Source organism: Arachis stenosperma, chromosome 3 (assembly GCF_014773155.1).
Source record: "Arachis stenosperma cultivar V10309 chromosome 3, arast.V10309.gnm1.PFL2, whole genome shotgun sequence".
Taxonomy (NCBI): domain Eukaryota; kingdom Viridiplantae; phylum Streptophyta; class Magnoliopsida; order Fabales; family Fabaceae; genus Arachis; species Arachis stenosperma.
The window spans coordinates 28,236,494-28,308,582 of NC_080379.1; the positions used below are offsets into that span (position 1 = coordinate 28,236,494).

Here is a 72,089-nt window from a genome sequence, read left to right on the forward strand (position 1 = left end):
GACTTGTGGGAGTTCCTCGGTCCAAGCTCCTTTTGCTTCTTGTAGCCTCCGCTTTAGTCTGGCCAATATGACTTTGTTGGCCGCTTCGGCTTGTCCATTGGCTTGGGGATGTTTGACGGAGGTGAACTGGTGTTTTATGTTCAAGTCGGCCACCAATTTTCTGAAGCCTACCTCTGTAAATTGGGTACCGTTGTCCGTGGTGATGGAGTATGGTACCCCGAACCTTGTAATAATGTTCCTATATAGGAATTTTTGACTTCTTTGAGCGGTGGCGTTGGCCAGGGGTTCTGCCTCGATCCATTTTATGAAATAGTCTACTCATACTATGAGGAATTTTACTTGTCTCGATTCCTGTGGGAAGGGTCCGAGAAGGTCGAGTCCCCATTTCGCAAATGGCTAGGGTGAGGTCACGCTGATGAGCTTTTCTGGTGGGGCAATGTGAAAGTTGGCATGCTTCTGGCATGGTGGACATGTCCTTACAAATTCTGTAGCCTCCTTTTGTAGAGTTGGCCAATAGAATCCCGCCCGGAGTATTTTTTTGGTGAGAGCTTGCGCTCCGAGATGATTACCACAAATGCCGCTGTGTACTTCCTCCAATACTTCCTTTGTGTTGGAAGTTGGTACGCATTTTAGTAAAGGTGTTGATATCCCTCTTTTGTACAGCGTGTTGTTTATGATAGTGTAGTACTGTGCCTCCCTTTTCAGCCTCTTTGCATCCTTTTCATCTGTAGGGAGTTCTTCTGTTTTGAGGTAGTTTATTATGGGGGTCATCCATCCTTGATCCCGACCTATTATGGCTAGGATTCTTTCTTCTTCCGCTATTGACGGGTTTTGTAATACCTCCTGGATGAGGCTTCTGTTGTTGCCCCCTGGTTTGGTGCTGGCTAATTTTGAAAGGGCGTCAGCTCGAGCATTTTGCTCACGAGGTATGTGGTGGATCCTATATTCCCCGAGTTGTCCGAGCTGTTCTTTGGTTTTATCCAAATATTTTTTCATGGTAGGATCTTTGGCTTGGTAGCTTCCTGTTATTTGTGAGGTGATGACTTGTGAGTCACTGTAGATGTTGAGTTTCCGAGCTCCAACCTCCCTAGCCAGCTTCAGACCAGCTAATAGTGCTTCGTATTCTGCCTGGTTGTTTGAGGCCGGGAATCCGAATTTAAGGGAGAGCTCAAGTTGAGTTCCTTGGTTGCTTTCAATTATCACACCCGCACCACTTCCTGTTTTATTCGAGGATCCGTCTACGTATATGTTCCATTCTATGGGGATTTCTGGAATGTCTGTAAATTCTGCGATGAAGTCGGCCAGGTGTCGCGATTTGATTGCTGTACGCGCCTCGTATTGGAGGTCGAATTCGGACAACTCGATTGCCTATTGTAGGATTCTTCCTGCTAGATCTATTTTCTGCAATATCCCTTTTATGGGTTGGTTGGTTCGAACTTTAATGGTATGCGCTTGGAAATATGGGCGAAGCCGCCGGGATGTGAGGATCAGAGCGTAGGCAAACTTTTCTATTTTCTGGTAGTTCAGCTCGGATCCCTGTAGTGCTTTGCTAATGAAGTAGACGGGTTTTTGCCCATGTTCGTCTTCTCTGACTAGTGCTGAGGCTATTGCCCGGCTCCCTACTACGAGATATAATATGAGCGGTTCTCCTTCTCGTGGCCGAGATAGGATAAGTGGCCGTCCTAAGAACTCCTTGAAGTTTAGGAAGGCTTGCTCACATTCTGTCGTCCATTCGAACTGTTTTCCCTTTCTTAAAGTAGCATAGAAGGGAAGAAATCTTATCGCAGCTCCTGCTAAGAATCGGGATAGAGCGGCCAACCTCCCGTTGAGTTGTTGTACTTCTTTGATACAGGTTGGGCTCTTCATGTTGAGTATGGCTCGACACTTGTCTGGATTTGCTTCAATCCCCCTTTGTGTGAGCATGAAGCCCAAGAATTTGCCGACTTCTACTGCGAAGGTGCATTTTGCGGGATTGAGCCGCATGTTGTGTTTCCTGATAGTGTAAAACACTTGAGTCAGGTCGGATAACAATGTATCTTTGCTTTGTGTCTTTATTAACATATCGTCTACATAAACTTCCATGATTTTTCCGATGTGATCTGAGAAAACTTTATTCATTAGCCTTTGATAAGTAGCTCCTGCGTTCTTGAGACCAAAAGGCATCACGATGTAACAGTAGTTTGCTTTCGGTGTTAGGAACGAGGTTTTTTCTTGATCTGGTGGATACATGGGGAATTGGTTGTACCTTGAATATGCGTCCATGAATGAGAGATACTTATATCCTGATGAAGCATCCACTAGAGCGTCGATGCTTGGGAGTGGGTAGGGGTCTTTTGGGCAGGCTTTGTTGAGGTCGGTGTAGTCGGTGCACATTCGCCACTTCCCATTTGACTTTTTCACCAAGACGACGTTTGCTAGCCATAGTGGATATTTGACTTCCCTTATGAACCCGGCCTCAAGTAGCGCTTGTACTTGTTCTTCTATAGCCTGAGCTCGTTCTGGTCCAAGTTTTCTTCGTCTTTGTTGTACCGGCCGGGATCCCGAATAGACTGCCAATTTGTGGCTCATTAGTTCGGGATCAATACCTGGCATGTCGGCAGCTTTCCATGCGAAGAGATCAACATTATCTCGTAGGAACCGTATTAGTGATTCCTTTATGTCTCCTTTCAGGATCATGCCAATATTAGTTGTTTTATCCGAGGTGTCTCCGATCTGGATTCTTTCTACTTCTCCTTCGGGTTGTGGTCGGAATTCTTCTCGCCTCTGAACTCCACCGAGCTCGATTGTATGGAACTCTCCTCCTTCACCTCGGAGGTTTAGGCTTTCGTTATAACAGCGACATGCCATCTTTTGATCTGCCTTTATCGTAGCTATCCCTTCCGCAGTTGGGAATTTTATACATAGATGTGGGGTTAAAACTATTGCGCCGAGTTGATTTAACGTTGTCCGACCTATTAAGGCATTGTAGGCTGAGCTTACGTCGACCACGATGTAGTCTATCTTGAGTGTTCTGGATTGGTTCCCCTTTCTAAAGGTTGTATGCAGCGATACGTATCCCAGCGGTTGAACTGGGGCATCTCCTAGTCCGAACAGGCTGTTCGGGTATGCTCTTAACTCTTTTACGTCTAGACCGAGTTTGTCGAAGGCAGTTTTGAATAAGATGTCGGCAGAACTTCCCTGGTCAATTAATGTACGGTGAAGGTTGGCGTTTGCCAGTATGATCGTAATGACCATGGGGTCGTCGTGTCCCGAGATGATTCCGGATGCGTCTTCCTTGGTAAACGTGATTGCTGGGATGTCTGGGGCTTCCTTTTTTCCTTCGACGTGGTATACTTCTTTGAGGTGTCACTTTCGGGATGATTTGGAGATTCCTCCTCCGGCAAATCCGCCGTGTATTACGTGAACGTGTCTTTCCAGAGTGCGAGGTGATCGTTCAGATCGTCCAACATCCTCATCCCTTCTTCTTTTTCTTGGTTCGTCATCCTGATTGGCCAAAAATCGATCTAGCTTTCCTTCTCTTACTAGTTTTTCTATGACGTTTTTTAAGTCGAAACATTCGTTGGTGGAATGCCCTCGAAGTCGGTGATACTCACAGTATTCATTCCGATTTCCTCCTCCTCTTTTGCCTTTAAGTGGCCGACCTGGAGGGATTTTCTCTGTATGGCAGACTTCTTTGTAAACATCTACCAAGGATACCCTAAGAGGAGTATAGTTATGATATTTTTTGATTTTCTCTCAGGAGCGATCTTCCTTTTTCTTGGATTCTTTATCTCGGTAGGCAAAACCGTTCGCCAAGTTGAGAGTTTTCCTCCATGTTGATATATTTTTGTGCCCGTTCTTGTACTTCGTCTAAGGATGTAGCGTATCTCTTTGATATAGATTGGCTAAATGGTCCTTCTCGTAGGCCATTTATAAGGCCCATAATGGCAGCCTCTGTTGGTAGACTTTGTATGTCCATGCATGTTTTGTTGAATCTTTCCATGTAGTTGCGAAGGCTCTCCCAATCTCCTTGTTTGATCCCTAGTAGGCTAGGTGCGTGTTTGGCTTTGTCCTTTTGTATGGAGAATCGGGCCAGGAACTTCTTGTCCAGATCGTCGAAACTCGAGATGGATTTTGGAGGTAGGTTGTCAAACCATTTAATGGCTGTCTTGGTGAGAGTTGTTGGAAAGGCTTTGTAGCGAACTGCATCTGAGGCATCTGTGAGGTACATTCTACTTCTGAAGTTGCTGAGATGATGGTTGGGGTCCGAGGTGCCGTCATATAGAGTCATATCCGGAAGCTTGAAATCTTTTGGAATTTTGGTCTTCATAATTTCTCTGGTGAATGGATCTTGATCTTTCTGAGAGCTATCTTCTGCGGATGATCGAGTAGCTTTAGTTTTAAGATCGGCTTCGAGTTTTACAAGCTTACCTTCTAGTTCTCTGCGCCGCCTTATCTCCCGGCGTAGATCTTCTTCCTTTTCACGTCGATGTTGGGCTTCTTTCTCGAGTTGCTCCAATCGATTTTGAAGTGCTTCTATTACTCCTGGATTTAATGAATTTTTGTCTCCATTGGTTTCTGGAGTATCTTTGAGTATTGTGTCCGCATTTTTATGCGGCGTTCTGTCTTCCAAACCTGAATCGTGGTCGTTGTCATGGTCATCTGCCATGTCAATGGGATGACTTCCAGGTTCCCCGGCAACGACGCCAATGTTCCGAGGGTTACCTGAAACTGTAGGTCGATCCTGGATGAGATCGTCTGTGTTGGTCGGAACTGACGTGTCCGGCAGGTGGGTATCGGCCGGAGCTGGTGTGTCCGACTTGTTGGACTTAGTGGTGGTGCTGATCCTTCATCCCCGGAGGGTGGGGGGCACCTGCAAGGGACTCCGATGCTTAAGTTAGCAAGGGTATTAAGCAGGTATTGAGTAGAATCAGAGTATGAGTTATACCTGGGTGCTCCAGTGTATTTATAATGGTGAGATGTGGCCTCCTGTGGATAAGATAAGTTAGTTTATCTTATCTTATCTTTTATCTTATCTTTAAGTGAGGTCATCTTTTAAGGGAACTGCCTTTATCTCTATAGGCTTGGGCTGCCCTTGGATTTGGGACGCATTCCTCTATTTGGGCCCTTTGTTTGGGCTTTTCCTGTCGCTTCGACCGACTTCTTCGTGAAGAAGTTGGTCTGCTTTGACCTAAAGAGGTCGGTCGCTTTGTCTGTAGAACATCCCGGGTCGGACAGCTCGACCCAGGGTATGAACAGTTGGTGAGTCAACTTTACATTGAAACCTACCCTATTTAGCATATACTCGACAGCTTGTGAAATGTTCTGCTCATTAGCTTGTGCAATGTCACATTGGACAAACTGATTTTGTCGAGTGGTGCACGAAATTGCAATCACACTTTTGCAATTCCGCACAACTAACCAGCAAGTGCACTGGGTCGTCCAAGTAATACCTTACGTGAGTAAGGGTCGATCCCACGGAGATTGTCGGCTTGAAGCAAGCTATGGTTATCTTGTAAATCTTAGTCAGGATATCAGAAATTATCAGGATTAATTGTGAAAAGTAAAAGAACATGAAATAAGTACTTGTTTTGCAGTGATAGAGAATAGGTTGAGGTTTTGGAGATGCTCCATCTTCTGAATCTCTGCTTTCCTACTGTCTTCTTCTTCAAGCATGCAAGGCTCCTTCCATGGCAAGCTGTATGCAAGGGTTTCACCGTTGTCAGTGGCTACCTCCCATCCTCTCAGTGGAAATGTTCAACGCACCCTGTCACGGCACGACTATCCATCTGTCGGTTCTCAATCAGGCCGGAATAGAATCCAGTGATTCTTTTGCGTCTGTCACTAACGCCCCGCCTTTAGGAGTTTGAAGCTCGTCACAGTCATTCAATCATTGAATCCTACTCAGAATACCACAGACAAGGTTTAGACCTTCCAGATTCTCTTGAATGCCGCCATCAGTTCTAGCTTATACCACGAAGATTCTGATTAAAGAATCCAAGAGATATCTACTTAATCTAAGGTAGAACGGAGGTGGTTGTCAGGCACACGTTCATAGTTGAGAATGATGATGAGTGTCACGGATCATCACATTCATCCGGTTTAAGAACAAGTAATATCTTAGAATGGAAGCAAGCATAATTGAATGAAAAACAGTAGTAATTGCATTAATCCATCAAGACACAGCAGAGCTCCTCACCCCCAACCATGGGGTTTAGAGACTCATGCCGTGGAAGGTACACAAAGAAACGTGTAAAGTGTCATGAGGTACAGATACAACGTCAAAAGATCCTATTAATAGTGAACTAGTAACCTAGGGTATACAGAAATGAGTAAATGACGTAAAAATCCACTTCTGGGTCCACTTAGTGTGTGCTTGGGCTGAGCATTGAAGTTTTTATGTGTAGAGACATTTTCTGGAGTTAAACGCCAGCTTTCATGCCAGTTTGGGCGTTTAACTCCAATTTTTATGCCAGTTCCAGCGTTAAACGCTGGAAATTCTGAGGCTGATTTGCAACGCCGGTTTGGGCCATCAAATCTCGGGCAAAGTATGGACTATTATACATTGCTGGAAAGCCCAGGATGTCTACTTTCCAATGCCGTTGAGAGCGCGCCAATTGGGCTTCTGTAGCTCCAGAAAATCCACTTCGAGTGCAGGGAGGTCAGAATCCAACAGCATCTGCAGTCCTTTTCAGTCTCTGAATCAGATTTTTGCTCAGGACCCTTAATTTCAGCCAGAAAATACCTGAAATCACAAAAAAACACACAAACTCATAGTAAAGTCCAGAAAAGTGAATTTTAATTAAAAACTAATAAAAATATACTAAAAACTAACTAAATCATACTAAAAACATACTAAAAACAATGTCAAAAAGCGTATAAATTATCCGCTCATCACAACACCAAACTTAAATTGTTGCTTGTCCTCAAGCAACTGAAAATCAAAATAGAATAAAAAGAAGAGAATATACTATAGACTCCAAAATATCAAAGAAACATAGTTCCAATTAGATGAGCGGGGCCAGTAGCTTTTTGCTTCCGAACAGTTTTGGCATCTCACTTTATCCTTTGCAGTTCAGAATGATTGGCATCTTTAGGAACTCAGAACTCAGATAGTGTTATTGATTCTCCTAGTTAAGTATAATGATTCTTGAACATAGCTAGTGTATGAGTCTTGGCTGTGGCCCAAAGCACTCTGTCTTCCAGTATTACCACCGGATACATACATGCCACAGACACATAATTGGGTGAACCTTTTCAGATTGTGACCCAGCTTTGCTAGAGTCCCCAATTAGAGGTGTCCAGGGTTCTTAAGCACACTCTTTTTGCCTTGGATCACAACTTTATTTCTTTCTTTTTCTTTCTTTTTCTCTTTTTTTTTCGAAATTTTTTTTTGTATCCACTGCTTTTTCTTGCTTCAAGAATCAATGTGATGATTTTTTAGATCCTCAATAACAGATCTCTTTTTCCTTCATTCTTTCAAGAGCCAACAATTTTAACATTCTCAAAACAACAAATTCAAAAGACATATGCACTGTTCAAGCATTCATTCAGAAAACAAAAAGTATTGTCACCACATCAAACTAATTCAACTAGTTTCAAGGATAAATTTGAAATCCTGTACTTCTTGTTCTTTTGTGATTAAAGCATTTTTCATTTAAGAGAGGTGATGGATTCATAGGACATTCATATCTTTAAGGCATAAACTTTAAATTTTATTAATTATGAATTAAGAAAAAGACTCAAAAAATAGAAAACAAACAAAAATTTAAATAGGCTCCTAATGATAGAGGTTTTCACAGAGTTAGGACTCAACAACCTTGATTTTGAGAAGTGGATGTTCCCTCAAATTGAGGGGAGAACTTTTGGCGTTTCAGTTCTTGAAGTTCACGCCCCTGCTTCTCTTGTTCCTTCAGCAATTTGCAGAGCATGCAGTTCTGATTCTGCTGTTCTTCCTTAAGTTGCTCCATAGTCTCTTGCAACTTGGTGATAGATGCTTCCAAGCTGGCCCAGTAGCCAATTTCAGAAAATTTAGGGAGGAACTCCTGCGCCCTCCTTTTGATAGAGTTGTCTTGTGTTTGTCCTTCCATTGACTTCTTGGTGATTGGATGTTCAATGGGTATGAATTCATCTACTCCCATCTTTACCCCAGCCTCTTTACAGAGCAAGGAGATCAAGCTTGGGTAGGCCAGTTTGGCTTCAGTGGAATTCTTATTTGCAATTGTGTAGATCTCACAAGCAATCACATGATGAACCTCCACTTCTTTTCCAAGCATAATGCAATGAATCATCACTGCTCTCTTGATAGTGACCTCAGAACGGTTGCTAGTGGGCAATATGGAACGCCCAATAAAGTCTAGCCAACCTCTTGCAATTGGTTTGAGGTCTCCCCTCTTGAGTTGGTTTGGGACACCCTTTGAATTGGTTATCCACTTAGCTCCAGGGAGGCATATGTCCTCTAGAACTTGATCCAACCCTTTGTCTGCTCTCACCATTCTCCTATTAAAGGATTCAGGATCATCTTGCAGTTGAAGCAACTTGAAGATTTCTCTTATTTTGTCCAGATGGAAGTACATAACTTTCCCTCTGACCATGGTTCTGTAAGTATGGTAAGCGGTTCCAGTCATTCTCTGCTTATCTGTTAGCCACAGATTTGAGTAGAATTCCTGAACCATATTCCTTCCAACCTTTATCTCAGGATTGGTTAGAACTTCCCATCCTCTGTTTCGGATTTGCTCTTGGATCCCCAGATATTCATCTTCTTTCAGATCAAATTTTACTTCCGGGATCACTGACCTCAGACCCATTATTTTGTGATAATGGTCTTCATGTTCTTTGGTTAAGAACTTCTCTTGATTCCAAAGATTCTTTGGATTATTCTCTTTCTTTCCTCTTAAATTGGTTTGTTTTCCCTTAGGAGCCATGATCTTGATGAATCTTGGCTTTAGTGATCACGGAAAGGCACACCAAACTTAGAGGTTTGCTTGTCCTCAAGCAAAAGAAAGGAAGGAGGAGAGAGAGGAGAAGAGCAAATTCGAATGGTGTGGGGGAATGGTGAGGCCGAACGTGTTTTTATAAGGGGGGGGGGAAGGAGATTTCGAAAAAATTGAAAAGAGATTTGAGAAGATATGGGGAGAATTTGAGAAAAGGGTGAGTTTTTGAATAAGATTTGGGATTGATTTGAGAGGGATTTGAAGAATGATTTTGATTTTTGAAGATTTGAAAGTGAATGATGAGAGGTTGAAGTGTGTTTATGTAGAAAAGTATGGGTAAGAAAAGGAAAGTTTGAAAAAATTTGATTGAAAAACAAAATCTTGGTCCCCTCACCTTTCTGGCGTTAAACGCCCAGAATGGCATCCATTCTGGCGTTTAATGCCCATTTGTTGCCCATTGTGGGCGTTTAACGCCCAGCCAGGTGCCTTGGCTGGCGTTAAACGCCAGAATCCCCTTTGTCACTGGGCGTTTTGCTAAACGCCCAGGATGCTGCACACCTGGCATTAAACGCCCAGAATGGTGCCCATTCTGGTGTTTAACGCCCAAAATGGTACCCTTACTGGCGTTAAACGCCCAGAATGGTGCCCATTCTGGCGTTTAACGCCCAAAATGCCCCTTACTGGCGTTTTTTCGCCAGTAAGCTCTTTTTCTCTGCTTTTTGCGCTGAATCCTTCTGTAACTCTGTGAATTCCTTCATTTTTGATATTTGCCTTTGTAAAAACAAAACATATAACCTGCTAATGACTGGGTTGCCTCCCAGCAAGCGCTTCTTTACTGTCTTTAGCTGGACCTTTACTGAGAATCACTCAAGTCTCAGTTTTGAGCATTTCTGCTCAAAATTGCCTTCAAGATAATGCTTGATTCTTTGCCCATTAACAATGAACTTTTTGTCAGAATCAATATCCTGAAGCTCAACATATCCATATGGTGACACTCCTGTAATCACATACGGACCCCTCCACCGGGATTTAAGTTTTCCTGGAAACAATCTGAGCCTAGAGTTGAAGAGCAGAACTTTTTGTCCTGGCTCAAAGACTCTGGTTGACAACTTCTTGTCATGCCACTTCTTTGCCTTTTCCTTATAAATTTTTGCATTTTCAAAGGCATTGAGTCTGAACTCCTCTAGCTCATTTAACTGGAGCAATCTTTTTTCACCAGCTAACTGAGCATCCATATTTAGGAATCTGGTTGCCCAGTAGGCTTTATGTTCCAGTTCCACGGGCAGATGACAGGCCTTCCCATACACCAGTTGGTATGGAGAGGTTCCTATAGGAGTCTTGAATGCTGTTCTGTATGCCCACAGAGCATCATCCAAACTCTTTGCCCAATCTTTTCTTCGGGCTATCACAGTCCGTTCTAGGATTCTTTTTAGTTCTCTGTTAGAGACTTCAGCTTGCCCATTTGTCTGTGGATGATACGGAGTTGCCACTTTGTGGCTAATTCCATATCTGACCATAGCAGAGTATAGCTGTCTATTGCAGAAATGAGTGCCCCCGTCACTGATTAGTACTCTGGGAACACCAAACCTGCTGAAGATGTGTTTCTGGAGGAATTTCAGCACGGTCTTGGTATCATTAGTGGGTGTAGCAATTACTTCTACCCACTTAGATACATAGTCCACTGCCACCAGAATGTAAGTGTTTGAGTATGATGGTGGGAATGGACCCATGAAGTCGATTCCCCATACATCAAACAATTCTATCTCTTATATCCCTTGTTGAGGCATGGCATATCCGTGAGGCAAGTTACCAGCTCTTTGGCAACTGTCACAGTTACGCACAAACTCTCGGGAATCTTTATAGAGAGTAGGCCAGTAGAAGCCACATTGGAGGACTTTAGTGGCTGTTCGCTCACTTCCAAAATGTCCTCCATACTGTGATCCATGGCAATGCCATAGGATCCTTTGTGCTTCTTCTCTGGGTACACATCTGTGGATCATTTCGTCTGCACATCTCTTAAAGAGATATGGCTCATCCCATAGGTAGTACTTGGCATCTGAAATTAATTTCTTTCTTTGCACTCTGCTGTACTCCTGGGGTATGAACCTCACAGCTTTATAGTTTGCAATATCTGCAAACCATGGAGCTTCCTGAATGGCAAAGAGTTGCTCATCTGGGAAAGTCTCAGAGATCTCAGTAGAAGGGAGGGACGTCCCAGCTACTGGTTCTATTCGGGACAGATGATCAGCTACTTGGTTCTCTGTCCCTTTTCTGTCTCTTATTTCTATATCAAACTCTTGCAGAAGCAACACCCATCTTATAAGCCTGGGTTTTGAATCCTTCTTTGTGACTAAGTATTTAAGAGCAGCATGGTCAGTGTACACAATCACCTTTGATCCCACTAGATAGGATCTAAACTTGTCAATGGCATAGACCACTGCAAGTAATTCTTTTTCTGTGGTTGTGTAATTCTTCTGTGCATCATTTAGAATACGGCTGGCATAATAAATGATGTGCAGAAGCTTGTTATACCTCTGTCCCAACACTGCACCAATGGCATGGTCACTGGCATCACACATTAATTCAAATGGCAATGTCCAATCTGGTGCAGAGATGACTAGTGCTGTGACCAGCTTAGCTTTCAGGGTCTCAAACGCCTGCTGACACTGTGTGTCAAACACAAATGGCGTGTCAGCAGCTAGCAGGTTACTCAAAGGTTTTGCAATTTTCGAAAAATCCTTTATGAACCTTCTGTAGAATCCTGCATGCCCCAGAAAGCTTCTGATTGCCTTAACATTGGCAGGTGGTGGTAATTTTTCAATTACCTCTACCTTTGCCTTATCCACCTCTATTCCCCTGCTTGAAATTTTGTGCCCAAGGACAATTCCTTCAATCACCATAAAGTGACATTTCTCCCAGTTTAAAACCAGGTTAGTCTCTTGGCACCTTTTCAGGACAAGTGCTAGGTGATTAAGACAGGAGCTGAATGAGTCTCCATATACTGAGAAATCATCCATGAAGACTTCCAGAAATTTTTCCACCATATCAGAGAAGATGGATAACATGCATCTCTGAAAGGTTGCAGGAGCATTACACAGACCAAAAGGCATCCTCCTGTAGGCAAACACACCAGAAGGGCAAGTAAATGCTGTTTTCTCTTGGTCCTGAGGATCTACTGTAATTTGGTTGTAACCTGAATAGCCATCCAAAAAGCAGTAATAATCATGACCAGCTAGTCTTTCTAGCATTTGGTCTATGAATGGTAAAGGAAAATGATCCTTTCTGGTGGCTGTATTGAGCCTTCTGTAGTTAATACACATACGCCACCCTGTGACTGTTCTTGTAGGAACCAGATCATTTTTTTCATTATGAACCACTGTCATGCCTCCCTTTTTGGGGACAACTTGGACAGGGCTCACCCAGGGGCTATCAGAAATAGGATAAATAATCCCAGCCTCTAGTAATTTAGTGACCTCTTTCTGCACCACCTCCTTCATGGCTGGATTTAGCCTCCTCTGTTGTTGGACCACTGGTTTGGCATTATCCTCCAACAGGATCTTGTGCATGCATCTAGCTGGGCTAATGCCCTTAAGATCACTTATGGACCACCCAAGAGCTGTCTTGTGTGTCCTTAGCACTTGAATCAGTGCTTCCTCTTCCTGTGGATTCAAAGCAGAGCTTATAATCACTGGAAAAGTGTCACCCTCTCCCAGAAATGCATACTTCAGGGATGGTGGTAGTGGTTTGAGTTCAGGTTTGGGAGGCTTATCCTCCTCCTGAGGAATTTTCGAAAATTCCTTTGTTTCCTGTGGTTCTTCTTGATCAGGTTGAGCATCCTTGAAGATGTCTTCAAGCTCTGATTCTAGGCTTTCAGTTATATTGATCTCTTCCACCAAAGAGTCAATAATGTCAGCGCCCATGCAGTCATTTGGTGTGTCTGGATGCTGCATAGCTTTCACAGCATTCAACTTGAACTCATCCTCATTGACTCTCAGGGTTACTTCCCCTTTTTGTACATCAATGAGAGTTCGTCCAGTTGCTAGGAAAGGTCTTCCTAGAATGAGAGTTGCACTCTTGTGCTCCTCCATTTCCAGCACCACAAAGTCAGTTGGAAAGGCAAATGGCCCAACCTTGACAATCATATCCTCTATTATGCCTGATGGGTGTTTAATGGAGCCATCAGCAAGTTGGAGGCATATCCGGGTTGGTTTGACTTCTCCAATCAACCCAAGCTTTCTGATAGTGGATGCAGGTATTAGATTGATGCTTGCTCCAAGATCACATAGGGCTGTCTTGGTGCAAGCGCCTTCTAATGTGCATGGTATCATAAAGCTTCCTGGATCTTGAAGCTTTTCTGGTAAGCTTTTCAGAATGACTGCACTGCATTCTTCAGTGAGAAATACTTTTTCAGTTTCTCTCCAATCCTTCTTATGACTTAAGATCTCTTTCATGAACTTAGCATAAGAAGGTATTTGCTCAAGTGCCTCTGCAAACGAAATCTTTATTTCAAGAGTCCTTAGATAATCTGCAAAGCGGGCAAATTGCTTATCCTGCTCCGCTTGGCGGAGTTTCTGAGGATAAGGCATCTTGGCTTTATATTCTTCAACCTTAGTTGCTGCAGGCTTATTCCTTACAGAAGTGGTTGAAGAAGCCTTTTTAGAGGGATTACTGTCAGCACTCTCAGGTGTCTGATCCTCCCTTGGCGTCTGAACGCTAGGAATGGGTGAAGATTGGGCGTTAAACGCCAACTTCTCTCCCTTTTCTGGCGTTTGAACGCCAGAACTGGGCAAGGAATGGGCGTTTAACGCCAGCTTTCCTTCCCTTTCTGGCGTTTGAACGCCAAAAGTATTCCTCTCTGGGCTCTTACTGTCCTCAGAGGGATTTTGGGTAGTGGCTTGGTTATCCTCTGTCAATTGTTCCTCATTTGACTTTTTGCTCTTTTGAGTGGTGTTGTTCAGTGTCTTCCCACTCCTCAGTTGAACTGCTTGACACTCTTCTGTTATCTGTTTGGATATCTGCTGTTTTGCTTGATTCAACTGCAGTTCTATGTTCTTGTTAGCAACTTTAGTTTCATGGAGCATCTCTTTAAATTCTGCTAACTGTTTCGTCATCAGGAGCAATTGTTGATTAAGCTCAATCATCTGTTCTTGAGGGCTAGGATCAGTGACTATTGCCATGACTTCCTCTTTTGGAGAGAACTCATTGCTAGAGTATAAATATTGGTTTCTAGCAACAGTGTCTATAAGCTCTTGAGCCTCTTCAATTGTCTTCCTCATGTGTATAGATCCACCAGCTGAGTGGTCTAAAGACATCTGAGCTTTTTCTGTAAGCCCATAATAGAAGATGTCTAACTGTACCCACTCTGAAAACATTTCAGAGGGGCATTTTCTTAGCATACCTCTATACCTCTCCCAGGCATTATAAAGGGATTCATTATCCTCTTGTTTAAAGCCTTGGATGTCCAGCCTTAGCTGTGTCATCCTCTTTGGAGGGTAAAAATGATTCAGGAATTTGTCTGATAATTGTTTCCATGTCTTTATGCTTGCTGTAGGTTGGTTATTCAACCACCTTTTAGCTTGATCTTTTACAGCAAATGGAAACAGTAATAGTCTGTAGACATCCTGATCCACCTCTTTATCATGTACTGTGTCAGCAATTTGTAAGAATTGTGCCAGAAACTCAGTAGGTTTTTCCTGTGGAAGATCGGAATACTGGCAATTTTGCTGCACTATGATAATGAGTTGAGGATTTAGCTCAAAGCTGCTTGCTTTGATGGGAGGTGTACAGATGCTACTCCCATATGCAGCTGTAATGGGGTTGGCATATGACCCCAGAGTCCTTCTCGACTGATCAATCCTACTTAGGTCCATAATGGATAAAGGGAAATAATATGGATTGCAAATAGATAAATTTTGTTTTTTTTTAATTATCCGAAAAAGATAAAATAAAACAAAAGAAAAATAAAATAAAAATTCGAAAATTAAAAGAAAATAAGATCAAAGCAAATTGAAAACTGAATCAATTAGTTAATTAAAAAGATTTTGAGATTAGCAATTAGAAAGATATGATTGAAAAATTTTTATGAAAGAGATTTGATTTTTGAAGAGAGGAAAGAGAAAAACAACAAAATGACACCAAACTTAAAATTTTTAGAAAATCAAACACTAATTTTCGAAAACTTTTAAGGGAAAAACACAAAGAGGACACCAAACTTAGAATTTTTACGGATCAAAAAGGGACTAAGGACATGCAAAATCGAAAATTAAAAGAAAAGCAAAAGCATGCAATTGACACCAAACTTAAAATATGAAACTAGACTCAACTAAAAGACTCTAAACCAACAAAAATAAAACAGTCCTAATCTAAGCAACAAGATAAGCCGTCAGTTGTCCAAACTCAAACAATCCCCGGCAACGGCGCCAAAAACTTGGTGCACGAAATTGCAATCACACTTTTGCAATTCCGCACAACTAACCAGCAAGTGCACTGGGTCGTCCAAGTAATACCTTACGTGAGTAAGGGTCGATCCCACGGAGATTGTCGGCTTGAAGCAAGCTATGGTTATCTTGTAAATCTTAGTCAGGATATCAGAAATTATCAGGATTAATTGTGAAAAGTAAAAGAACATGAAATAAGTACTTGTTTTGCAGTGATAGAGAATAGGTTGAGGTTTTGGAGATGCTCCATCTTCTGAATCTCTGCTTTCCTACTGTCTTCTTCTTCAAGCATGCAAGGCTCCTTCCATGGCAAGCTGTATGCAAGGGTTTCACCGTTGTCAGTGGCTACCTCCCATCCTCTCAGTGGAAATGTTCAACGCACCCTGTCACGGCACGGCTATCCATCTGTCGGTTCTCAATCAGGCCAGAATAGAATCCAGTGATTCTTTTGCGTCTGTCACTAACGCCCCGCCTTCAGGAGTTTGAAGCTCGTCACAGTCATTCAATCATTGAATCCTACTCAGAATACCACAGACAAGGTTTAGACCTTCCAGATTCTCTTGAATGCCGCCATCAGTTCTAGCTTATACCACGAAGATTCTGATTAAAGAATCCAAGAGATATCTACTTAATCTAAGGTAGAACGGAGGTGGTTGTCAGGCACACATTCATAGTTGAGAATGATGATGAGTGTCACGGATCATCACATTCATCCGGTTTAAGAACAAGTAATATCTTAGAATGGAAGCAAGCATGATTGAATGAAAAACAGTAGTAATTGCATTAATCCATCAAGACACAGCAGAGCTCCTCACCCCCAACCATGGGGTTTAGAGACTCATGCCGTGGAAGGTACACAAAGAAACGTGTAAAGTGTCATGAGGTACAGATACAATGTCAAAAGATCCTATTAATAGTGAACTAGTAACCTAGGGTATGCAGAAATGAGTAAATGACGTAAAAATCTACTTCTGGGTCCACTTAGTGTGTGCTTGGGCTGAGCATTGAAGCTTTATGTGTAGAGACCTTTTCTGGAGTTAAACGCCAGCTTTCATGCCAGTTTGGGCGTTTAACTCCAATTTTTATGCCAGTTCCAGCGTTAAACGCTGGAAATTCTGAGGCTGATTTGCAACGCCGGTTTGGGCCATCAAATCTCGGGCAAAGTATGGACTATTATACATTGCTGGAAAACCCAGGATGTCTACTTTCCAATGCCGTTGAGAGCGCGCCAATTGGGCTTCTGTAGCTCCAGAAAATCCACTTCGAGTGCAGGGAGGTCAGAATCCAACAGCATCTGCAGTCCTTTTCAGTCTCTGAATCAGATTTTTGCTCAGGACCCTTAATTTCAGCCAGAAAATACCTGAAATCACAGAAAAACACACAAACTCATAGTAAAGTCCAGAAAAGTGAATTTTAATTAAAAACTAATAAAAATATACTAAAAACTAACTAAATCATACTAAAAACATACTAAAAACAATGTCAAAAAGCGTATAAATTATCCGCTCATCATCGAGCACCATTCATTACATCATCAGGGTTTTGCCCCTTATTAATTATTATGAGTGACTGACGACCTTCCAAGTGAGGTTGATGACCTCCTAATGGATTTGGTGCCTTATAGTTATCTTGGACTACTCCAGTCATATCATTCATATGCTTCGTTACTTGCTCAAACTTAGCATTATTATTTTCTATCATAGGGTTTAAGACAGTTATCATCTGCTGAGTCAATGTATTAACTAAACCATGATGACTTTCTACTATTTATTGTCTAAAACCTGCTAAGAAATCTACAGTGTTAGGCAGAACTATTCCTGACGTTGGTAATTTTCTCGACCTTCCTGAGAACAATGGGCCTTTATGCATTTCAATAGATGTCGAAGGCGTAACGGGGTCGAACAAGGCACCTCCATTTATGTCGATGATCGAATTGGCAAATTAATCTGAGTTCATGTTGCCCCTACATATGGTTGCGTCAACATTAACAATATACTTTGTTGAGATAGTTTTATCGGTCTCAAATAAGAAGGATTGGCCATTGTATATTGATATAAGTACGGGTTGTATCCTTGTACAAAACTTTATGGATTTATTCCACCAATTAGATTTGATTGAACATTTGAATATGCCTCAAAAATAGGTAGATTAGCCAAAGATAAAAAATATTGAGGTGACTCATACATAGGTCAAGTAATCAAATTTACTTCAACTACACTAGGAGAAGCCACTGAATCACATTTGTGTTGTTCATATGCTTAGTAGGACTTCTAGCAAAAATCATAGGCTGTCGATTTAGTGACTTGTGGCTGTGAATATAGTACTATTTCTTCAGAGTCATGGTCTGACCCTTCTGTTGAAGAGGAAGACTAAGATGGCATAGAAATAGATGCGTTTAAACTGCTATAGAGTATAAATTTATTACTTCATAAACACATACACAGCAACCACTTTGAGCAACCAATCTTATCCAAGGTCCCACCGGCCATGCCAATTTGTTTCGCTTGGATTTTACTTTTTTGACCTTGATAGGAGGTGTCAACCAAACTTGCATCAAGATCTCAATTCGAGGAGTAGATACAATTCTCCTTGTGGTTTACTTTTAGGATTTAGAGATCGTGTCCAATAGAAGTGTAAAAACAAATAAATAAATAATTATAAAAAGCAAGAAGTAAGAAAAAATAAGTACAAAAAATAAAGAATTAAAAATTGTAAAACTTGTATTAAAATGTGCAGAAATTGACAAGTGCTTAAATGAAAATGACATAATTTAAATAATAGAAAAAAAATAGAATTGAAAATGACTGAAATAAAAATGGAGCCTCCTGATACTTACATGGACTCATGACTCTTGTTTCCATGCGTGAATGTGACTGAAAATTTTTAGAATGAGTGAGTGTGTGAATGAATGGAAGCTCCCCTAGCTTATTGAAATTAATCCTATTTATAGAGAAAAAATCTTAAACTAATTGATATAACTTTGGACTTCAAATAAACTTATACTTCAAGTAGTCTTGCACTTCAAGCAAACTTGGACTTCAAGTAGTCTTGGACCACTACAAAAAGAAGACAGAATACTGTCGGAATTATCGTCAAATTTAGCGGCACCCTTTACGATTGGATTTAGTGTTGTTTTTGCGTCGGATACAGGCTATATTTAGTTTTCTGAATTGTTTACCGTTGGATTTAATGTTCCAACTATAAATCCGACAGTAAGAAGTGGCGCGAAATAAATCTTTTTGGTGTTAAAAATACTGGAGTTCTATCGTCAGATTTTGCCAATGATAACTCACTTTAGTAAAACACTGCGTTTAAACAATTTTCTGTCGGATATTTTCGCCGGTAATATTGGGATTAACTTCAAACGCGAACCCCTCTCCCTCACTTCTCTGAACTCACTCTCTCTTTTCTCTCTCCTCTCGTGGTCTCTCCATGCCGCTAAAGCTGCCGGCATCGCTGCCATCCACTTGGGACTCCGCTTTCGCTGTTGCCGCTAGACATTCTCGACGCTGGAGTTGTCGGCCACTGCTGGAGCTATTGGGACGTCGCTGCTGTTCGCATCCGTTGTCACTGCCATCAACGATAGTGGCATTGTCGTCGTCACTGCTGTCTCCTATTACATTCAACAGATACCGCCTGCTTGCTAACTATATTCTCCGTCGGACAAAAAAAATTCATGGTATTCTGTTATCGGCGAAGTTTATTCCGTCAGATAGATACTAACACAAAATTCGACGATAACAGGTATACTGTTGGATTTCATTCGATTTTTCGACGGTAAATCCGACGATAATTATAATTTTTCTTGTAGTGGACCTCAAGCAAATTTGGATTCTAAGTAGTCGTAAACCTCAAGTAAATTTGGGTACCAAGTATAAGATAATTTGACCATCAAACTTAATCCATTCTTATTTTCTTCAACCGTAGTGTACTTCATGCATATATGATCTTCGACTTTAACTGTCGAATTTTTTTTATGTCGATCATTTATGCCAAATTTTTTTCACAGCACCAAGATTCAAACATTTCTTCTACTTCTTGTTTTAAATTCATTTGAAGTTTATGTTTAATGCTGTTTCCACTCATAGATTTGGAAAGAACTTGTTTGTAAGATTTTGCTTAGTCAATATATAACACAAAATTCACATTTCTTTTTTATTGCTCACTAAGTTTAATTTTCGACGTTTATAGTCCATAAGTCTCAAGATCGAACTCTCTTAAAAGAAGAGTGAAACTCCGGTGTTTCGATGTAGAATATGTTTGTACTTGAATTTTCTCTCACCACTAGGGTCGAGATTTAGAACAAATATATCTATAAAAAAAACTTAATACAAATTTCATACCTTACTTAAAACAGTACAGAAGGTTACACAAAGCATGTCTATGTACACCCCATCAGCGACGGTTGCACTTAAGAATAGAGAGTAATACTAATTAAATAATTGGATACGTGGCATTATTGGCAATTCCACATAACCCTTCCTTAGCATGTACCTCTCTCTTCATCCTTATGTACCCTTTTTCTCCCCAGTCAGTACCCCATGAATTTTTTACTATCCAATACTTGGTACCATCCTTATCTTTACCATAACCAACTACCGTAGCAGTATGGTCTGGCTCAGTTTCACATATTCCAGTGAAAATCCCACTAGAATAAAATTGAAAATAATACCCACTAGCTTGAAGATAAACCGACACTGGTTGTTTTGCCACAGCTTTGAGGAGTGCCTTTTCGTTATTAGAAGGAACCTTCTCGAACCCTTTTATCTTAGCTACATTATGTATTGTTTCCTTCTCATTAGCCTTACATGGCTTCTCAACTTGTTTGTATGGGTAGTCTGATTCACTTGATATTCCTCCATTCTTTGCAATGAATGTATACGCATCTTCCATATAACCACCATAGCATCCTTCACTGTCGCCTCTTACGCAATCTACTAGTTCTTGCACTGAGAGAGACACTAGTTTACCTGTACTTATTTTGTGGATTCCTTCAACTGCAGCCACAGATGAAAATGCCCACCAACTACCTGTTTACAACAAGAATATTAGCATCACTATTTTATAGTATATAAATATACTAATAACAAAATGTTATCTTATTAAAATAAAAAGACTAATGCAGTAATGCTAGACAATGAACTTTATTGCTAATATTATTAGTGTTGGTGGATGAAATAGTTGGTCCCATCCCTATTTTTTATCAGTTAAACATCTTGTTTATTTTAATTTTAATTTTGATATTATGATAATAAACAAAATTGTACATAATCAATTAATTAAATTTATGTATTTAGATAAATTTTTAAAAAATAAATTAATTATTTTTATTAATATATCAATACATAATTTATTATATATGTAAAATTCTTTTAATTAAATTAAAAATATAAAAATTACATTTATATAATAAATTATATAACTACTTGAATATTAATTAATTTACTCTAAAAACTAATGCATTATAGTTCAAATGGTATAATTTTTTCATACTCACCTAAGTGTACGCACGTGTGTATATATATATATATATATATATATATATATATATATGCCAAATTTTATTGGTCTTTCTATTGCCAAATTATTAGTAGTAGATAAATTTTATGAAATATTTTATATTTTATTAATTAAAATTTTGTTAATGTGCATCATTAAAATTATTATTAGTAAATTTTTTAAAATTTTATTTTAATAAATATAAAATAATTAAAAATTTATTACGTTTTAAACATTTTTAATAAAAAGCTTTTCAATTAATAATCTTAACCTATATAGTATTAGCTAAATCCATTTTATTATCATCATCATTATCCTTATGAGTTTGTGACTCTTAATCGCTTAATACTATAATCTGAGTTGAGTTTATGAAGTAACTATGTCCTATAATAAAATAATCCCCCTTGAACTACACATGATGATTTATTATTATTATTATTATTATTATTATTATTATTATTATTATTATTATTATTATTATTATTATTCTACATACCACATGTGCCTTGGTCCTTGATTGGTGTAACAACTCCACTTTTCCTCCAGTCCACGGTTTCTGGAATGTCAGTTACATTCTCATGCCGAAACGGCGTCGTTTGCCAATGACTCTTCCGAAGGCCATTAAGAGAAGCCTTGAACTCTTCAACGCTTAGGTCCGCAAATCTGTTAACACTAAGCTTGAAACTTTTGTCCCCAGCCCCATTGAAGGACTCAATGAACTCAACATTGTTCTTGAATATTCGGAACCTTCTTTCTTTCTCTTCACCATCCTTATACACTTTTCCATATTCTTCCATCCATTTCTCATGTCTCTCTCTTGTGCATGTAGACTCAAATAGCCTGCGTGACATTGTTACTTGAGAGTTCCATAAAGTGAGAATGAGAAAGAAAAGAATTATTATTTGGTGAAATTGGATAAACGAAGTAGTAGTCATCATCGTTATGATGATTGCACACTAATTTTGTTTTTAAGTGTATGTGTGATTATGTAGAAATGAAAGAAGAAACTTTTATATGCATTGCATCGAAGGCATGCAATAACTTGTATATATGCAATTATTTTGGAGTGGAAATAAAAGACAATTATTTCAATAGGATATATACTGTAGTGCATGAAATAGTGGTCTCCACCACTTCCATCTTTGGATAATATTATATTAGCACTATTGTTCTTTGATGGAAGATTCCTTTTCTATCTAATTGATTTTTTATTTATTAGATATGCAGTGCTGTATGTTGATTATATATATATCATGGTCCCTGCTTTAATTTTATTCGAACCTTATTGGATGAGTTGCTTGCAGTGCAAGTTTCATATCTTTTAAGGATAAAATTTCTAAAGTTTATTTCAAAGATGTAAACCTTATAATACCTTAAATTGTGGAACCTACTTCGAGTCTAATTTTTGTTCCTAGTTTGATTTCAGCTCTCTTTTGTTCTATTTGATCTTCTACATCTTATGTCTTTTTTTTTTTTTTACCAAAACAAAAACGCACTTTATAAAATTATTTTAATTTTAAGAAAAAGATTCATATTATTACTATTATTTTGATAATATTATTTTTGGATAAAATATTATTTTAGTCTCTAACATTTGGATTAATTAAGTCCTAATTGGATCACTAATATTTTAAACATTTTATTTTAACCTTAAAAAATTTCAAATGTCCTATTTCAGTTCTAAAAAAATTCAAACATGTTCAAAATTGTCTCACCGTTAAATTTAACCTGAACAAGTAATATATTGAAGAGTCAATAATATTTGATTTCAGTACATAAGTAAATTCGACTCACCAACATAAAAGTTTTTTCTTTGATTCTAAAACGCTGATGATTGATTAATAGAATTTAGGATTTCTTTTATAAGAAGAAAATCAAGAAGAGAAAGTGTTACAAAAAGATTTTAGTTATACTTTTCTAACACACAAAGATATAACTTAATAATGATGTTATTAATGTTCACGTACGTCACTCATTCCATTAACTATTCGTATTAAATTTAATGGTAGAATAATATTAAATTCATTTAAAATTTTTTAAAACATAAATATGGCTGTTGAGATGTTAGAGACCAAATAATTAGAATTTGATCTAAATGTTAGAAACTAAAATAATATTTTATTCTATTATTTTTTTATAAATTCATACAAAATACAATAAAAAAACATGTATAGGGTAACAATACTATTTTTCTATTAAAATAATATTTAATAAAATTGAGAAAATGAGTTCTATTTAATAAGAAACTAGTTAGTAAAATAATAATTCATATTTTTGGTAGCTAAGAGTTGATGTTACCTAATAATTTTTTTAAGGAAAAGTATAGGTAACAAATAAGATTTTTGAACAATGTGCAAACAATATGAATTAATAGGGTTAAAAAAGTAAATTTAATTAATAACATTAAATTAGAGTGTAATGTATTTTCATTTGATTGGTGGTTGTTTATGTTGTTCAAAATTTTCATTGTCCCCCTAGCACTCCCCTTTTTCTAAATGGAAAAGTTGATGGTATACTCTCTCTGTCGTAGTCCATAATTTTTTTTTTTAACTTTTGGTTGGAGATTTATTTTAAGTTATTCCTGAGTTTTTTTAAATTATTTTAACTTTTAATCAGTATTTGGTTTATATATTTTTTAGATAGAGATATAGAGACATACACATTAAAACTATAGACACAAATTATAATATTAGTGTATTTATGTTATATTTGGTAAAACATTTAACAAGATACAATAAAATTAGAAAAAATCTATATTATTTCTATAATAAATTTTTTTAAAAACAAAAAAATCAGCCACTATTATTGTTACTACTATTCATCATCTTTACTATCACGATTTATCATCATATACAATTCATCACAAATTAATCATAAAAAATTTCACAAAAATTAATAAGAATATTTATTTTTCAAAAGAAAAAAGAAAAATAAAAAGGGAGGAGAAGGCAACAAAAGAATACATCTGTAAAAAGAGAAAAATCGAGGTAAAGAAAGAGGCAACAGTTGCATATCTAAATGAAGGAGGAGACGTAGGCGCCGTAAAGAAGGGGAGAGGCAATAGCTACAAATCTGGATCAGATAAAGAAGGAGACGCAGCGACGATAGCGATATGGACAAGAAGAAGATGCAACGATAATGGCAATTCTAGACGAAGGAAGAGATGCAGCAACAACAGTAGTAGTGATAGAAAAAACAATGATTGAGAGAGAGGTTAGTGGCAAAGAAAAAATGAAGAAGAAGAAAAGAGAATGAGAGCATTTCAATGGATGGAAAAAGAGAAAAAAAAAAAAGAAATTAGGACTAAAGATAAAATTGTTATTTTAAAAATTAATAAAACATAAAAATATAAAAATTTGTGTTTAATTAATTATATTTCTATATTTTAATATTTTAAAAAAATATTAAATACATATATTTTGTGTGTATTTATATACTAACATATTTATAAAAACTTTATATTTCAACAAATAATAAATATATATTAGCATATCCATGTCCTGGGTTTTTAAAATCAAATGTTACCTCATGTATATGTTATTATTTGAGTGACTAACTCTTGTTATTCGAAAGGTTGATTTGTTATAAAAAAAATTATTTAAGAATTATTAAAATTCATTTTTAATTTTTTTAGTTATTACTTCAATTTTTTTAATTTAATAATATATTTTTAATTTTTATATTTAAATATTAATAATTAATTAATAATTAAAATTAATAAATTTTAATAATTTTTTAATATTTTTTAATACAAAATAGTGACGTGGTTTTGTGGTAGTGAGGTGGGCTCCCAGTGTATGTGGCAGTGGGGTGGTGGGTAGCAGAGAAGCGAAACTTTGATGATTCATGGTGGAATAATAGAAGATTTACATCACGTTTGACGTAGGTGTATCTGTGTCCAGGTGATTCATGATCTATTACTTGGATATATATTGAGATTACATATATGAATAATAATTTATGGTGGTTACTCCAATGAAAATTTAATGATTGTCATTATATGAAGATATATCATTTTAATTATTAAAGGATAGATTGTAGGGTTTGATTTTATTTAAAATAAAAATATTATCTTTATTTAAAATATTACAAAATAAATAAGTTATACTTTTTAAATAAAAATCATTATAAAAAGATATTTTTGACATCTTCATAGAAATAGTTGCCATAATTTATTCATCATTTAGTTTTATAATTTTAAGTTTTAACCGACTTTCGCACAAAATAAATTAAAGTAGATCCCAATATCAACCATTCATTAAAAAGGTAATGGCTCAAGCACCATGCTGGTCCTTCCGTCCTTGTGCCATATTAAAGTTCTGTCCACCCTAGTTAATCTATGGAAACAGAAAAGAAAAAGTTTAGTAGATCACTTCACCACAATAAAGCGCTTTTTTCTTTCTTTTAACGAAATTTTTCTGACTAAAAATTAATTTATTTGGATTAAAACTTTATTTAATAATTTAATATTAATTAATAATTTATTACAGACAAAAATGAGTTTTGAATCTCAACATTTATTTAAATAAATTAGTAAAATAATTATTAAAATAATTTAAATCGATTATAAAATTTTAAAAAATATTTAAAAATTATCAAAATTTATTTTTTTAATTAATTTATTATCAATGTTTAAAAATATAAAATAAAATATATTATTAGATTATTAGACTAAAAAAATTAACTTAACAACTAAATTATAATAAAAAGTAATAAATTTTGATAATTTTTTAATATTTTTTTAAATTTTTTTATTCACTTTGACTTTTTGTCTTTTATGTTTTATCACGAGTTCTTGGATAAAGTACTATTTTAGTTTTTAATGGTTGGGCCAAATTTTAATTCGGTCTCTAATATTTTAAATATCTTATTTCTGTCCCAAAAAATTTTAAACTGGTTAAATATAGTTCTACTTTTAAATTTGACACTAATAGTTAATAAAATTAATGACATCAATGTTAATAACGTTACTAGTTAAGTCATATTTTCTTCTGTGTTAGAAAAATATAAGCAAAACCTTCTTATAATACTTATTTTTCTTAAATTTTTTTATACAAAATTCTAAATCCTAACAATCAAGTATCAATGCTTTAAAATAAAATAAAAAATTATATTAATGTTTGTTGGTAGATCGATTTTATTTACATACTGAAATTGAATGTTATTAGCTTTTTAATATGCAAATTTTTTTATGTCAAATTTAATGGTGGAATAATATTAAACTTATTTAATTTTTTTTTGAAATTAAAATAAAACATATAAAAATTTTTTGAATTAAAATAAAACGTTTAAAATGTTAAAGACTAAATTAAAATTGAACATAAATATTGAAACCAAAATAATATTTCTCCCGTAATTTTTTTTTTCCGGGTCATTTGGGCTTTAACTAACCTACGACTATGGTGGGTCAACAATGTTGTGGATGCATAGCATGTATGTTAAGAAAAATAATGTATTTCACAAAAGGAAAAAAAAAGCCGTGTGTTTACCTTTTAGTGTTCACACCTACAAATCTAAAAAGATTCTCCCAAAGTTGTTTTACATGCTTTTTCTATTATTTATTATTTATTATTATTATTGGTCTACTAAAGTAAAAGTGAGTTTGTTAGAAATAGTGTTAATCTGAAGTAGGAGTAGCAATGGAATTACAGATTTTTGCTCTCTTTCATCTGTCTCACCTTACAATAATTTACATAAAATTCATTTCATTCTTATCTACAGGTAGTAAAAAATTAAATCATAATTCGTCCCATTTCTATCTGTCTCTATAATTATTAAAATTTAATAAATTAAATTAAAATTTAAAATTTATATAACCATCATCACATACATAATATAAATTAAAGTAAAAATTTAAATATGATACAATATTATTAATTATTTTATATATATTACACATATTATATATTAAAATTATATATATTATATATACCGAAACGGATATTACTTAAATCCAGTCTTGTTCCGCCCCGCTTCGTCCAAAAATCTGTCTCAATAAAAACCCACTTTGGTGTGGAGTGAGTAATTACTCGCCCGAACAGATAAAGATAGAATAGATAAATACATATTTAAATGGTGTTGTCATTCCTAATCTTAACGCTTGTGGTGGATGCACCCCATGAAATTGAAGCTTTTGTCATTATTGAACATTGATTAGAAAATGAATGAAATAAAGAAAAAAAAATGAATACATGATCAGCATTATTATTTAGAATATAACCAAAATAGATAAATAGATAAATGTTTTTTTATGGAATGAAATCTTACTTCAATATGCTTAGTTTTTAAGTGTAAAACAGAATTTTTTTCTTTTAAAAAATGATTGCACTCAAGTTGTCACAAAACATAGGGATACTATTGACTTGCAATTTGTAATATGCAAGTTGCGTTTTAAACCAAGTCAATTGAGAACAAAAGGAAGTTAAGATATATTTGGTCTCAGCCGTTGACAGAGCAACAACAGTTTGCTTATGGCTTGACCACACATTCAAGGATTTGTCCATGAAAGTAACAACTCCCTGAAATACTGCTTCTATTCATACGATTTTTGCAAAATTTGCATCACAATACCCAACTCATTTTTCTGAAATTGGATCCGCTCTTCCTCCAATTCCTTTATCCAAGAGGGATCTTCAATGATGAATTCATCTGGTTGGTTCTTCAAGAACTTTCATTCTTGATTTTGGTGAGGTGATCCCAGGTTGAGTATGAACATGATCAGTTCCATTGAGATTTTCAGAAATCTCTGTGTCAGGAGGAGGCAAAACAAAATCGTCTCCTAAATTCTGGTCTGCAGAATTATGAACAGCATCTTTTATTGTAGGTTCAGATTTGTCTTTTCCTTGAATTCTATCTGAATTTTGTGCAATCTTAGTTTCTGCATCAATTTTCTCAACAACACTTGAGATGGAGTTAGAATCACAAAAAAATGATATGTATGGACTCCTCAATTATTCTGTGTTCTTTAATGTAAATTCTATAAATTTTACTAGTAGTTGAATATCCAACAAAGACACCTTCATAAGATTTTGAATCAAATTTTCTAATATTATCTTTAGTGTTTAACACAAAATATTTACATCCAAAGTATGAAAATACTTAAGATTGGGTGGTACTCCTTTTCAAAGCTCATATGGTGTTTTCTTTAAAACTTTTCTAACGATGATTTGGTTCAAAATATAGTTTCAATCCAAAAGAATTTTAGAATTTTATTTTCATAACATAGCCCTAGTCATTTCTTGAAGGCCTCTATTTCTCCTTTCAACAACTCTATTTTATTAAGGTATTCTAGGACATGAAAAATTATATGAAATACCGAATTTATCAAAGTGTTGATTTCCAAACTCATTTCCATGATCACTTCTTAAGGAAATAAATTTCAAAAAAAAATTATTTTGGATCTTTTTGCATAGAGTTGAAAAATCAAGAAAGACATCATTCTTATGAGCTAAGAAAAGAATCCATCCAAACTTAGTATAGTCATCAAACACCACTAAGCTATAGTACTTACCACCAAGACTTTGAGTCCTTATAGGACCAAAAAGATCAATATGTAGCATTTTCACTGTTCTTTTGGTTGAGATGTCATCCTTGAGTTTAAAAATTTTTTTAGCTTGTTTATCCAATTGACAATCATCACAAGTGATGTCTTTGTCAAATTTTATTTTAGGAAGACCTCTAACCACATTCTTTTTCACAAGCTTAGAAATTTAAAACATGTTTGCATGTCCAAATTTCTTGTGCCATAACCATTTTTTCAAATTCCACAGAAGTAAAACAAGCTACAGTTTGTTCTTTTTAGTTCCTCTAAGGTTAGTCCATACACATTCTTGCATATTTTAACTTCAAACAAAATTTCACTAGATTTTTCACACACAATCAAGCATTCCAATTTCTTGAGAATAGTCAAACAACATAAATCACACAATTAGCTAATGTCTAGAAGATTGTGTTTCAACCCATCAACTCAAAATTCAACATCAATGAAAGTTAAAAAATTCTTACTAACCTTACCTACGGCCACAAATTTTCATTGTCATCGAAAGTCACAAAGCTTCTATCGTATATATCAAGTTTGATGAAGAAAGTGTACTTTTCGGTGATATGCCTAGAGCATCCCCTATTCAAGTATTACATGTCTTTCTTCTTCTTGGATGCTAAGCAAAACTGCACAAATCTTTTAGATATCTAAACTAATTTAGATCTTTTGAAGTTAGGTATACAAATCTTATGCTAATCTTTGCAACATGCTCACACAAATCTTAGGTATACAAATCTTTTATTCTTAATGCTTTATTGATAAAAGATGTAACCCAGACCAGAGTTATTTGAAGCAGGTTCAGATTTTGAATAAGATGCATTCTTATAAAAATATGATTTTTCAAAGTCCGCATCAATGTGAGATTAATATCCAAGACCAAATTTATCAAAAGATGATTTTATTTTGAAAATGATGCTGTGAATTTCGCAAGTGATTTTTTTTTCAAAAGTTGCATCATTTTTGTTACATATCCTAAACCTGATTTTTCAAATAACGGTCTTTGATTAGCAAGTAATTTGTCCAAGTTGCTTGAACTATGTACAAATTTTGCTAAATCATTATTCAACCTTTTGATCATTTCATTTAATCTTTTATTTTCAGCAACAAGTTCTTGAGAAGGATCAATAATGTGCTTTCTATTGAACTTTTCAATTTCAAATTTCAATAATCTATTTTCTTCAATGAAATCAAAAGCACATTTGGTCTTTTTCACCTTTTCTTTCAAACACTCATTTTTAGCATTCAAAATTTCATTTTCAGATTTACATGTGTTGTATTTATTCAGCAATGTTTCAGAAAGGTGAGTGAGATCATCAATAGTCACATGCAAATCATCAAGAGATAAGTCATAGTAATTTATCTCTTCTTGTTGATCTTCATCAGTTATGAAACATATTTGTGCTCTGTCTTCGGAGGCTTCTTCCTCATCTGAGTCAATCTTAAGATCCTTCCAAGAAACCATAAGTCCTTTTCTTTTTGGTTCCTTTGAGTTGCCACCTCTGCTTCTTCCTTTGAGTTTCATCATCTTTCTAAGTTTTCTAACAAAACATACAAACTTGTAATCTCATAAACAGTCACTAGATTCATCATTCAATGATTCAGTACAAGATTTAAGAGCCACTTCTTTCTCTCTTTTTTTTTTGTATCATCATTATTTTTTTATTTTATATACTAGTAACTTTTCTCTCAACTCATTACAGGTCATTTGACTTTTCACTCTCTTGTCAAGCTTCTCAAGATTTTTTTCACTAGCATCTGTTCAGAATGAGTAATTCCCATAGCATCCAAGCTATTAATAATGGTAAAGAATCTCTCGAACATATCATCAATTGATTCTTCTTCCTTCATAGAGAACATCTCATACTCTTTGCTCAGCATGTCACTTCTGGTTTCTTTTGTGTGGTGCCTGATGTAACGACCCAATTTTCAATATGTCTAGATCATACCGGAAACTGAGCGCTACCAATTTGTCTTCCTAATTATTATCTATTATTTATCATATGAGCCTGATTCGTTGTTAAAAACGTAGTTAATTTGCGAAGTATTATTATTTTTTTTTGTTTGAAAACATTTGGGTTAATAAACGGAATCAGTCATAATCAATTCACAAGTAATAACAAATAAGTTAATTATAACCAACCACACATAAATACATCACGAGTAGCTAGAAACATTCATTTATCCAGCCTTTGTTAGAGTATAGACCGTTAGTTAGAACACCCCTAGATATAGCTAAATAATATCTATATACATATATATATATACAACATCCCAGGTCCTGACCTGTTCAAGAAGTCCCTAAGCTGGCACCCAGGCTAGCCTAGACTCTATACTCGCTTAGTCCCTCTAAACTACTAAAGCGAGGGAAAGTACGTTCTAAGTCTTCAAAACCCAAGTCAGGTGAACGTCACCAAAGGTAGGACATCATCTGCTATTCCTCTGCACGATCAGACATTGCCATAGGACGTCTCTCTGGTACCTCATCAAGTAGCCACACAACGGGAGTTTCGTACACAGGATTTAGGTTAAAGTGCGCATACGAACGGGGTGCAGACATTGGCTGGTCTCATGGTATATACGTATAATCAGAGAACGATATCCACCCTAGACTCAGAAGACTATCTAGAGCAGAATCCTCTTTGCAGATCCATCATCAACGAACTACGGTAAGGTACTCTTACTTCCATCTGAAGGGGAAGGGAGAGAGAAGGGGTAAGAACTGGGGAGTTCTTAGTAGGGTCAGGGTTATTAGTTATGTTCATTTATTTGGGGTCGATTAGCAAACGAATAATAGAACATAGCGAAGCAGTAAACAAAGGACAAAGACAGAAAGAGAAAGTAAAGACAATAGAAAGCAGAACACAAACAAAAGAATACAAGCAAATAAAACATAGAAATAGCATACAAGCAGACAAACACAAAGAATTAGATCACACACAGAAAGGAATGCAACAGAGAATGATGCGCAGATAAGAATGATGCATGTCTAGTCCTAGTACAGGCCATGAGCTCATGTGTCGGTTAGCACCTGCATTCCCGACATTTATCCGGTCACGAGTTCACGATTTCCCGGATACGATTTTCCGTTCAAATAAATGCGCATATAATTATTAGCAGCTCTATTGAGACAGCCTCTGCTTTCTACTCGCAGGAAATATACTCTTGGGAACGGAAAATTGCTGTAGGTATCCTAGTTTCCCTACAGAAGCTCTTGGGTTGCCTCAGGGCAACAGATAAATAAACAAACATCTCTTGGGTTGCATTAAGCAACATATATATATATATATATATTTATATATAATATCTCTTGGGTTGCATTAAGCAACATATATATATAATATCTCTTGGGTTGCATTAAGCAACATATATATATATATATATATATATATATATATATATATATATATATATATATATATATATATATATATATATATATATATATATATATATATATATATATATAGTATACTTTCTCTTAGGTTGCCTCAAGCAACAAGGAACTTCTCAATAAGCCTTCTGCCCTTAGTTTCTTTACCCTGTTCTGATTTCTCTTTTCTCTGTATCTCTTTACTCTGTTTTAATTTCTCTGTTCTCTGTATCTCTTTTCTCTTCTCTGATTACTCTTTTCATCTGTATCTATATTACTCTTTTTCTCTTTAACTCTTTACTTTACTCTGGTTACTCTATTTTCTGTGTTTTTCTACTCTGCTCTGATTTCTCTGCTTAACGTATGTATTTAAAGCTTATGTAAATTTCGGTATGAATAGTTAGCTTGTCCCAAGTATAGGTTCATTAAGTCTATACTGAAACAGTTTAACTTTTCATATTATACCTAACCCTAGTCGCAACTCAAGGACTAACTATGTTGCCCTAGTTCGTTCACTAATGTCTGTCTGTTTTTCTGTCATTAAAACTTTACAGACTTTTTCTTCAATTTTTATCTTTTCTTTAACTTTTATCTTTTCTTTATCTTTTCCTCACTAACATGTTATTACCACTCTCTAAGTGTTTTATGAAGGTAATTATGAGATTCTGCGCTTAAAGTTGTCTTTCTAAAGCTTTTACAGAAAACTGCCTTTTCTGTATTATTTTATTATTTTTATTAAAATATTATTTTTAATTAAATATTATTATTTAATATTTTATTATTATTTATTATTTTATTATTAAATTTTCGAAAATTAACTCACTTTTACTTTTAACCTTTAAAATTCACTTTTTACCACCCGTAACTTTTAATATTTCTACTTTTACCACCCTAACTTTCAGAAATTACAAAATAACCCCTCAAACACCAAAATAATTACTTCCTTGCCCTTTTATGAATCAAAAAGGTGTTCTTCATTGTTCTTCACCACACTCAAAGTGTTCTTCGTGTTCTTCATAAATTCTTCAAATTCTTTCTCTGTTTTTACCTGTTTTTCAATCTTTTCAGCAACCGATTTTTACCAAAATTCATAATAAATTCCCAGCCACTAAAACCCCATCTTTTCTACATGATTTTAACACAAATTGAACCCCAATTTAAGGCCTAGGGTTTCGTTTTCCAGCAGCCCTCAAGAACAACATTCATAGCTTAAATATCATCAAATTTCATCAAATTTTCAACAAACTTTCAACAAGAATCACTCATATAAACAATCAATTTCAAGCACAGCCAAACCATATCATAATTACACAACTCAAACACAATCAATCAAGATTAAATTCATCAAACCCTACCTGGTTTTGCTGCTCCTAATTCAGATAGATTTTCAGGTGGTCCTTAAGCACTTTTTCCTCCTAAATCACATCAGGAACAACTTTAAATCCAAAAACTCTCAACTGACCAAATCTCACTCAGCATGTTAGGAAGAGATATATCACCTTAGAGTTGCTGAAAATTCACGTTTCTTGGCCCTCAAGTCAAGTTAAGCATGATTCCTAAGGAAAAACATCAAGAAAACACATGTTTACATGGTTTTCCTTGAAAACCGAATTGAAGAGGGAGGGAGACAGCCATCTCACCTTATTTCCAGCCTTGATAAGTCACATGGTTATGTAGAGGAAGAAGAGAGGATCATTTTGGTGAAATCGGAATTTTGATTTGAGTTTTAGTTCAGAAGAAATCAAGCTTTGAAGATTAAAGGGTCATGAAAGTTTCTCTCTTTTCTCTCTTCACATTTTCGGCCAAAGGGATTAAATGACCAGCCTTGGAGTGTCTTGGGGGTGTAAGGAGAGTTGTGATTGGTTGGCTTGAAGGTGGATTAAAATAATATTAAAATATCCCAGGTGTATAACTACTAAAACTAGATGTATCGGAACACTTGTAAAAACATCTCTAAAAATTATTTTCTAAGCTACTAGCATAAATGACACTAGTAACATATTTATTATGATAATAGAACATGTATAATGAGGCCTTAGCATTGCTAAAGTCATCAGAGAGTGCTGGTGCTAAGCTGCACCAGTAAACCGCAAACCCGGTTAAACCGATTTTCTATTTTTAACAAAAATAGACCCGGTAACCTTATAATATCATTCAAGCATTTTATAATACTAATATAATGATAATATTATACTATTATCTTTCTTCTCTCATGAATCGAGTCCGGTTCGTCGAATTGAGCCTATTTACGAAAACTAGAATCAAAACTCCTAACCAATACGGTTCAAAAACTAGGTTCTCCGTGGCCGCGTTGTCGAGCTTGCCTCAAAAGAGGTTTTGGCTTAAAGATGTCATAATGACAATGAGGATTGAGATGCTTGATGATATAACAGAGGTGTTCCCTTTACTGATCTTTCGGAGAAATTCGTACTTTCAGAAAAGATCTCGCGTACTCGAAAATCAGGGTTGTTACACCTGACGAATGGATTTTTGACGGTTTAGAATTTCACAAATGAATTCTCGTTGCAAGTATAGTCTCTAAACCAATCGCTAATCCTTTCATACAAAAATTTGTTTGTCACAAGTACAAACCCCTAAAATCTATAAACCGAAGTATTTAAACCTCGGGTCGTTCTCCCTAGGATTTACAATAAAGTGTCTTGTTATTGGTTGTGAGTTATTTTGGGGTTTTTGAGATTATAGACAAGAATTATAAATGGCAAAGGAAATAAACTAACAACTAACAAAGCTCTTGGCAAGATATGAGAACTAGAAGTCCTATCCTAGTTATCCTTTTCAATTGTGATGAGAATTGTGTATTGCTCCCACTTAGTTAACCTCTAACCATGGAGGAAAGTCAAGTGGATGAATCAATTTGATTCCTCAAGTCCTAATCAACTCCTAAACGAAAGACTAGCTTTAGAGGCATTCAAATCAATTAGCAACTTCTAATTATCAATCAACAAAAGAATTAGATAACTCAAGAGTCACTAATTACTCTACCTAGGCCAAGAGGAACAAAACCTACACTAAAATCCAACCAAGCATTTCATCAAACACTTGGAAGGCACAAAAGAAAAGCAAAGCAAATTGACAACAAGAATAGAATCTAACAACATTTATTGAAAGGAATTAACAACAACAATCAAAAGAAACACATTTATTATGAATTACCTTTTATTGAATTGGAAGAAAGTAGAAGGAACAATACTAGATCTACAACAAAATGTAAGAACAACATAAAAGAGATTACACCAAAAGAATGGAAGAAGAATGAATGTAACAACAAGGAATTGAGAAGATAGAAGTAGAAGAAGATGAATCTAAATCTAGATCTAAGAACTAAACCTAATCCTAATCCTAATTCTAGAGAGAAGTGAGAGTTTCTCTCTCTAGAAACTACTTCTAAAACTAAAACTAATGAGTGTGTTAATGTCATGTCAATCCCCTTCAATCCTTGGCTCTTATATGCATTTTGGCGCCAAAGTTGGTTGCTGAAACCTTCCCAAAATTGCCAGGCACGTGTTGCCTTAATGAGGTCATGTGCCATCATCGGCGCGTGCGCGTATGGTACGCGTGCGCGTCCCTGGCCTGTCTCGCAATGTGCGCGCGAGCGCCTTGTGCGCGTGCGCGTGCTTGGCTGACTTTGCTTCTTTGACTTTTTATGCTTCTCTCCATTTGTATGCTTCCTTCCTTGCTTCCTTTGATCCATGCCTAGCCTATTCCATCCTGAGATTACTAACAAACACATCAAGGCATCTTATGGAATCAAAAGAGGAAATAGAATTCATCAAAATAAGGCTTAAAAAGCATGTTTTTACACTTAGGCACAAATACGGGAGAGATAACAAAACCATGCTAATTTATAGGCTAAATGTGACAAAAGGTTATCAAAATGCTCTAAATTCAATACAAGACAAACCCTCAAATTGGGGTTTGTCAGTGCCTTTATGTGTGACTTGGAGCTTATCTCAAATTTTCTCTACTGTTTTGCATCTTGAAACCTTCAGGTATTCCTTGAAGCTGGTTGCACAGTTCAGCATGTTGACAACCTTGATATTTAGTTTTACCTCCTTTTCCTTTATTTTTCATCTTCATTCCCTTCTGCTCAATAGTTGTAGTTTTTTCTATTGAAGAATGGAGGTCTGTTGTTGGACTGTCCTTCTGTTAGAGTATAAGCCACTATGTTGAAATTCATGTTGTCCGCCATCAGGATCTTTCCTCCAAGCTGTGAAATTTGATCTCTTTGAGACCAAGTTCTGATACCAATTGATGGTAATCAGTGGCTAAGAGAAGGGGGGAGGGGTTGAATCTTAGTCCCTTTTTCACTGAATATTAATTCCTGAAACTTCAGGAGATATTTCTGTTTTTGTCTCGTGCCGAGTTGAGAGACACTTTTGTTTTTGTCTCCAGTTCACCAGAAACTGAGAAAGGAGTAGGAAAGAAGAAGTAACATCAGATATATCCTGGTTCAGCTACTAGGTGCAATGTAACCTACATCCAGTCTCCATCACAACAATGATGAAATTTCACTATGTTTTCACAACATTACATTCACCAATTTTTTCCTAGGAACTATCCATTCCTATTTGGGACAAATCCAGATTCTAACCCCATCCTGAACTTGACTAGACCTCAATCTAGCTTTTAACCGCAAAGTGCTAACCCAACTTGTAAGGGACTAAGACTCACACTAGCTTTCAACTGCAAAGTGCTAACCCAACTTATAAGGGGATCCCCTCGGGATCATGACAACAAAACAGAAATACATTCAAAGGATTTTTGAGATAACTATGATTTTTTCTTTAACTCTCAACCTTTTTTCACTCATTAGCTTTTTCTTACAAAATCTCACATTTTGCTTTTTACCAATGAAAAAAGAAATATTCAAACGTGTGCTCTCACTCCTTGCCCAAATCCTTGGTCGTTCTCCCTTATTATAGAAGGGAAAGCTTCCAAGATTGAAACCGGTTCAACCAACCCAACAACTTCTTCTCCAACATAGATTAACTCACGGTTTGAACAAAAAAAAGAGAGAGAAAAAATCAAAACTACATGCATGTACCTTTCTCAACCTCTTTCATCTATTTTCTTCAATCTTAGCCATTGATCTTGACTTTGACCCCAAAAATTGATTCTGACTATTGATGAGCTTCTGGCCTTGGACAGCTTTAAACATTTCATTTTTGCTTCTATCTACTTGAGACTTAGAGGCTATCTTTTTCTTTGATGCACAAAAACGGAAATGAACTTTTTACCAAGATAGATTTGCTTCCTGTCTGAAGCCAATCTCTTCCTTTCTTGGTAACAAAATCTTGAACCATTTCTTCTTTCCTTCTGTGGAAACAATCTTCTTCCTTCTGTGTCTTCCATTTTTTCTTCTTCTACGAAAGAGTGATTTGACTGAAGTAAGAGAGAGGAGAGAGAAGAGAGAATAGCTTTTGTATGGAGCTTATGGCCTTAGGTCATAACCCACTCTCTGTGTATTCTATGTTCTTTCTCTTTTTCTTGAAAGATAATGTGATTTGACCGAAGGAGAGAGAAGAAAGAAGAAAAAAAAAATTTGGTGAAAACTTTTAATACATTAAAGTAAATTGATTTCACTTCCAGTAACCAAAAAATTAAATTAAATTGAATTGAAACTTGAGAAATATGTTACTTGAACCAAAGAAGTAGTGACTGATTCAATACTAATTGGATTTGGTTTCTTCCTTTGGTCCTTGTACTTGGCTTTTGGGCACTTGAAGTAATGCCTTGCGATCACCATATGGGCTTCCTACAAGATTTTGGGCCAGTTTGATTTTCTTCCCTTTTTAACATTCAGCTACTTGATTTAAATCACTTTGGTATGGAGCTGAACTTATTTATTAATCGACTTATTAAATTGGGCCAATATAAAACTTAATTTTCTTTTCTGTACACTAAACTAAATTCATCAAACAAACAATTGATAATATTTTAATAAATATTTAATTAATATTTTAATAATATTTAATCATCTTTAATATTTTTAATATTTTTACTTTAAATAGAAGTGTTCTCGAATAAACATGTCCGTAAGTTAATAAATTTGTCTATAGGTTAGTAAATATTCCGTTGGTTTAGAAAATTAAGAATTTAATTTTAATGTACTGTTATTATAAAATTATTTTATATGTGCATCCAATTATATAATGCTACATTAATAAAAATAATTTATTTTTATATTAATTATATGAATAATTATAAAAAAATAATTATAATTATATAATTGTGTAAAATATTTTATATTATCAACGTATAAAAATTAAACTCAACAAATTAAATAGAAGTAGAAATTAAAATTTACGCAGAAGTTCAAGTTCTTACAGGGAAAAGTTCCTTCAAAAATAAAGTGCATATATTCATCAATACAATATCTGATTTTACATACATAATTAAAAGTTAAAACTGACAATCATATCACTTGTTGATAATATGAAGAAATCATATTAAGCAGTGGGATAAGAGGCATCCATAGCAATGCCACACAACCCTTCAGTAGCATCTATTCCCTTCTTCATTCTTATGTAACCATCCTCGCCCCATTGTGTGCCCCATGAATTTTTTACTATCCAATACTCAGTACCATCATCATCTGCACCGTAACCAACTGCAGTAACACCATGGTCAAGTTGAGTCCCACATTCACCGGTGAAGACGCCACTGGAGTAGAATTGGAAAGCAGATCCACTAGCATCAATGGAAACAGAAACCGGTTGGTTCGCCACGGCTTGTTGAAGTGCGTGCTCGCTATTTGCAGGCACCCGCTGGTACCCTTTTATCTGAGCTGCTGGAGAAGCCTCTTCGCTTGTGTCACAAGTTTCATCAACTCCTTTGTAAGGGTAGTTTGACTCAGTGGTGATTCCACCATTTTTTATGATGAATTCAAAGCCATTTTCCATGAGACCCCCCTCGCAACCTTGATCCACGTTATCACAGTCCACAAGCTCTTGCTCTGAGAGGGACACAAGGTTGCCTGTAGTAATCTGGTGGATGCCTTCGTTTGCAGCAACGGTTGAAAATGCCCAACAACATCCTGAGTTTGCAAAATGAATTTAATTAACAACCTTTTGCGTGAATGGCCATCCAAACAAATGGATATGATTGCTAAAACGTTTTACACTTTTAATGTATTAAAATTAAACTCTTATAAAATAATAAAAAATATTATATATATAATTAATTAATTATTATATATTTATAAATAAATATATTTATTATCTTTTAAAAAATTATATTATATTATGTCTTATTTGTATGATGTGTTTTATTTTTTGTTTAATAAATATTTAATTAAATAACAAAATAAAAAAAATGTATGATTATTTGAAAAATATAACCAGCTTGATAAAAAATTATTTTTATGAAAATAAAATCAAAATTTAATTCTTTTTTCATTAATAAAATTTTTCTTTTTCAATCACCATCAATAATTTAATTGAAAAAAAAAATTAAGAAAACTAAGAAATAAACAAATTGAATTCTCTCTAATAACACTTATTCATCGTGATTAAGATTAGTAATTCTTTTATTTCTATTTGTGATAATTATGAATTTTAAGATTCTTATAATATAAATGATAGTTTTATGATGTACATTAGAAACTAGATTAAACTTACATATGATAACCATGAAAAAAGATATTTTTAAAATATATTTTATATTTTAAAATATATTTATATGAACAGTTAATTTTAATATACAATTAATATGATTAAAATAATATATATCAATATTTACTATAATAGAATCCTCTTTTTATTTGAAATGTCTTTTTTATGAATAAAAAATTAGTCCAAATTAAAATAGCAAAAAATTACTTATTTTATATTCATTAATTACTGTTCAAATAATTTAGTAATATTAAATATAATAAATATATAATTAAAAATATTACACACATAAAATTATAAATATTAAATTAAATAAAATAATTTTATATTATTTTCTCCATAGCATAAACCGTTATGAATATATATGGAGCAGATCTCATGTAAATGCTCCAATCACATGCAATAATTTTGTTTTATATAGATAACAAAAACTAAGCCAAAGTGCCAATGAAATGATGTATGAAAACTTAAGGTGGGAATTTAGGTGCAATTGATTTCACGTGAAGTTGATAACTGAGAGTCGTTAGATGATTTGACTGATTTGACTAAATTTTTATCTAACGACTCTCGACTATCAACTTCACGTGAAGTAAACTGTACCTGAGTTTTTACCAAAACTTAAAAAAAAAAAAAAGGAAAAGATAGATAATTTTTGACTTTATCTTACCGCAACTGCCTTGGTTCTTGACTGGAGTAACAGCTCCATTCTGCCTCCAGTCAATTGCATTTGGAACATCAGTGACATTTTCATACTTGAATGGTGTTGGAGGTGAATTATTTGATGTCATGTATCCATTACGTGAAGCCTTGAATTCCTCATTGGTAAGATCAGCTAAGTGATTAACACCAAGCTTGTAAGGCTTGTTCCCAGCAGCATTAAATGACTCTATCAATTCAACGTTGTCCTTGAATATCAAGAAACGTTTCTCCTTCTCCTCACCATTCTTGTACACTATGCCATATTCTAACATCCATTGCTCATGTCTTTGGTACATTGACCATGATGGTTCATTATTGAACTTTCGAGAGGACATTACATGGGAATTGCAAATTGTAAGAATAATGAGCACTAGAGCCAATAAAACATGCACGTTTTTGCTAATCGGAGCCATATGTATCTCTTGGCAAAATTTAATTATATTTTGTGGTATTAATTAGTGTTGGGAAATTTGTAACAAATTGTGTTCTTTACGCAACGGTTTGAATGGTATTTATACACAAATGATGTATGTCTCTTGAATCTTGATGAGGAATTTTTAATTAATTATTTAAATAAGCTGAATATGAATAAAATTGGTTTCCTAGTGACGACCCCTGTTATGGTAATATTTGCGTTTTTTTATGAAAGTTGATGCGACTTGTGTCTTTGAATTGGACTTGGGAAACAAAAAGATGGGCTTAACACAAATGGGAGACCATCCATTTGGCCTAATATTATATAAATAATATAATAGTATATGATTATAACTTAGGAGTCAATCATAAGAACTAGCATACTACGAAAATAGATCTTCTCAATTTTTTTTAATAATTAAGAGAGTAAAATATGATTTTTTATTATTAATTTTATAAATGAAATTAAAAATAAATATAAAAAAGAGAATAATAAAAAATTAAAAATCACACTTTGTACTCAATTTTTTTTAACAATAAACATGATTCATTTTCAGCATACTACTAATTAATTAGGTGTTTGAACTCCTGAAGCGGGGTGCTTGAATTTTACGTGATGGGTTAGAATTAATCATTAGCTTCACCTTAGATATATTCAAGAATATAATTAACAACTAGTTACTTAAAATTTTGAAAAATATTGTATGAACCATTAAATATATATTCTCTCTTTTTAGTATTTAAATTTATTAAGATGTACCAAAAAATAGTATAAAATATTATTTCTCTAACTACAAGAAAAATTAGTGACAGTGAGAAACTAAAACAGTAGCATTATGGCTACACTTTTTTTTAGTTAATTTATTTGTCATTATTATTATTATTATTATTATTATTATTATTTAATGACAAATTATAGAATTTTTGTAACCATTAAAATACTTTTATTGGCAATTGTTATAATTACTCTAAAACCTTTTAATGACAAAATATAAGTTAATGACTAACTGCTGGTACATGTGTTAATGGTTACTTAATTTTTATTATTGCTAAAGATAAAATAAATTGTCACTAAAATGTTTCTTTTTTAAGTAAAAATAAATGATTCTTTGCGCCCTTTTTTTTTCATGTATACCTTCTTAGTAGAGATGCCACAACTTGTATTATTTGCGATGAGGAGAATTTTAACGTATTGCGATGTGCACAAGTGTGTACATACAAGTTAACAAAAGTACAAAATTAAATTATATAAAAATAATACGCCTGCTAATTAGAGTATTATTGGTCTATATTGCAATCTATTAGAGGCATACAATGCTTTTTGTTTTCGGACACGAACTTTAAATTGAAATTGAGAGCACCATGGGTAGTGGCCGGTTAGTGACATATCCAAAAAATTTTAATCATGGAGTAAAGTATATAACATAATGATAATTTTATAATTATAAATATAATTGGTCTTCAAATTATCTAAATAACAATTTAAATATTAATTTAAATTATAAATAAATCTATAGTAATATAAATTAGAAAATATAAATCTAAATTATTAATTGATTAACAAATAAAATATTGTCATTGAAATACAATTCACAATCCAATAAAAAACTATGACCCGGAGAGTTTTCAACAAAAAGGACTCTAAGTTCTACTATATTATATATTGGAATCACTATTACGCAACAACTCTATGAAAAAGATTTGGGTCATTAACTTCACTCGAAACTTAAATTAAAATTTTATTTTTTCATTTGTGGTTTTTGCTATCCGTGCCATGATTTTAAGGGACATAGAGGTTGTTTGAAGTTAAATTTTGTGCAGAATAATTGTTTTTCCTATCATATACAGATATACACTCAGCAAATCAATCATAGAATAAAAGTTTATAGAATAGGAAAATTATTCCGTATGGCACTCTGAAATAGCGGAATATGATATCCCTTCTACGAATAAGTAGTTTTGGACAAATTTATTGTGTAGTGAAATCCTAAGAATAAAACTAATCCTCTTAATAAACATGAAATGTGTTAGATGACATAGGAAATGTATCGTGGCAAAAAAAAAATAAAAAAAATGCTAAATACATACATATTTTTCATATATTTTCATATATATATATATATATATATATATATATATATAATTATATCTTGCGAATATATACCTATATTAGCTATTAAATATATTTTAACAATTTATGTAATTATTTCACATGGATTTTATCATTATGATATGGATAATAAGTTGAGAAATAAATATTTTAGAATTTATTAAAAAATATTAATAATAATTTAGATAGATCAGTAATAATAATAATTTTCATTGAAAAAAATTTAATATATCTTATTTATTAAATTATACACATATAAATATGATTATTAAATTGACTCACAATATAATAATTATTTATAGTCATAATTATCATATATAATATTTGTTAATAATAGGATATTTTAATAAAAAAAAATAGTACTGAATTTTTTTTTGGCGTGTAACTATTATGATAATTACTTCATGTTATTATGTCTTTGAGAATTGTTGTTAAATAGCAATTTTGATTAACAAATTTAGCATAATTTGTTTACTACCTGTTTAATGTTAAAATTTATAAAGTATATGTAACAAATATCTTAATATTTGTTAAGTTATTATTTAATTATTATTTTAATAATCAAATTATAAAGTTTGATTTGATCAAATAAATTATCTAAATAGAATTTAAATTTATTTTTATAATTAAATTATAGAGTTTAATTTGAATATTATTTGAAAGTTGAAACATGCAACTTTTTTTATTTATATATCAATATTTTGCTATAAAATAATTTTAAGTCTTTTCTATTTTATTTTTCTCATATCAATTAAGTAATCAACACTCAATAATAAAATTTTACTTTACTTTATTAAATATTTTTTTCTCTTTTCTGATTGTCTGAACAAATCATCATAAACGTGTGATATTAAAAAACTAAAATTTATTAAATATAGCTAGATATCATGTTTTTTTTTTTTTAACTTTAATTTGAAGGTATTTTTTTTTTATGAAATTACATGTTTTAATACGTAAGATGTCAAAATAGTTTTAAAATAGTATATTCGAAGATTATCAAACTTATACATATTTATGTGAATTTATGAAATTTACTCAAATTTATTCTAATTTATTCAAATCTAAATTATTAATTATTAAATTTATTTATTTTATTAATCTAAATGCGTAAATTTGTATGAATTTAAAAATTAATTCAAAAATTTAACAACTTTATTTTCTACAAAATAAAATCTGAAAAAATAAATTATGAATATATCAAATTAAAATTTACAAGAAAAAAATTACAAATTTGATCTCAAAAGATAAAAGATTAACAAAATTATATATGAAAAGAATATTATTTAATTGTTAATACATACTTTAATTAAGATAGACCCTTTATTTGTTGTGAACAAATTTATATGCTAAAAACAAAAATAAAAAATATATATATTACATGATATATCTTGAAAATAGTTTTAAACTTGTGAAAAAGTCTTAATAATTAATAAAAATTGTAAAAAAGGGTTAAGATTTATGAGGTAAAAAGAATAACTCAATTATTTCAAATTTTTAATTTTAAAGTGCAAAAGACAACAAATTTAAGCTATTTAATGTAATGCTTGAGAAATATCTTAGATGAAAATAAAAAATAAAAAATATATTTAACGTAAAAATACAATTTGTTGAGCTTAGAGAACTAAATATAATTTAAAGATGATGACTAAAACATTATAAATTGAATTAATAACAAAATTATTTGTGTGATTTTTGTTGAAAATAAATTAATCATAGTTGACCAAGAAACATGAAAAATAAGCTTATATTGTATCTAACCCAATATTAATTGGAAATGGATCCTCTTCATTTTTTTAATACTTAAGAAAATAAAGTGTGATCTCTCACCTTTAATTCTATAAGTAGAACCAAAATTAAATAGAAAAGAGAGAACAATAAAGAGTAAGATCTTACATTGGATACCATCCAGTTTTTTTTTTTTACTGGAGAGGATTCACTCCCATATTAATTTAAACAAAGCACTCATATCATATGATAAGTGGCAATGAATAGTAAACAATTTGAACAAGAAATTAAAAAAACAATTGGCCCAAGATCATCATAAGTCTAAGATTAATTTAATTTGTGTATATTTTACTTATATAGAAGCAAAATATTTAAGTAAAATATTTACATTATTTCATATATAAAATTACAAAATATGACTAAAGTTTTTAATATATATTTTGTTAGTGAAATATGAAAATGATATATAAATATTGAATTTTAAGATTTTACACAAATTAAAAATTTTTAAGAGAAATAAAAAAAAGAGCAAAATTAAATATTCTAACATTATTTTCCATCAATTTTTTAATAAACTTTTAATTCTATAAAATTCATGATAACATATATATATTTAAGAGTTAATTTTAAAAAATAAAAAATAAAAAATAAAATTTTACTGTACAAAATGGTTTGAAAAAAATAATTTGACATAATTTACATAAGTCATTGATAGATTAACTCACTATATATTATGATAAAACCATCCAAGTTAGATAGATTGGACATTTTAATCCATTTTTGTAGACTTTTTGTGATTAATATGCACAATATTTTTATCCATCACCAAATCTTAAACACATGTATTATTTAATAGAAGAAAGGATAAAAGTACATCTAAAAGTTCTTACGCTGGATACAATTACACTTTAATCATTTAATGAGTCACGCGTGCACACTATTTATACACTTTGGCGGACACATTTATTCTTTCGGCCATCGGCGTGTGACGTCGTTAAATGATTGAAGTGCAATTGTGTCTAGCATGTGAATTTTTAGGTGTATTTTTATCCCTCATTCTTTAAAAAAATAAACACGAAAAATACTATGTCCGTCGGAGTGTATAAGTGTTGTGCATGCGTGACTCATTAAATGATTAAAGTGTAATCGTGTTCGGTGTGTAAAATTTTAAGTGTATTTTGTCCCTTCATTCCTATTTTTTTTGTGACTACTTTTTTTCCTATTTAATATATATCTCAATGGTCGTAGAAATTGAAATATCATATTCCAAGCAAATAGAGTAACATACATGAATATCTTTCTATATAATATATTGTACAATAATTAGTTAACTATTCAAAAATGCTAGTTCTTCTTTAACTTTCAGTCTTTAATCAGCTTTTTTAAGAATTTATTATTATTTAGTTAATTTAAATATCCACTTTTACGTATTAATTGTTCAAAAAATTAAGAAAATTATTTATTTTTTATTGTTTTTCTCCTCTAAAAATTGTATAAAGAATAATATTCAAAAGATACCTAATTGCACCGTTAACCATTAACCAAAAAATTGAATTAATTATTAAAAAATACAAAAGATAAAATAAAACTTTTAGTTAAATCAAAAGAATTCATTAAAGCGTGGAAATTAAAGAACTGAATTCTGGTATGTTTGAAGATGCATGCTGCAAAATGAAAATTCAGAACTGGATATGTGAATCACAATCTCGCGAGCATCCGAATAGCGATGCAAGGAAAGAAATAGAGAACAATGTTAGAGCAGTTATGCGAAGTAGCTACGACGAAGGCAGTGGCATAATGATGAGCGGATAATTTGTACGCTTTTTGGCATTGTTTTTAGTATGTTTTTAGTATGATCTAGTTAGTTTTTAGTATATTTTTATTAGTTTTTAGTTAAAATTCACTTTTCTGGACTTTACTATGAGTTTGTGTGTTTTTCTGTGATTTCAGGTATTTTCTGGCTGAAATTGAGGGACCTGAGCAAAAATCTGATTCAGAGACTGAAAAGGACTGCAGATGCTGTTGGATTCTGACCTCCCTGCACTCGAAGTGGATTTTCTGAAGCTACAGAAGCCCAATTGGCGCGCTCTCAACGGCGTTGAAAAGTAGACATCCTGGGCTTTCCAGCAATATATGATAGTCCATACTTTGCCCAAGATTTGATGGCCCAAATCGGCGTTCAAAGTCACCTTCAGAAATTCCAGCGTTAAACGCCGGAACTGGCACCAAAGTGGGAGTTAAACGCCCAAACTGGCACCAAAGCTGGCGTTTAACTCCAAGAAGAGTCTCTACACGAAAATGCTTCATTGCTCAGCCCAAGCACACACCAAGTGGGCCCGGAAGTGAATTTTTATGTCATTTACTCATCTTTGTAAACCTTAGGCTACTAGTTTTCTATAAGTAGGACCTTTTACTATTGTATTTTCATCTTGGTTCTTCTGGTTCCCTCTCTGGGACCGAAGCCAATGATCACTTTTGTTCTTATGTATTTTCAATGGTGGAGTTTCTACACACCATAGATTAAGGTGTGGAGCTCTGCTGTACCTCGAAGTATTAATGCAATTACTATTGTTTTTCTATTCAATTCCGCTTGTTCTTGTTCTAAGATATCACTTGTTCTTCAACTTGATGAATGTGATGATCTGTGACACTCATCATCATTCTCACCTATGAACGTGTGCCTGACAACCACCTCCGTTCTACCTTAGATTGGGTGAATATCTCTTGGATTACTGATACACGATGCATGGTTGATCGCCTGACAACCGAGTGCTCGCCTGACAACCGAGCCAGCCATTCCGTGAGATCAGAGTCTTCGTGGTATAGGCTAGAACTGATGGCGGCATTCAAGAGAATCCAGAAGGTCTAACCTTGTCTGTGGTATTCTGAGTAGGATTCAATGATTGAATGACTGTGACGTGCTTCAAACTCCTGAGGGCGGGACGTTAGTGACAGACGCAAAAGAATCACTGGATTCTATTCCGGCCTGATCGAGAACCGACAGATGGATAGCCGTGCCGTGACAGGGTGCGTTGAACATTTCCACTGAGAGGATGGGAGGTAGCCACTGACAACGGTGAAACCCTTGCATAAGCTTGCCATGGAAAGGAGTAAGAAGGATTGGATGAAGACAGTAGGAAAGCAGAGAGACGGAAGGGACACAGCATCTTCATGCGCTTATCTGAAATTCCCACCAATGAATTACATAAGTATCTCTATCTTTATCTTTATGTTTTATTCATCGTCTATACCCATTTGAGTCTGCCTGACTAAGATTTACAAGATGACCATAGCTTGCTTCATACCAACAATCTCCGTGGGATCGACCCTTACTCGCGTAAGGTTTATTACTTGGACGACCCAGTGCACTTGCTGGTTAGTTGTGCGGAGTTGTGATGAAGAGTTGAGATTGCAATGAGCGTACCATGTTGATGGCGCCATTGATGATCACAATTTCGTGCACCAAGTTTTTGACGCCGTTGCCGGGGATTGTTTCGAGTATGGACAACTGACGGTTCATCTTGTTGCTTAGATTAGGTATTTTTCAGAGTTCTTAAGAATGAATTCTAGTGTTTCAAGGTGATGTTCTTATCATCACCAAAGCTGATTGATTGTCATCAATTTAGCTCTTGAATGCAATGTCCTGCTGAAGCTTGGCTATTAATGTCTAATTCCTTTAGACTGAAGCTTTAGACTAACATTGCATGATTCCTGGAATTCTCATTAAGAATTTTGATACCTTTACTTTCTTTTCCACTTAATTTTCGAAAAATCCAAAAAATTTTCAAAATCATAAAAACCAAAAATATTTTATGTTTCTTGTTTGAGTCTAGTGTCTAATTTTAAGTTTGGTGTCTTGCATGCATTGTTTATTTGATCTTGGTTCTATTTTCAAGTCAATAGTACAGGGAACTAAAGATTCAGAACATGTAGCAGAGGAATTACACAGAAAAAGCTGGGCGTTCAAAACGCCCAGTGAAGAAGGACAGACTGGCGTTTAAACGCCAGCCAGGGTGCCTGGTTGGGCGTTTAACGCCCAAAAAGGTAGTGCATTGGGCGTTAAACGCCAGAATGTGCACCATTCTGGGCGTTTAACGCCAGGATGGCACAAGGGGGAGGATTTTGTTTTCAAATCAATTTTTTTTCAAGTTTTCAAAGTTTTTCAAAATCAAATCTTTTTCAAATCATATCTTTTCAATCAAATGTTTTCAAAATCAATTTCTTTCCTTTTTCAAAGATACTTGCTATCAATTAATGATTTGATTCAACATTTCAAGTATGTTGCCTTTTCTGTTGAGAAAGGTTTAATGTTTGAATCATATCTTTTCTTGTTAGGCAAGTCATTAATTTTTAAAATCAAATCTTTTTAAAATTGTTTTCAAATCATATCTTTTCAATCACATATTTTTTAAAACCAATCATATCTTCTTAACCTCATCTTTTTCAAAATAGTTTTCAATCAAACCTTTTTGACTTCTAATTTCAAAATCTTTTTCAAAAATCACTTGATTTCTTTCCCACTCTTATTTTCAAAAATTAATTAGTGTTTTTCAAAATGTTTTCAAATTCTTTAACTTAATTTTCGAAAAAGCTCTTCCTCTCTTCTCACATCCTTCTATTTATGGAGTATCACTCCTCCTCAATGCACAATTCGAACTCTATCTGACTAAGTTCGAATTCTTCTCCTTCTTTCCTCCATTTTTCTTTTTCTCTGACACCTCAAGGAATCTCTATACTGTGACATAGAGGATTCCATATTTTCTTGTTCTCTTCTCTTTCATATGAGCAGGAACAAAGACAAAAGCATTCTTGTTGAAGCTGACCCTGAACCTGAAAGGACCTTGAAGCGAAAGCTAAGAGAAGCTAAGGCACAACTCTCTGTAGAGGACCTAACAGAAATCTTCAAAGAAGAAGACATGGCAGCCGAAAACAACAACAATGCAAACAATGCAAGGAAGGTGCTGGGTGACTTTACTGCACCTACTCCCGACTTCTATGGGAGAAGCATCTCTATCCCTGCCATTGGAGCAAACAACTTTGAGCTTAAGCCTCAATTAGTTTCTCTAATGCACCAGAATTGCAAGTTCCATGGACTTCCATTGGAAGATCCTCATCAGTTCTTAGCTGAATTCTTGCAAATCTGTGACACTGTCAAGACTAATGGGGTTGACCCTGAGGTCTACAGACTAATGCTATTCCCTTTTGCTGTAAGAGACAGAGCTAGGACATGGTTGGACTCACAACCTAAAGAAAGCCTGGACTCATGGGAAAAGCTAGTCAATGCCTTCTTGGCAAAGTTCTTTTCACCTCAAAAATTGAGTAAGCTTAGAGTGGAAGTCCAAACCTTTAGACAGAAGGATGGAGAATCCCTCTATGAAGCTTGGGAAAGATACAAACAATTGATCAGAAAATGTCCTTCTGACATGCTTTCTGAATGGAGCATCATAGGCATTTTCTATGATGGTCTCTCTGAACTGTCCAAGATGTCTTTGGATAGCTCTGCTGGAGGATCTCTTCATCTGAAGAAGACGCCTACAGAAGCTCAAGAGCTAATTGAAATGGTTGCAAATAACCAATTCATGTACACTTCTGAAAGGAATCCTGTGAACAATGGGACTAATCAGAAGAAAGGAGTTCTTGAGATTGATACTCTGAATGCCATTCTGGCTCAGAACAAGATATTGACTCAACAAGTCAATTTGATTTCTCAAAGTCTGTCTGGAATGCAAAATGCACCAAGCAGTACTAAGGATGCTTCATCTGAAGAAGAAGCTTATGATCCTGAGAACCCTTCAATGGAAGAGGTGAATTACCTAGGAGAACCCTATGGAAACACCTATAATTCTTCATGGAGAAATCATCCAAATTTCTCATGGAAGGATCAACAGAGACCTCAACAAGGTTTCAACAACAATAATGGTGGAAGAAACAGGTTTAGCAATGGCAAGCCTTTTCCATCATCTTCTCAGCAACAGACAGAGAATTCTAAGCAGAACAACTCTGACTTAGCAACCATGGTCTCTGATCTAATCAAAACCACTCAAAGTTTCATGACTGAAACAAGGTCCTCCATTAGGAATTTGGAGGCACAAGTGGGACAGCTGAGCAAGAAAATTACTGAACTCCCTCCTAGTACTCTTCCAAGCAATACAGAAGAAAATCCAAAAGGAGAGTGCAAGGCCATCAACATGGCCGAATTTGGAGAGGAAGGAGAGGAAGTGAACGTCACTGAGGAAGACCTCAATGGGCGTGCACTAGCCTCCAATGAGTTTCCTAATGAGGAACCATGGGAATCTGAGGCTCAAAATGAGACCATAGAGATTCCATTGGACTTACTTCTGCCTTTCATGAGCTCTGATGAGTATTCTTCTTTTGAAGAGGAAGAGTATGTCACTGAAGAGTAAGTTGCTAAATACCTTGGAGCAATCATGAAGCTAAATGACAAGTTATTTGGAAATGAGACTTGGGAGAACGAACCTCCTTTGCTCACCAAAGAACTGGATGACTTGTCTAGGCAGAAATTACCTCAAAAGAGACAAGACCCTGGGAAGTTTTCATTACCTTGTGCCATAGGCACCATGACCTTCAAGAAGGCTCTGTGTGACTTAGGGTCAAGTGTAAACCTCATGCCTCTCTCTGTAATGGAGAAGCTAGGGATCTTTGAGGTACAAGCTGCAAGAATCTCACTAGAGATGGCAGACAATTCAAGAAAACAAGCTTATGGACTTGTAGAGGATGTTCTGGTAAAGATTGAAGACCATTACATCCCTGCTGATTTCATAGTCCTAGAGACTGGGAAGTGCATGGATGAATCTATCATCCTTGGCAGACCCTTCCTAGCCACAGCAAAGGCTGTGATTGATGTTGATGAAGGTGAACTGATCATTCAAGTGAATGAAGAATCCTTTGTGTTTAAGGCTCAAGGATATCCCTCTGTCACCATGGAGAGGAAGCATGAAGAGCTTCTCTCAAATCAGAGTCAAACAGAGCCCCCACAGTCAAGCTCTAAGTTTGGTGTTGGGAGGCCACAACCAAACTCTAAGTTTGGTGTTGAACCCCCACATTCAAACTCTAAGTTTGGTGTTGAGAGGTTCCAACATTGCTCTGAGTATCTGTGAAGCTCCATGAGAGCCCTCTGTCAAGCTACTGACATTAAAGAAGCGCTTGTTGGGAGGCAACCCAATGTTATATTTTATATATTTTTCTTTGTTATTTTATTTTATTTTGTAGGTTGATGATCATGAGAAGTCACAAAATCAATTGAAAAAGCAAAAACAGAATGAAAAACAGGAAGAAAAACAGCACATCCTGGAGGAAGAACCTACTGGCGTTTAAACGCCAGTAAGGCTAGCAGGTGGGTGTTTAACGCCCAGTCTGGCACCATTCTGGGCGTTTAACGCCAGAAAAGGGCACCAGACTGGCGTTAAACGCCAGAAAAGGGCAAGAACCTGGCGTTAAACGCCAGAAATGGGCACCAGCCCAGCGTTTAACGCTAGAATTGGCTAAAAACGCAATTTTGCATGCCATTTGGTGCAGGGATGACTTTTTCTTGACACCTTAGGATCTGTGGACCCCACAGGATCCCCACCAACCCCACCACTCTCTTTCTTCTTCGCCCATTCACCAATCACCTCCATACCTCTTCCCCAAAAACCCTTCACCTATCAAATCCCATCTTTCTCTTCACCACTCACATCCATCCTTCATAAAACCCCACCTACCTCACCTTCAAATTCAAACCACTTTTCCTCCCAAACTCACCCTCCCATAGCCGAACCATAACCCTTCCCCCACTCCTATATATACCCATCTTCACTCCTTCATTTTTCCACAACCTAAACACCACTTCTTCCCCTCTTTGGCCGAACACAAAGCCATTCCCTTCTTCCTCATTTCTTCTTCTTCTACTCTCTTCTTTCTTCTTTTGCTCGAGGACGAGCAAACCTTTTAAGTTTGGTGTGGTAAAAGCATTGCTTTTTGTTTTTCCATAACCATTTATGGCATCCAAGGCCGGAGAAACCTCTAGAAAGAGGAAAGGGAAGGCAAAAACTTCTACCTCCGAGTCATGGGAGATGGAAAGATTCATCTCAAGGGTGCATCAAGACCACTTCTATGAAGTTGTGGCCTTGAAGAAGGTGATCTCCGAGGTCCCTTTTTCACTCAAAAAGAGTGAATATCCGGAGATCCGACATGAGATCCGAAGAAGAGGTTGGGAAGTTCTTACCAACCCCATTCAACAAGTCGGAATCTTAATGGTTCAAGAGTTCTATGCCAATGCATAGATCACCAAGAACCATGATCAAAGTGTGAACCCGGATCCAAAGAATTGGCTTACTATGGTTCGGGGAAAATACTTGGATTTTAGTCCGGAAAATGTAAGGTTGGCATTCAACTTGCCTATGATGCAAGGAGATGAACATCCTTACACTAGAAGGGTCAACTTTGATCAAAGGTTGGACCAAGTCCTCACTGACATTTGTGAAGAGGGCGCCCAATGGAAGAGAGATTCAAGAGGGAAGCCGGTTCAACTAAGAAGGCATGACCTCAAGCCCGTGGCTAGAGGATGGTTGGAGTTTATCCAACGCTCAATCATTCCCACTAGCAACCGGTCCGAAGTTACTCTAGACCGGGCCATCATGATTCATAGCATCATGATTGGAGAAGAAGTGGAAGTTCATGAGGTTATAGCCCAAGAACTCTATAAGGTGGCGGACAAGTCCTCCACCTTGGCAAGGTTAGCCTTTCCTCACCTCATTTGTCACCTCTGTTATTCAGTTGGAGTTGACATAGAAGGAGACACCCCCATTGATGAGTATAAGCCCATCACTAAGAAAAGGATGGAGCAAACAAGAGACCTCTCTCATCATGAGATCCCTGAGATGCCTCAAGGGATGCACCTTCCTCCACAAGACTATTGGGAGCAACTGAACACCTCCCTAGGAAAATTGAGTTCCAACATGGGACAACTAAGGGTGGAGCACCAAGAACACTCCATTCTCCTCCATGAAATTAGAGAAGATCAAAGAATCATGAGAGAGGAGCAACAAAGACAAGGAAGAGACATTGAGGAGCTCAAGCACTCCATAAGATCTTCAAAATGAAGAACAAGCCGCCATCACTAAGGTGGACCCGTTCTTTAATCTCCTTGTTCTTTATTTCCTTGTTTTTCGAAAATTTATGCTTTATGTTTATCCATGTTTGTGTCTTGTGATCATTAGTGTCTATGCCTTAAAGTTATGAATTTCCTATGAATCCATCACCTTTCTTAAATAAACAATGTTCTTAATTGAAAAAGAAAAAGAATTGCATGAATTTTGAATTTTATAACAGTTTAATTATTTTGATGTGGTGGCAACACTTTTGTTTTCTGAATGCATGCTTAAACAGTGCATATGTCTTTTGAATTTGTGATTCATGAATGTTGGCTCTTGAAAGAATGATGAAAAAGGAGACATGTTACTGAGGATCTGAAAAATCATCAAAATGATTCTTGAAGCAAGAAAAAGCAGTGAATACAAAAAAAAAGAGAAAAGAGACGAAAGAAAAAAAAAGAGAAAGAAAAAGAAAAGAAAAAGAAAGAAATAAAGTTGTGATCCAAGGCAAAAAGAGTGTGCTTAAGAACCCTGGACACCTCTAATTGGGGACTCTAGCAAAGCTGAGTCACAATCTGAAAAGGTTCACCCAATTATGTGTCTGTGGCATGTATGTATCCGGTGGTAATACTGGAAGACAGAGTGCTTTGGGCCACGGCCAAGACTCAATAAGTAGCTGTGTTCAAGAATCATCATACTTAACTAGGAGAATCAATGACATTATCTGGATTCTAAGTTCCTAAAGAAGCCAATCATTCTGAGTTTCAAAGGATAGAGTGAGATGCCAAAACTGTTCAGAGGCAAAAAGCTAAAAGCCCCGCTCATCTAATTAATACTGATCTTCATAGATGTTTTTGGAATTCATTGCATATTCTCTTCTTTTTATCTTATTTGATTTTCAGTTGCTTGAGGACAAGCAACAATTTAAGTTTGGTGTTGTGATGAGCGGATAATTTGTACGCTTTTTGGCATTGTTTTTAGTATGTTTTTAGTATGATCTAGTTAGTTTTTAGTATATTTTTATTAGTTTTTAGTTAAAATTCACTTTTCTGGACTTTACTATGAGTTTGTGTGTTTTTCTGTGATTTCAGGTATTTTCTGGCTGAAATTGAGGGACCTGAGCAAAAATCTGATTCAGAGACTGAAAAGGACTGCAGATGCTGTTGGATTCTGACCTCCCTGCACTCGAAGTGGATTTTCTGGAGCTACAGAAGCCCAATTGGCGCGCTCTCAATGGCGTTGGAAAGTAGACATCCTGGGCTTTCCAGCAATATATGATAGTCCATACTTTGCCCAAGATTTGATGGCCCAAACCGGCGTTCAAAGTCACCTTCAGAAATTCCAGCGTTAAACGCCGGAACTGGCACCAAAGTGGGTGTTAAACGCCCAAACTGGCACCAAAGCTGGCGTTTAACTCCAAGAAGAGTCTCTACACGAAAATGCTTCATTGCTCAGCCCAAGCACACACCAAGTGGGCCCGGAAGTGGATTTTTATGTCATTTACTCATCTTTGTAAACCTTAGGCTACTAGTTTTCTATAAGTAGGACCTTTTACTATTGTATTTTCATCTTGGTTCTTCTGGTTCCCTCTCTGGGACCGAAGCCAATGATCACTTTTGTTCTTATGTATTTTCAACGGTGGAGTTTCTACACACCATAGATTAAGGTGTGGAGCTCTGCTGTACCTCGAAGTATTAATGCAATTACTATTGTTCTTCTATTCAATTCCGCTTGTTCTTGTTCTAAGATATCACTTGTTCTTCAACTTGATGAATGTGATGATCCGTGACACTCATCATCATTCTCACCTATGAACGTGTGCCTGACAACCACCTCCGTTCTACCTTAGATTGGGTGAATATCTCTTGGATTACTGATACACGATGCATGGTTGATCGCCTGACAACCGAGCCAGCCATTCCGTGAGATCAGAGTCTTCGTGGTATAGGCTAGAACTGATGGCGGCATTCAAGAGAATCCAGAAGGTCTAACCTTGTCTGTGGTATTCTGAGTAGGATTCAATGATTGAATGACTGTGACGTGCTTCAAACTCCTGAGGGCGGGACGTTAGTGACAGACGCAAAAGAATCACTGGATTCTATTCCGGCTTGATCAAGAACCGACAGATGGATAGCCGTGCCGTGACAGGGTGCGTTGAACATTTCCACTGAGAGGATGGGAGGTAGCCACTGACAACGGTGAAACCCTTGCATAAGCTTGCCATGGAAAGGAGTAAGAAGGATTGGATGAAGACAGTAGGAAAGCAGAGAGACGGAAGGGACACAGCATCTTCATGCGCTTATCTGAAATTCCCACCAATGAATTACATAAGTATCTCTATCTTTATCTTTATGTTTTATTCATCGTCTATACCCATTTGAGTCTGCCTGACTAAGATTTACAAGATGACCATAGCTTGCTTCATACCAACAATCTCCGTGGGATCGACCCTTACTCGCGTAAGGTTTATTACTTGGACGACCCAGTGCACTTGCTGGTTAGTTGTGCGGAGTTGTGATGAAGAGTTGAGATTGCAATGAGCGTACCATGTTGATGGCGCCATTGATGATCACAATTTCGTGCACCACATAAGCAGTGTGACATTGGTATGGCACGACACGGTTTGCGGTGGCGATTAACAAGCATAGAGTGTTAGTGTTTTAGGTAGCGTTTGAATTAGAAACAGAGACTGATACAAAGAAATAGAGATTGAGAGACAAAGATTGAAATAAGTCTTAATATTGTGTTTAGTGTAAAATGGGAGATAAAGACTGAAATAGGAATGAAGCTATAATTTAATTTACACCAAAGATAAAGTTAAAATTAATTAATTGAAATAAGAATATTTTTGGTATAAAATATTATTAAAATTTCAATCTCCGTTTTTAAAAATTTCAGTCTTCTGTGTCTCTACTTTTTAGAAGTACTGAAATACTGAAATTTTGATAATAGAGACTGAAATTTTAATATCAATTTCTAGACCAATAAACATGATACTGAATTTTAATCTTCTAATTTCTATGTCAATACCTTAAAATAAATACTTCCTTAAAAAACAACAAAGTAAAAGAATGAAAACGGCAGTAACATCTTATAGGGTAATTAGGATTAGAGTTACTGACTTTTTTTACTTCTCATCTTTTATTATTATTAATTTAATTATTTTTATTAAATGCTCAATATAGTGTTGAATTTTTCAATGTTAATAACATGGCAGAGTCTTCTCTTTTTTTTATTCCTGACCTGTACGCCAAAAACAATTATGATGGGATCAAATATTAATTTATATGGTGGAGATAAATATATTTTATTCCTATACATTAATCGGTAATTTTTTAAAATTCAGGAGGTACACTTCCCTCCACACTGTTGAACATACATCCGTGCCTGTCGATGGTGGAGGTTAGATTATCGGTAATAAAATGATTATTATAATGAAAATCTTTATATTATACATATTACATAACATGGTCTAATAAATAACAACAGGCGCTAGTCTTCATGCATCTTAAATATATATTTGTTTCTGAGAGACAAATGAAAAGTGTTACTGATTCATTTATAGTTATTATATTAGTGTCCGTATCTATTTTAATTTAATTCAAGTACATAATAAATAAATTAAAAATATTTTTTATATACTAAAATAAATTATTAAAATCAATTATTAATATAATTATATATATATAATTTAATTTATTTTTAATATGTATTTATATTTTAATATATATTTTATATTAGTGATTAATTTTAATGATTGATTTTGATTTTAGTGTATACGTAACATAATCGTAAACAAATAATATGTTGAATAATTCCTTTCTACTTATCTTGAAGCAGACAATTTATCACTTATAATGTCTATTTTAAAATTTTGTTGAACCTACGGCATTAGAGTATATAATTTATGAGAAATGCTAGATAAATAATAACTCATCAATAATAAAAAAATATATTTTAAATAATACTCTCAGCAAAAGGAGCGTGTTATCATATTTTACGATAATCAGATACATTTTCTTTTTTATCGTAATGATTTATTCAATTAATTTAATCACATATTAAATTCTAAATTTTGTATGGTCACATATTAATTACACTCATAATGCAAATTTATCTACATTCAATGAAAGATGAAATTGATTATGTTCCCAAAAAATGTGACGACATCAATATGAGTGATTGTAACGCGAAATAGAGAGGCTGAATAAAGCAAGTGTAATATAGAGCAGGACAAACAATTTACTTCGGACAACAAAACAAGTCAAACGAACTATATTGGTTTAAAAGAAGACATGAATGATGATAACGATGATGATGAGTTGAGGGATGTAAAAATTTGGTTTTCGGTAAATTGATTTTTTTTAAGTTATTTGTAATTTATTCTACAAAATCTTAAACCACGACTCAATAACTATTAACAAGTCAGGTCCGATTCAATAGTAAAAAAATTAAAAATAAATTAAAAATACTAATTAATAAGTTAAATTTAATTTTATGAGAGCAATTAATTTTTTTAAGTCAAATTTGACTAATAAAAGATAATAACTTGCTTGTTTTTTATTTATTTTTCTCATAAGAAACTTTTTAAATCGAAAATTTACTTTCAGCGACGGTTTTGCATGCGCTGGAAAAAAGTTAGTAAACAAAAAAGTCGAAATCAATGACAAAAGTAATTTTTATATTGGTAATTGTGTCCCAAAATTAATATTAGCTAATAAATCGTCTTAGCCATTGTATTTTACCACATAATAAAAATTATCCCGAACCAAATTTTTTACTAGTATTCCGTAAATGACTCTTAGAGATCCCGAATTCTTTTGCTTGTTTCCCAAGCAATATGCTCCTCTCTCTCAGCCTCTCACTCTTCTCGACTGTCTTTTTAATTTTGAGTAACTAACTACGGTTAACTATTGATAAGCTTGACACATAAGCGATGACCAAATTTCTTCGTTTTCACGCCCCTTCTTCGTTAATTCTCAGACCTTGAACACAAAATTCTCAGCCTCTTTAACCACAATTAATCCACCTTAAAATTCATATTTTTATTTAAAGAATTCTTGATCACAAAATTCATGAAAAACTTTATGCATTTTTGCACAAAATGACTAAGTTTTAAAGAGAGAAAGAGAGTAAATTTTTGCACTTCTTCTCCATGTTTTAGCCCTCATTTTTACTGTTCTTTCATTATTATTCAAGTGTTCTTCAAGAATTCAAGTCATACAAATATAATTTCTTGTCCGATTTCACTAATTTTCGCATTTTTACTGAAAATTCAACAAAGTGAACTCTTGTTCTTTTTCTATTCTTTTTTATTTTTCAGCAGCGATCATGATAAATTTTTGTCAATTTATGTGTCTAGAAAATCTCTCTTAAAATCCATATAGAGCACACCTAAGAAGCAATACAAAATATAAGCTCATAATGATCAAATTCTAACACCTTTTACGATGATTTTGGCCAAACAAAAACTGCACTATAACTAACGTGTTCCAGTCTTTGTGAGAGCATTCTCTAGTGGTTGAGAGGTCTAGTGACTAAATTAAACAAGAGGTAAGGGTTAAAATTAGTTAGAGCATGTTTGTGCTTATTTTAGGTGTTCATATGAGCCACTTTGTAGTGAACTTGTGCTTGTTTTGCAAATTTGAAAATTCTGTGAGTTATCTCTATTTTGGATTGCTAAATATGTGTAATATGCAATATATTTATCTCTAAATTTTGTGTGGTAACAGCCGAAAATATGGAAGTACTTGGGGTTTAAGTTTCAAGCCTTAAAAGTCACTAAAAGTGGAAAAAATGTAAAAATTGTACTTCTAAAAATTCAGCCATTAAGAGTACAAAAATTAGGGTGAAAAAGAATTTAAAAAATTAGAAAAAATAGTTTTAATCCTATAGAACAAGTAGGTAAAAATAAAATGGGTGTTATAATCATTTTTGGATAAAAAGAGGATTAAAAATGTGATTTAATTAAAGAATAGTAAAATTCTAAAATTAGTGTTATCAGGGATAAAATGATAATTATATAAATTGTTTGGGTCAAAATTATATTTAAAATAAAGTTTTAGGCTTAAATAAAAGTTTCAATAAAAGTTAGAAGTAAAATGGTAAAAAGCGGTAATTAGAACAAGTAAATAAATTAATAAAAGGTAAATTAGTTTTTAGGTCTCTAGTCGTAAAAATTGAAATTTAATAAAGGTTAAATTACACAGTTAGTTGATCCTTACACTTTCACTGAAACTGCAAATTAGTGCTATACTTTAAAAGTTTGTAATAGGATCCTTAAACAAAATTAAATTTTATAATTTAGTCCCCACCATTCAAACACCGTTTGATTTAACAGAATATTCGTCAGCATATTCACTATTTTAAACATGTGAGTTGCGCGTGTTTGACAGTAGAGACTAATTTGTAATTTTAGTAAAAGTATAGGGACTAACTGTATAATTTAACCATTTGAAAATGACCGAAAACTTTCTAGACTATCTGAACCCACCCCATCCCTTCCCAGCTCTCTCACTCTCACTTTTCCATTTTCTAAAATAGCACCCCACCCCAACGCTCTCTGCCTCTCACTTCGGTTCAATGTCATCATTGCTTCACAATGTTGAGATGGGCTCTTTTGGCATCGGTATTCCTTCAACACTTTACCACAACTCCTAACACCATGATCCACCTCTCTTCTTCTTCATTGTTGTTGCCACCATTATTGAGAGTCTTTGACTATGCCAAAACGACATCGTGTTTTTGGCACTACCACCATTAATTTTAGAAACGGCTTCACGCGCTGTGGTTAGGTCCTCCACGAGCCTGGGTGGTTCCGGTGTTGGTACAATAAGATGCTACAGAGTTCGGGCGAGAGGATTAGGATGGTCCCTGATAGGATCTGAATGGCGCAGGGCGGGGAGGTGTTAGCAAACATTATGAGAAGGGGAGAGGATGAAGAGTTTACTGCGTTCCAAAACAGTGCGTTTAAGGTTGATGCCGGTGATGGTGTTGGACCAGTGGAGGGAAAGACGTTGGTGGATCGTGAGTTCTTGGATTGATATGTGCCTGCGGGTGGGATCCAGAGACATATTATAAAGGACTTGATTAGTAAGATTCGAGTTGTTAAAGAGAAGGATTTTGCTTGTGATGAGGTGATGGAGATTTTGATTATTGCTAATTTGAACATAATTGGATTGAGTTGAATTGAGTTCATATATGATTCATGATAATAGCGCACATTAACGTGGTAGTTTGTTTAATTACTATTAATTTGTTTTTTACTGTGTGTTAATGAATTTGGTCATCAGCAATGATGCCGGCATTATTGTTGTTAAAGCCGTATTGTTGTTGTTAAAGAAGAAGAACAAAAACGTTGAAGAGAGGAGGAGGAATAAAAGGGACAAGAGGAAGAAGAGGATATTATGGTAAATGTGCATTTTTTTAATGGTAAACGTTATTGAGGACCTAATTACAAAATTATATTTTGTACACGGATCTAATTACAAAATTTTAAAGTGTAGAGACTAATTTGTAATTTCAGTAAAAGTATAGTGATCAATTGTATAATTTAACCTTTAATAAAAATATTAAGAATAATTTGGTCATAGAAAGCTATCAGGAATAATCTGGTAAAATTTTGACGCTAAACAAAGTTAAACGGTAAAATTAAAGTACACAGGTTCAAAAATGGTAATTCTAGGCATAAAGTAAATGTAAAAATGATTAATTAACTTAAAGGGCAAAGAGATGTGTTAGGAAGGATATGGGGGTAAAATGATAATGTAATAATATTAGTGGTAAAAGTGTCACTAAAAGTCTAAAGAAAATAGTAAAAAGAGAAGTTAAATAAAAAGGAAAAAATTGGAAACATATAAAAGTACCAAAGGCAAAATAGAATATGTGATAAAGGCTGAGAGATTTAAAGAGCAGAGACCAAACACAAGTTTTTTATAAAAAAAAAAGGACAAAGAAGTCTTTTAGAGATAAAATTTATTTAAAAAGTGCCACGAAAAGAGAAAATTATAAACCTCAAAGTGCTAAGATATTATCTGGGGAGGAGGAGTGTCTGCTCTGACGGAACTAGAACCATCTTAAGAGATTATCTGGGGAGGAGAAGTTTCAGCTCCAATGAAACTAGAACCATACGTTGTGGGAATGCCCACTTTATGTTGAAACTTGTTCCTCCAATTGTTAGCATACTATGGCGTCAAGCTCCAAGATGATTGCTAGTTGCCAGAATACACGTGGATTTGTCCATTAACCCATTAGGCACATATGCAGAACATACGCAATTGGAAAACCCATATCTTGGACTAGTTCCTAGGTAACGTCAGGTTGCGGATAGTCAATCGATGCATGAGTTCATGACCTGTATAGGACCAACCATGCATCATACTTGGTTACTGCATTTTTCTGTGATTGTGATTTATCTCTACTTCCTGTACTCTGTGCTTGTTTACTATTCTATTATATACTTGCGCTTGTACTTGTTTGTGTGACTTACCAACACAACTACGCAAACTCTTAGACTTAGGCTGCGGTAACCCTTAGTTTTTTGCTTAGTACCCTACTGGGAACCTTAGGTTCTCACCCCTTACTTATTCCGTTCCGCAGATGCAAACCTGTGAGATCTTCTTTGGGTTCCCACCCTTGGGACGGGCGAGCAGCAGTAGCATTACCATTACCAGCGGGTCAGCATGACTTTTTTTACTTCCACACAGCACTTCCATGTTTCTTCAGCTACTAGGGATTAATGACCAGCAGCAGCAGCAGTAGTAGTAGTAGTAGTCTTTACCCTCACTCTGATAGACTTTTAGAGAATTAGGTGCTTTTGTAAATATCTATATAAACAAGTTAGAACGGGTCCTAGACTGGGGTGACTCATGTGAGTCGAAACCTATTAGTTTAAATATAGAGTCTGAAAATATTTTCATGAATAAGCAACAATGTAGCCCGGTGTGAACTATGACGTACTAAATGAGTTTTCAGACATATATGTATAATATTATTATATTTTTTTGTGTTTTCTATGCTTCATGTAGATATTCACTACAAGAAATACGTTGAGTACCATCGGATTTAACGTTGGATTTACCATCGTCCTGAAGTTGACGGTATAAATGGCATCGAAAACTGTTTATTGGCATATTATGACATTCGAAGGTAATTACTGGCTGATTTTCCGTCGATTTTTTAAATGAATTTGTCGAGATTGAGTTGCTGATAACCGTCTGATTATTTTGACGGTAACTTTGGCGCTATATCACATGTTTTGGCGCCAAGTTACCATCGGACTTGTTCGCTGGTAAATCCTATGGTAGTTTTTTTTGGCACAGTTAAGCCACAATTAATAGTCAAATTAAAACTCGTTAACAAAATTAGGGTAAAAATTCAAAATTACCAGAAGTCAACAAATTATTTTATTAAAAATAAATGGTCTGAATATAATAAAATATCATAAAGTATAATACAATGAAGTAGATATAAAAAAAATCAATTTTCTAAACCCTACATATCCCAATAATCATCGTCGTCGTCTTCCTCTTGTTGAGACGACAATGAAGTAGACATTATCAGCATAAATCCAATTTTGAAATTGTAATTAAGTCTTGCTGACGTTCAACAAAAAATTATAGGTAGAAAAAGACTTAAAAAGACTTTGAATGAGGTGGTCAACAGAAATTTAAACATAAATGATTTTTTTTTCTTGGTGGTAAAGCATCACTAAAGAAATCTCTTCAATATCACTTTAATTTATTGGGAAATTATAAGGTACATATATCAATATACAGATATTCTATTTTAATCACAAACATCGTGACATGTCATTTTTCTTTAGTTCAATGAGAAGTAACTTCACAAAGTATTAAATGGCTTAAAGCTTCACATGAGCCAATTATTATTGCTAGCTTGTAGACTTGCATACATAATAATAATTGTTGTGACGAGGATGCTATGGATAAGAATGGATGTCCATTAATGAGCAATTCAATTTTCCTATGTTGAGAGGAACAAGTCTTTATGTTGAAGGAAATTAATGAGGTTTGAAAAAGCAAATTTTGTTTGCCTATAAAAACATGTACGAGACAAATAGAATATACACAAGCAAGCAATAAGAAATCAATTCTCTCTTTTTACGTTGCAATCAAATACTTTTCTCTCTTATATATATATATATACTACAGCATATAATATTAGTAATATATTAATCATTCTTATTATATTGAAATCATGGTGAATATTATTACTAGATTTATCTAATTATATTTCTTATTTTATATTACCACTTCCTTATTTATCTTATTTATTTATTTCACAACACGTTATCAGCACGAGACTCTGATCAAATTTTTAGGAAGATTCCAGGTAACAAATTTTCATTATGTCGAAACTCTCTCATCTTGAATTCAATGCTCTTGATATATCTGGAAACAATTATTTATCATGGATACTAGATGCTAAAATTCATCTTGATTCAATGGATCTTGGAGATACCATTAAGGTTGAAAATAATGCATTCCAAAAGGATAAGGCCAAAGCCATGATTTTTCTTTGTTTTCATCTTGACGAAGGATTAAAAAATGAATATCTCACATTAAAAGATCATGCAGATCTTTGGAAAGACCTTGAAGAAAGGTATAATCATAAAAAAATAGTGATACTTCCTCAAGCCCGATATGAATGGACGCACTTGCGTCTATAGGACTTTAAATCCATAAATGAATATAATTCTGCAATGTTTCAAATCACCTCACGAATGAAATTATGTGGGGAAAAAGATAACTGATCATGATATGTTGGAGAAAACTTTCTCAACCTTCCATGCCTCGAATGTGCTCCTACAGCAGCATTATCGAGAAAAAGGGTTTAAAAAATATTTTGAGTTAATTTCTTGCCTTCTTGTTGTTGAACGCAACAATGAGTTACTTTTAAAGAATCACGAAGTGCGCCCAGCTGACGCTGCCCCATTTTCTGAAGTAAATGCGGCAAATCATTACTCCAGAAGAGGTAAATGGCAAGTTTTTAATAACAAGAAAAATTATGGAAGGAAAAGGAATTATATTCAAAAGAGAAGATCCCACCAGAAGTGGGATAAAGAAAGAAATATCGGGCAGAATAAATCAACAGAGGATAAGTGTTTCCGTTGTGGTGGAAAGGGCCATTGGTCACGTACCTGTCGTACCCCAAGGCACCTAGTCGATCTTTATCAAGCATCTTTGAAAAAAGACGACAAAGGAAAGGAGACGAATTTCGTTTCAAATGATGTTGCTGAAAATTCCACCACTCATTATGATGTATCTGATTTCTTTGAGGATCCTGAAGGAAATATTGGTCATCTGATCAATAATGGAATAGTTTAATGTGTGTAATTGTTAAGTATCCATGTAAATAAATAATGTAAAGAACTTATTGTTAAGTTTTATTTTCTATGTATTTAAGTTTCAAAAATAATGTATATAAATAATGAAATATTAATTGATGGTTTTAGTGGCTAAGAGAAGGGGGGTTGAATCTTAGCCCCCTTTTTGCTTGATTACACTTTTCTGGTCTTTGAGGAGACTTTTTCTGTTTTTGTCTCATCCCTAGCCACGAGACTTTTATTTTTGTCTCGTCACTTGGCACGAGATAATTTTTGGTTTTAGCTCCTATGCAGCAGAAACAGAAATGGAGTAGTAGAGAGAGAAAATTACACCCAGATATATCCTGGTTCAGCTGATAAGTGCAATGCAGCCTACATTCAGTCTCCATCACAACAATGATGAAATTTCACTATAATCAACCTGATTACAAACTGTAAAGTGCTAACCCAACTTACAAGGAGATTCCCACAGAATCATGAAACACAACATAGATGAACAAAGGAACTCTAAGGACATCTATGGCTTTTTCTTTTAATTTTGCACTCTCTGCCTTTTTCTGCTCTATGGCTTTTTCATACAAACCTCACTGTTTGCCTTTTTCCATGAGACTCAAGACATGACAAAATTAAATAGAAAAATTACAAAATAGAATACATTGAAGGAGAAGAAAAATCTATAAGCTTAGGTAGCTATAAGACTTCTGTGCCTTGCACTCTCACACTTTCTCCTTGAATCAAACTGTGACTGTTCACCCTTTTTTATAGAAGAGGAGAAGCCTTCACAGTTGAAACAGAAACCAAGCTTAACTTCTTTTCCTTCACACAAAACCGGTTCGGCCAAAGAGAGAGAGTAGGTAACCTATGCAAAATCCAACATGCAAATACCTCTAGTTCTTCCTTGGTCATCACTCTTCATCAATTCGAGCTCTCCATCCTTGACTTGCTCTCTAAGATGGATTTCTGGCCCTTGATGCTTCATGATGATGATGACTTCATCTGCTCCAATCTCTGCCTCTTCCATCACTTCGCCACTCTAGCTACTTCCTGTGGTGGTGGAGCAGAATCAGAGACAAGTCATGCCTCCAAGAATCTCCTTCTTGCTGGCCGAATCTCCTTCTTTCTTTTTGGGTATGAAGAGCTCGAGATTACCTTACCAAATCTTACCATTTTTGGTGAAAATCTCAGCCACAACATACTTTTATTTTGTTATGTTTTCTTGCCATCATCATGATGGTCTTGAGACGTGCTTTTCCTTTCTTTTGGTAGCTCATTTTTGCTTCCATGGTTTCCTGTGTAATAACCGAAGAAGAGAAGAAAAGATGAGAGAGAATGTAGAGTTAAAGTAAAAGTAATTAATTGAAATGAAACAAATTAATGGGATTGCTTTTACTTCCCTTGCTTGAGTGGCGTGCTGCATTAATCAAATCAATCATGTCACTCATACTCTCTCTCTCTCTCTCATTTATGTTTCCAATGCTAGCAAATTAAATTTTGAAATCCATCCCTCAATAAGATAGGAATTCATTGGAAACATAGAGCCAATTTGCTTTCTTTCATTATGTTTCAGACCAAGCATTGGATCTTTGGTTTAATATGGGCTTAATGTTGAAGTTTAATAAAAAATTGGCCCAAGATAAAGTATTTCAGCGATCATTCATATGGAAAATAATAACATTTGCTTTCCTGATGAGTTGTTTTTTGGATCATGCATGAGGACAAATAGCAAAGCATGCTCAACTTGGGCTTGTAATAATAATGGATCAATTTGGCCCAAGTAGCACAATAAACAATTCAGCCATACTCATCATATATTCTTGCATCAAACCATAGCTGAATATAATTGGGCTTGCACCAGAATTTTATTTTCGGCCCAGTTAAAAATATGCATCACAAAATTATTAATTAACATATGTTAAATAAAAATCAAATTAATAATTTTGTGATTAAATATTTCAATAATGTTTGTTCATCATCAAAGTTAAATTAGAGTTTTCCAAACTCATCAATCTCCCCCTTGATGACAAACATTATTAAAATTGAAATGGAAAGAAATTTAAAGATATGAGTATAAAGTACTCCCTTTGAATTTGAATTTCTCCCCCTTTCTAATTGTCACATAGCTCCCCCTTAATATATGCTGTTTTTACCAAGAGAAGCATTAACCTGTAACAATTTAATCAAGCCTCAAATAACAATGTTATTTAGCATATTCATTACATGATGCTAAATGTTTGATTTATGAGCAGAATGAATGATATACAAAACTCATTTGTTATCAATAATTTGATTTTCTGCTCAAACCAGATCAATCCAAGAATCTTTTGAAAAAATATTCTTCAATCAAATAAGATCAACATGCTTATGGAAAGAAAATATTTTTAATCATAGCAAATTTTTCAGCATTTATTTTTATACCAAATGCTTAAAGGAACTGCCAAAAATAACTTATTCTGCAAACATGTTTACCAAGATGAATCAGAATATTCCTATTCCACTAGTAGCAGGCATATTCATCAAGATAAGACTTTCACAAGAATCAATTAACAACCAGGCAGCCATGATATCAAAACAAATGCATCAAAATAATAATCAACTCAAAATGATAATCAACCATGTATTATCAAGTGTATCATTCTAACAGGAGTGATCATGAATTCTCAAAGAGAATTTCATCCCCTGTTCCAGTTTCAATTTCCCTGTTCCAGTTTTAATTTTTTTTAACATTTATTCTCCCCCTTTTGTCATCAAAGGGGCACCTGCAAAATAGATTTGGATATAGAGAATAGAGTATGCAAAATATAACCCAAGAGTATCACAAAGTATCACAAAGTATCAAAAAGTATCAAACCCAACAAAATATAATATTAGATTGAGCCTACTTAAGCCATTATCCTAAACTAAACAGATAATTAATCATCAGATAGATAAAGTTCAGATTCCTCAGCCCCGTCTTCACTTTCATCTCCCAGATCCTTTTCCAAATTTTCTAACATCAAACCGATCATGTCCTTGCATCTCATCCAAGCTCTTTCACTTTCATATGCTAGTTTTCGTGCCGCTTTGTGAGATTGGACCATGAATTCTGATGAGCGGATAATTTATACGCTTTTTGGCATTGTTTTTAGGTAGTTTTTAGTAAGTTCAAGCTACTTTTAGGGATGTTTTCATTAGTTTTTATGTTAAAATCACATTTCTGGATTTTACTATGAGTTTGTGTATTTTTCTGTGATTTCAGGTAATTTCTGGCTGAAATTGAGGGACCTGAGCAAAAATCTGAAAAAGGCTGACAAAAGGACTGCTGATGCTGTTGGAATATGACCTCCCTTCACTCAGAATGAATTTTCTGGAGCTACAGAACTCCAAATGGTGCGCTCTCAACGGCGTTGGAAATTAGACATCCAGAGCTTTCCAGCAATATATAATAGTCCATACTTTATTTGGGAATTGATGACGTAAACTGGTGCTCAACGCCAGTTCCATGTTGCTGTCTGGAGTCAAACACCAGAAACACGTCACGACCCAGAGTTGAACGCCCAAAACACGTTATAACTTGGTGTTCAACTCCAATAAAAGCCTCAGCTCGTGGATAGATCAAGCTCAGCCCAAACATACACCAAGTGGGCCCTGGAAGTAGATTTATGCATCAATTACTTACTTCTGTAAACCCTAGTAGCTAGTTTATTATAAATAGAACTCTTTACTAGTGTATTATACATCTGGGGACGTTTAGTTCTCAGATCATGGGGGCTGGCCTCTCGGTCATGCCTGAACCTTTCACTTATGTATTTTTAACGGTGGAGTTTCTACACATCATAGATTAAGGGTGTGGAGCTCTGCTGCACCTCAAAGTTTCAATACAATTACTACTATTTTCTATTCAATTCCCTTTATTCCTATTCTAAGATATTCGTTGCACTTCAACCTGATGAATGTGATGATCCGTGACACTCATCATCATTCTCACCTATGAACGCGCGTGACTGACAACCACTTCCGTTCTACCTTAGACCGGGCGCATATCTCTTGGATTCCTTAATCAGAATCTTCGTGGTATAAGCTAGAATTGATGACGGCATTCATGGGAATCCGGAAAGTCTAACCTTGTCTGTGGTATTCCGAGTAGGATTCCGGGATTGAATGACTGTGACGAGCTTCAAACTCCTGAAGGCTGGGCGTTAGTGACAGACGCAAAAGAATCAAGGGATTCTATTCCAACCTGATTGAGAACCGACAGATGATTAGCCGTGCTGTGACAGAGCATTTGGACGTTTTTCACTGAGAGGATGGGATGTAGCCATTGACAACGGTGATGCCCTACATACAGCTTGCCATGGAAAGGAGTAAGAAGGATTGAAGGAAGAAGTAGGAAAGTAGAAAAAGAAAGGGCAGAGTATTATTCATACGCTTATCTGAAATTTCCACCATTAACTTACATAAGTATTTCTATCCCTTTATTTTATTTATCTTTTAAATATCTAATCCAATTACCTATGAATCTACTTGACTGGAATTTACAAGATGACCATAGCTTACTTCATACCAACAATCTCTATAGGATCGACCCTTACTCACGTAAGGTTTATTACTTGGACAACCCAGTACACTTGCTGGTTAGTTGAACGGAGTTGTGACTACACATAGTTGTGACCCATGGTATTGGCATCATGTTTTTGGCGCCATTGCTAGGGAAAGAAAAAGCAATAAATTTTACAAAATACAATAACAAATGAATCACAATTTCGTCCACCAAGTTTTTGGCGCCGTTGCCGGGGATTGTTCGAGTATGGACAACTAACGGTTCATCTTGTTGCTCAGATTAGGTAATTTTCTTTTCAAAAAGTTTTCAAAATTTTTTTTTAAATTTTGCTTTTATTTTCTTTTTTCTAAAAAAACATTTTCGAAAAAAAAATGTAAAGAAAATACAAAAAAATCATAAAATCATAAAAACCAAAAATATTTTGTATTTCTTGTTTGAATCTTGAGTCAATTTTTAAGTTTGGTGTCAATTGCATGTTTTTAAAATTTATGCATTATTTTTGAAAATTCCATGCATTCATAGTGTTCTTCATGATCTTCAAGTTGTTCTTGGTAAGTCTTCTTGTTTGATCTTGATGTTTCCTTGTTTTGTGTTGTTTGTTGTTTTTCATATGCATTTTTCGTTTGTTAGAGTCCATGCATTAAAGATTTCTAAGTTTGGTGTCTTGCATGTTTTCTTTGCATCAAAATTTTTCAAAAAAAAGTATTCTTGGTGTTCATCTTGACATTCATAGTGTTCTTGCATGCATCATGTGTTTGATCCAAAATTTTCATGTTTTGGGTCATTTTTATGTTTTTCTCTCTCATCATTAAAAATTCAAAAAAAAATAAAAAATATATCTTTTCCTTATTTTTCTCCAAATTTTCGAAAATTTGAGTTGACTTGGTCAAAAATTTTTAAAATTAGTTGTTTCTTACAAGTCAAGTCAAATTTTCAATTTGAAAAATCTTCTCTCAAAATCTTTTTCAAAAATCATATCTTTTTCATTTTTCTTATTATTTTTGAAAAATTCCAAAAATCTTTTTCAAATTATTTTCAAAATCTTTTTTTTTATCTTTATATCATATTTTCGAAATTACACTAACAATTAATGTGGTTGATTCAAAAATTTGAAGTTTGTTACTTTCTTGTTAAGAAAGGTTCAATCTTTAAAATTCTAGAATCTTATTTTTTAGTTTCTTGTTAGTTAAGTAATTAATTTTAATTTTAAAAATTAAAATCTTTTTCAAAATATCTTTTTCTTAAAAATCTTATCTTTTTATCTTATCTATTTATCTTATCTTTTTATCTTATCTTTTTCAAAATTTTATCTTTTTCAAAATTTGATTTCAAAATATCTTATCTAACTTATCTTCTTATCTTTTTCAAATTTAACTTTTTGGTTGTTTCTTATCTTTTTCAAAACCACCTAACTACCTTTCCCTCTCTAATTTTTGAAAATACCTCCCTCTTTTTCAAAAAAAAATTTCTTTTTAATTAATTAATTATTTTAAATTTTAATTTTAATTCTATCTTATCTCTAATTTTCGAAATTACTAACCCATTTTTCAAAATTATTTTCGAATTTCTCTCCCTCTCATCTCTTTCTATTTATTTTATTTATTTACTAACACTTCTCTTCATCCTAAAATTCGAACCCCTCCTCTCTCTGAGTTCGAATTTTCCTCTTCTCCTTCTTATTCTTCTTCCTTTCTACTCACATAAAGGAACCTCTATATCTGGACAAAGAGGATCCCTATTATTATTTTCTGTTCCCTTCTTTTTCATATGAGCAGGAGCAAGGACAAGAACATTCTTATTGAAGCAGATCCTGAACCTGAAAGGACCCTGAAGAGGAAGTCAAGAGAAACTAAAAATCAACAATTCAGAGAAACCTCAAAAAAAAAAAGAAAAAAAGAGAGAAAAGGGAAGACAAAAAGCTTCCACCTCCGAGTCATGGGAGATGGAAAGACTCATCTAAAGGGTTTATAGCTCAGTGGTAAAATATTTGACTGCAAATCAAGAGATCCCTGAGATACCTCAGGGGATAAATTATCCTCCACACAACTATTGGGAGCAAATAAGGATAAGAGCACTAAAATCACTAGGGATCAAGCAACAGAAGCAAGGAAGAGACATAAAGGAGCCCAAAAAGCATCAATGGTCCTTCAAGAAGGCGCCACCCTCACTAAGGTGGACTCATTCCTTGTTCTTAATCTTTTTCTGCTTTTCATTTTTTTATGTTATATGTTTATCTATGTTTGTGTCTTTATTACATGATCATTAGTAATTAGTAACTATGTCTTAAAGTTATGAATAATTCCATGAATCCTTCACCTCTCTTAAATGAAATATGTTTTAAATCAAAAGAACAAGAAATACATGAATTTCGAATTTATTCTTGAATTTAGTTTAACTATATTAATGTGGTGACAATACTTTTTGTTTTTTGAATGAATGCTTGAACAGTGCATATTTTTTATCTTGTTGTTTATGAATGTTAAAATTGTTGGCTCTTGAAAGAATGATGAACAAAGAGAAATGTTATTGATAATCTGAAAAATCATGAAATTGATTCTTGAAGCAAGAAAAAGCAGTGAATAGCAAAAGCTTGAAAAAAAAAATATAATTGGCGAAAAAAATATTTAGAAAGAAAAAGAAAAAGCAAGCAGAAAAAGCCAATAGCCCTTAAAATCAAAAGGCAAGGGTAAAAAGGATCCAAGGCTTTGAGCATCAATGGATAGGAGGGCCCAAGGAAATAAAATCCAGGCCTAAGCGGCTAAATCAAGCTGTCCCT

General features: G+C 34.5%; 2 protein-coding genes, 1 long non-coding RNA gene and 1 other non-coding gene across 4 annotated transcripts; all 4 read right to left on the reverse strand.

Moving 5' to 3' along the window:
- Nucleotides 1-19,662: 19,662 nt before the first annotated feature.
- Nucleotides 19,663-21,854, reverse strand: LOC130965253 (zingipain-2-like). Its single transcript, XM_057889992.1, has 2 exons — nt 21,345-21,854; nt 19,663-20,379 (listed from the first exon to the last, which is right to left on the reverse strand). The coding sequence occupies exons 1-2, from the start codon at nt 21,784-21,786 to the stop codon at nt 19,784-19,786; spliced, it is 1,038 nt and encodes a 345-aa protein (XP_057745975.1). The 5' UTR covers nt 21,787-21,854; the 3' UTR covers nt 19,663-19,783.
- An 8,988-nt stretch (nt 21,855-30,842) lies between these two features.
- On the reverse strand, nt 30,843-33,513 carry LOC130965255 (uncharacterized). The gene is made up of 4 exons (XR_009081195.1): nt 33,399-33,513; nt 33,258-33,314; nt 33,114-33,173; nt 30,843-31,075 (listed from the first exon to the last, which is right to left on the reverse strand). It is a non-coding gene; the product is annotated as an uncharacterized LOC130965255 (long non-coding RNA).
- A 4,625-nt stretch (nt 33,514-38,138) lies between these two features.
- Nucleotides 38,139-40,555, reverse strand: LOC130965254 (zingipain-2-like). Its single transcript, XM_057889993.1, has 2 exons — nt 40,060-40,555; nt 38,139-38,815 (listed from the first exon to the last, which is right to left on the reverse strand). Exons 1-2 carry the CDS (start codon nt 40,502-40,504, stop codon nt 38,229-38,231), a joined length of 1,032 nt encoding a protein of 343 aa, XP_057745976.1. The 5' UTR covers nt 40,505-40,555; the 3' UTR covers nt 38,139-38,228.
- Nucleotides 40,556-49,661: 9,106 nt separating this feature from the next.
- Nucleotides 49,662-49,769, reverse strand: LOC130972316 (small nucleolar RNA R71). Its single transcript, XR_009083503.1, has one exon. It is a non-coding gene; the product is annotated as a small nucleolar RNA R71 (small nucleolar RNA).
- Nucleotides 49,770-72,089: the final 22,320 nt, after the last annotated feature.

What these genes read in the sequence shown, in the direction of transcription:
- LOC130965254 (XM_057889993.1), bottom strand. Translation starts at nt 40,504, where the DNA reads ATGGCTCCGATTAGCAAAAACGTGCATGTTTTATTGGCTCTAGTGCTC. An exon ending in CAAGAACCAAGGCAGTTGCG is followed by an intron (nt 38,816 to 40,059) that starts GTAAGATAAAGT and finishes TTGCAAACTCAG; the next exon opens with GATGTTGTTGGGCATTTTCA.
- LOC130965253 (XM_057889992.1), bottom strand. Translation starts at nt 21,786, where the DNA reads ATGATGACTACTACTTCGTTTATCCAATTTCACCAAATAATAATTCTT. An exon ending in CAAGGACCAAGGCACATGTG is followed by an intron (nt 20,380 to 21,344) that starts GTATGTAGAATA and finishes TGTTGTAAACAG; the next exon opens with GTAGTTGGTGGGCATTTTCA.